We start from the raw sequence: 72,089 nt of genomic DNA on the forward strand, positions 1-72,089 counted from the left end.
CAAATGCAACTTTATGCAGATTTTATTACTGATTTGGCTAGAGACTAAACTTCTCATAACAAATACAAAATTCCAGCTCGATTGGCTCCATAGAGCCAGAAAAAATGAATATTTAAGTCCGAACCCAAGTCTTCAAATGGTGATCGTTATAATGAAGGTTTTTCTACAAATGCAACTTTTTACAGATTTTTTATAATGAAGAATTTTCTACAAATGCAACTTTATGCAGATTTTATTACTGATTTGGCTAGAGACTAAACTTCTCATAACAAATACAAAATTTCAGCTCGATTGGCTCCATAGAGCCAGAAAAAATGAATATTTAAGTCCGAACCCAAGTCTTCAAATGGTGATCGTTATAGTGAAGATTTTTCTACAAATGCAACTTTATACAGATTTTTTTACTGATTTCGCTTGAGACTATCATTCTTATCACTATTACAAAATTTCAGCCCGATTGGTTCCATAGAACCAGAAAAAATGGATATTTAAGTCCGAACCCAAGTCTTCAAAAAGTGATCGTTATGATGAAGAATTTTCTACAAATGCGACTTTATGCAGATTTTATTACTGATTTGGCTAGAGACTTAACTTCTGATAACAAATACAAAATTTCAGCTCGATTTGCTCCATAGAGCCAGAAAAAATGAATATTTAAGTCCGAACCCAAGTCTTCAAATGGTGATCGTTATAATGAAGATTTTTCTACAAATGCAACTTTTTACAGATTTTTTTACTGATTTCGCTTGAGACTATCATTCTTATCACTATTACAAAATTTCGGCCCGATCGGCTCCATAGAACCAGAAAAAATGAATATTTAAGTCCGAACCCAAGTCTTCAAATGGTGATCGTTATAATGAAGATTTTTCTACAAATGCAACTTTTTACAGATTTTTTTACTGATTTCGCTTGAGACTATCATTCTTATCACTATTACAAAATTTCAGCCCGATTGGCTCCATAGCACCAGAAAAAATGGATATTTAAGCCCGAACCCAAGTCTTCAAATAGTGATCGTTATAATGAAGAATTTTCTACAAATGCAACTTTATGCAGATTTTATTACTGATTTGGCTAGAGACTAAACTTCTCATAACAAATACAAAATTCCAGCTCGATTGGCTCCATAGAGCCAGAAAAAATGAATATTTAAGTCCGAACCCAAGTCTTCAAATGGTGATCGTTATAATGAAGGTTTTTCTACAAATGCAACTTTTTACAGATTTTTTTACTGATTTCGCTTGAGACTATCATTCTTATCATAACTACAAAATTTCAGCCCGATTGGCTCAATAGAACCAGAAAAAAATAATATTTAAGTCAGAACCCAAGTCTTCAAATGGTGATCGTTATAGTGAAGAATTTTCTACAAATGCAACTTTATGCAGATTTTATTACTGATTTCGCTTGAAACTATACTTTTAATCACAAATACAAAATTTCAGCCCGATCGGCTCCATAGAACCAGAAAAAATGAATATTTAAGTCCGAACCCAAGTCTTCAAATGGTGATCGTTATAATGAAGATTTTTCTACAAATGCAACTTTTTACAGATTTTTTTACTGATTTCGCTTGAGACTATCATTCTTATCACTATTACAAAATTTCAGCCCGATTGGCTCCATAGCACCAGAAAAAATGGATATTTAAGCCCGAACCCAAGTCTTCAAATAGTGATCGTTATAATGAAGAATTTTCTACAAATGCAACTTTATGCAGATTTTATTACTGATTTGGCTAGAGAATAAACTTCTCATAACAAATACAAAATTTCAGCTCGATTGGCTCCATAGAACCAGAAAAAATGGATATTTAAGTCCGAACCCAAGTCTTCAAAAAGTGATCGTTATGATGAAGAATTTTCTACAAATGCGACTTTATGCAGATTTTATTACTGATTTGGCTAGAGACTTAACTTCTGATAACAAATACAAAATTTCAGCTCGATTTGCTCCATAGAGCCAGAAAAAATGAATATTTAAGTCCGAACCCAAGTCTTCAAATGGTGATCGTTATAATGAAGATTTTTCTACAAATGCAACTTTTTACAGATTTTTTTACTGATTTCGCTTGAGACTATCATTCTTATCACTATTACAAAATTTCAGCTCGATTGGCTCCATAGAGCCAGAAAAAATGAATATTTAAGTCCGAACCCAAGTCTTCAAATGGTGATCGTTATAATGAAGATTTTTCTACAAATGCAACTTTTTACAGATTTTTTTACTGATTTCGCTTGAGACTATCATTCTTATCATAACTACAAAATTTCAGCCCGATTGGCTCAATAGAACCAGAAAAAAATAATATTTAAGTCCGAACCCAAGTCTTCAAATGGTGATCGTTATAGTGAAGATTTTTCTACAAATGCAATTTGATACAGATTTTTTTACTGATTTCGCTTGAGACTATCATTCTTATCACTATTACAAAATTTCAGCCCGATTGGTTCCATAGAACCAGAAAAAATGGATATTTAAGTCCGAACCCAAGTCTTCAAATAGTGATTATAACTATAGTGAAGAATTTTCTACAAATGCAACTTTATCCAGATTTTATTACTGATTTCGCTTGAGACTATCATTCTTATCATAACTACAAAATTTCAGCCCGATTGGCTCAATAGAACCAGAAAAAATTAATATTTAAGTCCGAACCCAAGTCTTCAAATGGTGATCGTTATAGTGAAGAATTTTCTACAAATGCAACTTTATGCAGATTTTATTACTGATTTCGCTTGAAACTATACTTTTAATCACAAATACAAAATTTCAGCCCGATCGGCTCCATAGAACCAGAAAAAATGAATATTTAAGTCCGAACCCAAGTCTTCAAATGGTGATCGTTATAGTGAGGATTTTTCTACAAATGCAATTTTATACAGATTTTTTTACTGATTTCGCTTGAGACTATCATTCTTATCACTATTACAAAATTTCAGCCCGATTGGCTCCATAGAACCAGAAAAAATGGATATTTAAGTCCGAACCCAAGTCTTCAAAAAGTGATCGTTATAGTGAAGATTTTCCTACAAATGCAACTTTATACAGATTTTTTTACTTATTTCGCTTGAGACTATCATTCTTATCACTATTACAAAATTTCAGCCCGATTGGCTCCATAGAACCAGAAAAAATGGATATTTAAGCCCGAACCCAAGTCTTCAAATAGTGATCATTATATTGAAGAATATTCTACAAATGCAACTTTATGCAGATTTTATTACTGATTTGGCTAGAGACTAAACTTCTCATAACAAATACAAAATTTCAGCTCGTTTGGCTCCATAGAGCCAGAAAAAATGGATATTTAAGTCCAAACCCAAGTCTTCAATTGGTGATCGTTATAGTGAAGATTTTCCTACAAATGCAACTTCATACAGATTTTTTTACTTATTTCGCTTGAGACTATCATTCTTATCACTAATACAAAATTTCAGCCCGATTGGTTCCATAGAACCAGAAAAAATGGATATTTAAGCCCGAACCCAAGTCTTCAAATAGTGATCATTATATTGAAGAATATTCTACAAATGCAACTTTATGCAGATTTTATTACTGATTTGGCTAGAGACTAAACTTCTCATAACAAATACAAAATTTCAGCTCGTTTGGCTCCATAGAGCCAGAAAAAATGGATATTTAAGTCCAAACCCAAGTCTTCAATTGGTGATCGTTATAGTGAAGATTTTCCTACAAATGCAACTTTATACAGATTTTTTTACTTATTTCGCTTGAGACTATCATTCTTATCACTAATACAAAATTTCAGCCCGATTGGCTCAATAGAACCAGAAAAAAATAATATTTAAGTCAGAACCCAAGTCTTCAAATGGTGATCGTTATAGTGAAGAATTTTCTACAAATGCAACTTTATGCAGATTTTATTACTGATTTCGCTTGAAACTATATTTTTAATCACAAATACAAAATTTCAGCCCGATCGGCTCCATAGAACCAGAAAAAATGAATATTTAAGTCCGAACCCAAGTCTTCAAATGGTGATCGTTATAGTGAGGATTTTTCTACAAATGCAATTTTATACAGATTTTTTTACTGATTTCGCTTGAGACTATCATTCTTATCACTATTACAAAATTTCAGCCCGATTGGCTCCACATCACCAGAAAAAATGGATATTTAAGCCCGAACCCAAGTCTTCAAATAGTGATCGTTATAATGAAGAATTTTCTACAAATGCAACTTTATGCAGATTTTATTACTGATTTGGCTAGAGACTAAACTTCTCATAACAAATACAAAATTTCAGCTCGATTGGCTCCATAGAGCCAGAAAAAATGAATATTTAAGTCCGAACCCAAGTCTTCAAATGGTGATCGTTATAATGAAGATTTTTCTACAAATGCAACTTTTTACAGATTTTTTTACTGATTTCGCTTGAGACTATCATTCTTATCATAACTACAAAATTTCAGCCCGATTGGCTCAATAGAACCAGAAAAAAATAATATTTAAGTCCGAACCCAAGTCTTCAAATGGTGATCGTTATAGTGAAGATTTTTCTACAAATGCAATTTGATACAGATTTTTTTACTGATTTCGCTTGAGACTATCATTCTTATCACTATTACAAAATTTCAGCCCGATTGGTTCCATAGAACCAGAAAAAATGGATATTTAAGTCCGAACCCAAGTCTTCAAATAGTGATTATAACTATAGTGAAGAATTTTCTACAAATGCAACTTTATCCAGATTTTATTACTGATTTCGCTTGAGACTATCATTCTTATCATAACTACAAAATTTCAGCCCGATTGGCTCAATAGAACCAGAAAAAATTAATATTTAAGTCCGAACCCAAGTCTTCAAATGGTGATCGTTATAGTGAAGAATTTTCTACAAATGCAACTTTATGCAGATTTTATTACTGATTTCGCTTGAAACTATACTTTTAATCACAAATACAAAATTTCAGCCCGATCGGCTCCATAGAACCAGAAAAAATGAATATTTAAGTCCGAACCCAAGTCTTCAAATGGTGATCGTTATAGTGAGGATTTTTCTACAAATGCAATTTTATACAGATTTTTTTACTGATTTCGCTTGAGACTATCATTCTTATCACTATTACAAAATTTCAGCCCGATTGGCTCCATAGAACCAGAAAAAATGGATATTTAAGTCCGAACCCAAGTCTTCAAAAAATGATCGTTATAGTGAAGATTTTCCTACAAATGCAACTTTATACAGATTTTTTTACTTATTTCGCTTGAGACTATCATTCTTATCACTATTACAAAATTTCAGCCCGATTGGCTCCATAGAACCAGAAAAAATGGATATTTAAGCCCGAACCCAAGTCTTCAAATAGTGATCATTATATTGAAGAATATTCTACAAATGCAACTTTATGCAGATTTTATTACTGATTTGGCTAGAGACTAAACTTCTCATAACAAATACAAAATTTCAGCTCGTTTGGCTCCATAGAGCCAGAAAAAATGGATATTTAAGTCCAAACCCAAGTCTTCAATTGGTGATCGTTATAGTGAAGATTTTCCTACAAATGCAACTTTATACAGATTTTTTTACTTATTTCGCTTGAGACTATCATTCTTATCACTAATACAAAATTTCAGCCCGATTGGTTCCATAGAACCAGAAAAAATGGATATTTAAGCCCGAACCCAAGTCTTCAAATAGTGATCATTATATTGAAGAATATTCTACAAATGCAACTTTATGCAGATTTTATTACTGATTTGGCTAGAGACTAAACTTCTCATAACAAATACAAAATTTCAGCTCGTTTGGCTCCATAGAGCCAGAAAAAATGGATATTTAAGTCCAAACCCAAGTCTTCAATTGGTGATCGTTATAGTGAAGATTTTCCTACAAATGCAACTTTATACAGATTTTTTTACTTATTTCGCTTGAGACTATCATTCTTATCACTAATACAAAATTTCAGCCCGATTGGTTCCATAGAACCAGAAAAAATGGATATTTAAGCCCGAACCCAAGTCTTCAAATAGTGATCGTTATAGTGAAGATTTTTCTACAAATGCAACTTTATACAGATTTTTTTACTGATTTCGCTTGAGACTATCATTCTTATCACTTTAACAAAATTTCAGCCCGATTTTTCCGAATTTTCTACAAATGCAACTTTATGCAGATTTTATTACTGATTTGGCTAGAGACTAAACTTCTCATAACAAATACGAAATTTCAGCCCGATTGGCTCAATAGAACCAGAAAAAAATAATATTTAAGTCCGAACCCAAGTCTTCAAATGGTGATCGTTATAGTGAAGATTTTTCTACAAATGCAATTTGATACAGATTTTTTTACTGATTTCGCTTGAGACTATCATTCTAATCACTATTACAAAATTTCAGCCCGATTGGTTCCATAGAACCAGAAAAAATGGATATTTAAGTCCGAACCCAAGTCTTCAAATAGTGATTATAACTATAGTGAAGAATTTTCTACAAATGCAACTTTATCCAGATTTTATTACTGATTTCGCTTGAGACTATCATTCTTATCATAACTACAAAATTTCAGCCCGATTGGCTCAATAGAACCAGAAAAAATTAATATTTAAGTCCGAACCCAAGTCTTCAAATGGTGATCGTTATAGTGAAGAATTTTCTACAAATGCAACTTTATGCAGATTTTATTACTGATTTCGCTTGAAACTATACTTTTAATCACAAATACAAAATTTCAGCCCGATCGGCTCCATAGAACCAGAAAAAATGAATATTTAAGTCCGAACCCAAGTCTTCAAATGGTGATCGTTATAGTGAGGATTTTTCTACAAATGCAACTTTATGCAGATTTTATTACTGATTTGGCTAGAGACTAAACTTCTCATAACAAATACAAAATTCCAGCTCGATTGGCTCCATAGAGCCAGAAAAAATGAATATTTAAGTCCGAACCCAAGTCTTCAAATGGTGATCGTTATAATGAAGATTTTTCTACAAATGCAACTTTTTACAGATTTTTTTACTGATTTCGCTTGAGACTATCATTCTTATCATAACTACAAAATTTCAGCCCGATTGGCTCAATAGAACCAGAAAAAAATAATATTTAAGTCAGAACCCAAGTCTTCAAATGGTGATCGTTATAGTGAAGAATTTTCTACAAATGCAACTTTATGCAGATTTTATTACTGATTTCGCTTGAAACTATACTTTTAATCACAAATACAAAATTTCAGCCCGATCGGCTCCATAGAACCAGAAAAAATGGATATTTAAGTCCGAACCCAAGTCTTCAAAAAGTGATCGTTATAGTGAAGATTTTCCTACAAATGCAACTTTATACAGATTTTTTTACTTATTTCGCTTGAGACTATCATTCTTATCACTATTACAAAATTTCAGCCCGATTGGCTCCATAGAACCAGAAAAAATGGATATTTAAGCCCGAACCCAAGTCTTCAAATAGTGATCATTATATTGAAGAATATTCTACAAATGCAACTTTATGCAGATTTTATTACTGATTTGGCTAGAGACTAAACTTCTCATAACAAATACAAAATTTCAGCTCGTTTGGCTCCATAGAGCCAGAAAAAATGGATATTTAAGTCCAAACCCAAGTCTTCAATTGGTGATCGTTATAGTGAAGATTTTCCTACAAATGCAACTTTATACAGATTTTTTTACTTATTTCGCTTGAGACTATCATTCTTATCACTAATACAAAATTTCAGCCCGATTGGTTCCATAGAACCAGAAAAAATGGATATTTAAGCCCGAACCCAAGTCTTCAAATAGTGATCATTATATTGAAGAATATTCTACAAATGCAACTTTATGCAGATTTTATTACTGATTTGGCTAGAGACTAAACTTCTCATAACAAATACAAAATTTCAGCTCGTTTGGCTCCATAGAGCCAGAAAAAATGGATATTTAAGTCCAAACCCAAGTCTTCAATTGGTGATCGTTATAGTGAAGATTTTCCTACAAATGCAACTTTATACAGATTTTTTTACTTATTTCGCTTGAGACTATCATTCTTATCACTAATACAAAATTTCAGCCCGATTGGTTCCATAGAACCAGAAAAAATGGATATTTAAGCCCGAACCCAAGTCTTCAAATAGTGATCGTTATAGTGAAGATTTTTCTACAAATGCAACTTTATACAGATTTTTTTACTGATTTCGCTTGAGACTATCATTCTTATCACTTTTACAAAATTTCAGCCCGATTTTTCCGAATTTTCTACAAATGCAACTTTATGCAGATTTTATTACTGATTTGGCTAGAGACTAAACTTCTCATAACAAATACGAAATTTCAGCTCGATTGGCTCCATAGAGCCAGAAAAAATGAATATTTAAGTCCGAACCCAAGTCTTCAAATGGTGATCGTTATAGTGAAGATTTTTCTACAAATGCAACTTTATACAGATTTTTTTACTGATTTCGCTTGAGACTATCATTCTTATCACTATTACAAAATTTCAGCCCGATTGGTTCCATAGAACCAGAAAAAATGGATATTTAAGTCCGAACCCAAGTCTTCAAATGGTGATCGTTATAGTGAAGATTTTTCTACAAATGCAACTTTATACAGATGTTTTTACTGATTTCGCTTGAGACTATCATTCTTATCACTTTTACAAAATTTCAGCCCGATTGGCTCCATAGAACCAGAAAAAATGGATATTTAAGTCCGAACCCAAGTCTTCAAAAAGTGATCGTTATGATGAAGAATTTTCTACAAATGCGACTTTATGCAGATTTTATTACTGATTTGGCTAGAGACTTAACTTCTGATAACAAATACAAAATTTCAGCTCGATTTGCTCCATAGAGCCAGAAAAAATGAATATTTAAGTCCGAACCCAAGTCTTCAAATGGTGATCGTTATAATGAAGATTTTTCTACAAATGCAACTTTTTACAGATTTTTTTACTGATTTCGCTTGAGACTATCATTTTTATCATAACTACAAAATTTCAGCCCGATTGGTTCAATAGAACCAGAAAAAAATAATATTTAAGTCAGAACCCAAGTCTTCAAATGGTGATCGTTATAGTGAAGAATTTTCTACAAATGCAACTTTATGCAGATTTTATTACTGATTTCGCTTGAAACTATACTTTTAATCACAAATACAAAATTTCAGCCCGATCGGCTCCATAGAACCAGAAAAAATGAATATTTAAGTCCGAACCCAAGTCTTCAAATGGTGATCGTTATAATGAAGATTTTTCTACAAATGCAACTTTATACAGATTTTTTTACTTATTTCGCTTGAGACTATCATTCTTATCACTATTACAAAATTTCAGCCCGATTGGCTCCATAGAACCAGAAAAAATGGATATTTAAGCCCGAACCCAAGTCTTCAAATAGTGATCGTTATAATGAAGAATTTTCTACAAATGCAACTTTATGCAGATTTTATTACTGATTTGGCTAGAGACTAAACTTCTCATAACAAATACAAAATTTCAGCCCGATTGGCTCCATAGAGCCAGAAAAAATGGATATTTAAGTCCAAACCCAAGTCTTCAAATGGTGATCGTTATAGTGAAGATTTTCCTACAAATGCAACTTTATACAGATTTTTTTACTTATTTCGCTTGAGACTATCATTCTTATCACTATTACAAAATTTCAGCCCGATTGGCTCCATAGAACCAGAAAAAATGGATATTTAAGCCCGAACCCAAGTCTTCAAATAGTGATCGTTATAATGAAGAATTTTCTACAAATGCAACTTTATGCAGATTTTATTACTGATTTGGCTAGAGACTAAACTTCTCATAACAAATACAAAATTTCAGCTCGATTGGCTCCATAGAGCCAGAAAAAATGAATATTTAAGTCCGAACCCAAGTCTTCAAATGGTGATCGTTATAGTGAAGATTTTTCTACAAATGCAACTTTATACAGATTTTTTTACTGATTTCGCTTGAGACTATCATTCTTATCACTATTACAAAATTTCAGCCCGATTGGTTCCATAGAACCAGAAAAAATGGATATTTAAGTCCGAACCCAAGTCTTCAAAAAGTGATCGTTATGATGAAGAATTTTCTACAAATGCGACTTTATGCAGATTTTATTACTGATTTGGCTAGAGACTTAACTTCTGATAACAAATACAAAATTTCAGCTCGATTTGCTCCATAGAGCCAGAAAAAATGAATATTTAAGTCCGAACCCAAGTCTTCAAATGGTGATCGTTATAGTGAAGATTTTTCTACAAATGCAACTTTTTACAGATTTTTTTACTGATTTAGCTTGAGACTATCATTCTTATCACTATTACAAAATTTCAGCCCGATTGGCTCCATAGCACCAGAAAAAATGGATATTTAAGCCCGAACCCAAGTCTTCAAATAGTGATCGTTATAATGAAGAATTTTCTACAAATGCAACTTTATGCAGATTTTATTACTGATTTGGCTAGAGACTAAACTTCTAATAACAAATACAAAATTTCAGCCCGATTGGCTCCATAGAGCCAGAAAAAATGGATATTTAAGTCCAAACCCAAGTCTTCAAATGGTGATCGTTATAGTGAAGATTTTCCTACAAATGCAACTTTATACAGATTTTTTTACTTATTTCGCATGAGACTATCATTCTTATCACTATTACAAAATTTCAGCCCGATTGGCTCCATAGAACCAGAAAAAATGGATATTTAAGCCCGAACCCAAGTCTTCAAATAATGATCGTTATAATGAAGAATTTTCTACAAATGCAACTTTATGCAGATTTTATTACTGATTTGGCTAGAGACTAAACTTCTCATAACAAATACAAAAATTCAGCTCGATTGGCTCCATAGAGCCAGAAAAAATGAATATTTAAGTCCGAACCCAAGTCTTCAAATGGTGATCGTTATAGTGAAGATTTTTCTACAAATGCAACTTTATACAGATTTTTTTACTGATTTCGCTTGAGACTATCATTCTTATCACTATCACAAAATTTCAGCCCGATTGGTTCCATAGAACCAGAAAAAATGGATATTTAAGTCCGAACCCAAGTCTTCAAAAAGTGATCGTTATGATGAAGAATTTTCTACAAATGCGACTTTATGCAGATTTTATTACTGATTTGGCTAGAGACTTAACTTCTGATAACAAATACAAAATTTCAGCTCGATTTGCTCCATAGAGCCAGAAAAAATGAATATTTAAGTCCGAACCCAAGTCTTCAAATGGTGATCGTTATAATGAAGATTTTTCTACAAATGCAACTTTTTACAGATTTTTTTACTGATTTCGCTTGAGACTATCATTCTTATCACTATTACAAAATTTCGGCCCGATCGGCTCCATAGAACCAGAAAAAATGAATATTTAAGTCCGAACCCAAGTCTTCAAATGGTGATCGTTATAATGAAGATTTTTCTACAAATGCAACTTTTTACAGATTTTTTTACTGATTTCGCTTGAGACTATCATTCTTATCACTATTACAAAATTTCAGCCCGATTGGCTCCATAGCACCAGAAAAAATGGATATTTAAGCCCGAACCCAAGTCTTCAAATAGTGATCGTTATAATGAAGAATTTTCTACAAATGCAACTTTATGCAGATTTTATTACTGATTTGGCTAGAGACTAAACTTCTCATAACAAATACAAAATTCCAGCTCGATTGGCTCCATAGAGCCAGAAAAAATGAATATTTAAGTCCGAACCCAAGTCTTCAAATGGTGATCGTTATAATGAAGGTTTTTCTACAAATGCAACTTTTTACAGATTTTTTTACTGATTTCGCTTGAGACTATCATTCTTATCATAACTACAAAATTTCAGCCCGATTGGCTCAATAGAACCAGAAAAAAATAATATTTAAGTCAGAACCCAAGTCTTCAAATAGTGATCGTTATAATGAAGAATTTTCTACAAATGCAACTTTATGCAGATTTTATTACTGATTTGGCTAGAGACTAAACTTCTCATAACAAATACAAAATTTCAGCTCGATTGGCTCCATAGAGCCAGAAAAAATGAATATTTAAGTCCGAACCCAAGTCTTCAAATGGTGATCGTTATAGTGAAGATTTTTCTACAAATGCAACTTTATACAGATTTTTTTACTGATTTCGCTTGAGACTATCATTCTTATCACTATTACAAAATTTCAGCCCGATTGGTTCCATAGAACCAGAAAAAATGGATATTTAAGTCCGAACCCAAGTCTTCAAAAAGTGATCGTTATGATGAAGAATTTTCTACAAATGCGACTTTATGCAGATTTTATTACTGATTTGGCTAGAGACTTAACTTCTGATAACAAATACAAAATTTCAGCTCGATTTGCTCCATAGAGCCAGAAAAAATGAATATTTAAGTCCGAACCCAAGTCTTCAAATGGTGATCGTTATAGTGAAGATTTTTCTACAAATGCAACTTTTTACAGATTTTATTACTGATTTCGCTTGAAACTATATTTTTAATCACAAATACAAAATTTCAGCCCGATCGGCTCCATAGAACCAGAAAAAATGAATATTTAAGTCCGAACCCAAGTCTTCAAATGGTGATCGTTATAGTGAAGATTTTTCTACAAATGCAATTTGATACAGATTTTTTTACTGATTTCGCTTGAGACTATCATTCTTATCACTATTACAAAATTTCAGCCCGATTGGTTCCATAGAACCAGAAAAAATGGATATTTAAGTCCGAACCCAAGTCTTCAAATAGTGATTATAACTATAGTGAAGAATTTTCTACAAATGCAACTTTATCCAGATTTTATTACTGATTTCGCTTGAGACTATCATTCTTATCATAACTACAAAATTTCAGCCCGATTGGCTCAATAGAACCAGAAAAAATTAATATTTAAGTCCGAACCCAAGTCTTCAAATGGTGATCGTTATAGTGAAGAATTTTCTACAAATGCAACTTTATGCAGATTTTATTACTGATTTCGCTTGAAACTATACTTTTAATCACAAATACAAAATTTCAGCCCGATCGGCTCCATAGAACCAGAAAAAATGAATATTTAAGTCCGAACCCAAGTCTTCAAATGGTGATCGTTATAGTGAGGATTTTTCTACAAATGCAATTCTATACAGATTTTTTTACTGATTTCGCTTGAGACTATCATTCTTATCACTATTACAAAATTTCAGCCCGATTGGCTCCATAGAACCAGAAAAAATGGATATTTAAGTCCGAACCCAAGTCTTCAAAAAGTGATCGTTATGATGAAGAATTTTCTACAAATGCGACTTTATGCAGATTTTATTACTGATTTGGCTAGAGACTTAACTTCTGATAACAAATACAAAATTTCAGCTCGATTTGCTCCATAGAGCCAGAAAAAATGAATATTTAAGTCCGAACCCAAGTCTTCAAATGGTGATCGTTATAATGAAGGTTTTTCTACAAATGCAACTTTTTACAGATTTTTTTACTGATTTCGCTTGAGACTATCATTCTTATCATAACTACAAAATTTCAGCCCGATTGGCTCAATAGAACCAGAAAAAAATAATATTTAAGTCAGAACCCAAGTCTTCAAATAGTGATCGTTATAATGAAGAATTTTCTACAAATGCAACTTTATGCAGATTTTATTACTGATTTGGCTAGAGACTAAACTTCTCATAACAAATACAAAAATTCAGCTCGATTGGCTCCATAGAGCCAGAAAAAATGAATATTTAAGTCCGAACCCAAGTCTTCAAATGGTGATCGTTATAGTGAAGATTTTTCTACAAATGCAACTTTATACAGATTTTTTTACTGATTTCGCTTGAGACTATCATTCTTATCACTATCACAAAATTTCAGCCCGATTGGTTCCATAGAACCAGAAAAAATGGATATTTAAGTCCGAACCCAAGTCTTCAAAAAGTGATCGTTATGATGAAGAATTTTCTACAAATGCGACTTTATGCAGATTTTATTACTGATTTGGCTAGAGACTTAACTTCTGATAACAAATACAAAATTTCAGCTCGATTTGCTCCATAGAGCCAGAAAAAATGAATATTTAAGTCCGAACCCAAGTCTTCAAATGGTGATCGTTATAATGAAGATTTTTCTACAAATGCAACTTTTTACAGATTTTTTTACTGATTTCGCTTGAGACTATCATTCTTATCACTATTACAAAATTTCGGCCCGATCGGCTCCATAGAACCAGAAAAAATGAATATTTAAGTCCGAACCCAAGTCTTCAAATGGTGATCGTTATAATGAAGATTTTTCTACAAATGCAACTTTTTACAGATTTTTTTACTGATTTCGCTTGAGACTATCATTCTTATCACTATTACAAAATTTCAGCCCGATTGGCTCCATAGCACCAGAAAAAATGGATATTTAAGCCCGAACCCAAGTCTTCAAATAGTGATCGTTATAATGAAGAATTTTCTACAAATGCAACTTTATGCAGATTTTATTACTGATTTGGCTAGAGACTAAACTTCTCATAACAAATACAAAATTCCAGCTCGATTGGCTCCATAGAGCCAGAAAAAATGAATATTTAAGTCCGAACCCAAGTCTTCAAATGGTGATCGTTATAATGAAGGTTTTTCTACAAATGCAACTTTTTACAGATTTTTTTACTGATTTCGCTTGAGACTATCATTCTTATCATAACTACAAAATTTCAGCCCGATTGGCTCAATAGAACCAGAAAAAAATAATATTTAAGTCAGAACCCAAGTCTTCAAATAGTGATCGTTATAATGAAGAATTTTCTACAAATGCAACTTTATGCAGATTTTATTACTGATTTGGCTAGAGACTAAACTTCTCATAACAAATACAAAATTTCAGCTCGATTGGCTCCATAGAGCCAGAAAAAATGAATATTTAAGTCCGAACCCAAGTCTTCAAATGGTGATCGTTATAGTGAAGATTTTTCTACAAATGCAACTTTATACAGATTTTTTTACTGATTTCGCTTGAGACTATCATTCTTATCACTATTACAAAATTTCAGCCCGATTGGTTCCATAGAACCAGAAAAAATGGATATTTAAGTCCGAACCCAAGTCTTCAAAAAGTGATCGTTATGATGAAGAATTTTCTACAAATGCGACTTTATGCAGATTTTATTACTGATTTGGCTAGAGACTTAACTTCTGATAACAAATACAAAATTTCAGCTCGATTTGCTCCATAGAGCCAGAAAAAATGAATATTTAAGTCCGAACCCAAGTCTTCAAATGGTGATCGTTATAGTGAAGATTTTTCTACAAATGCAACTTTTTACAGATTTTATTACTGATTTCGCTTGAAACTATATTTTTAATCACAAATACAAAATTTCAGCCCGATCGGCTCCATAGAACCAGAAAAAATGAATATTTAAGTCCGAACCCAAGTCTTCAAATGGTGATCGTTATAGTGAAGATTTTTCTACAAATGCAATTTGATACAGATTTTTTTACTGATTTCGCTTGAGACTATCATTCTTATCACTATTACAAAATTTCAGCCCGATTGGTTCCATAGAACCAGAAAAAATGGATATTTAAGTCCGAACCCAAGTCTTCAAATAGTGATTATAACTATAGTGAAGAATTTTCTACAAATGCAACTTTATCCAGATTTTATTACTGATTTCGCTTGAGACTATCATTCTTATCATAACTACAAAATTTCAGCCCGATTGGCTCAATAGAACCAGAAAAAATTAATATTTAAGTCCGAACCCAAGTCTTCAAATGGTGATCGTTATAGTGAAGAATTTTCTACAAATGCAACTTTATGCAGATTTTATTACTGATTTCGCTTGAAACTATATTTTTAATCACAAATACAAAATTTCAGCCCGATCGGCTCCATAGAACCAGAAAAAATGAATATTTAAGTCCGAACCCAAGTCTTCAAATGGTGATCGTTATAGTGAAGATTTTTCTACAAATGCAATTTGATACAGATTTTTTTACTGATTTCGCTTGAGACTATCATTCTTATCACTATCACAAAATTTCAGCCCGATTGGTTCCATAGAACCAGAAAAAATGGATATTTAAGTCCGAACCCAAGTCTTCAAAAAGTGATCGTTATGATGAAGAATTTTCTACAAATGCGACTTTATGCAGATTTTATTACTGATTTGGCTAGAGACTTAACTTCTGATAACAAATACAAAATTTCAGCTCGATTTGCTCCATAGAGCCAGAAAAAATGAATATTTAAGTCCGAACCCAAGTCTTCAAATGGTGATCGTTATAATGAAGATTTTTCTACAAATGCAACTTTTTACAGATTTTTTTACTGATTTCGCTTGAGACTATCATTCTTATCACTATTACAAAATTTCGGCCCGATCGGCTCCATAGAACCAGAAAAAATGAATATTTAAGTCCGAACCCAAGTCTTCAAATGGTGATCGTTATAATGAAGATTTTTCTACAAATGCAACTTTTTACAGATTTTTTTACTGATTTCGCTTGAGACTATCATTCTTATCACTATTACAAAATTTCAGCCCGATTGGCTCCATAGCACCAGAAAAAATGGATATTTAAGCCCGAACCCAAGTCTTCAAATAGTGATCGTTATAATGAAGAATTTTCTACAAATGCAACTTTATGCAGATTTTATTACTGATTTGGCTAGAGACTAAACTTCTCATAACAAATACAAAATTCCAGCTCGATTGGCTCCATAGAGCCAGAAAAAATGAATATTTAAGTCCGAACCCAAGTCTTCAAATGGTGATCGTTATAATGAAGGTTTTTCTACAAATGCAACTTTTTACAGATTTTTTTACTGATTTCGCTTGAGACTATCATTCTTATCATAACTACAAAATTTCAGCCCGATTGGCTCAATAGAACCAGAAAAAAATAATATTTAAGTCAGAACCCAAGTCTTCAAATAGTGATCGTTATAATGAAGAATTTTCTACAAATGCAACTTTATGCAGATTTTATTACTGATTTGGCTAGAGACTAAACTTCTCATAACAAATACAAAATTTCAGCTCGATTGGCTCCATAGAGCCAGAAAAAATGAATATTTAAGTCCGAACCCAAGTCTTCAAATGGTGATCGTTATAGTGAAGATTTTTCTACAAATGCAACTTTATACAGATTTTTTTACTGATTTCGCTTGAGACTATCATTCTTATCACTATTACAAAATTTCAGCCCGATTGGTTCCATAGAACCAGAAAAAATGGATATTTAAGTCCGAACCCAAGTCTTCAAAAAGTGATCGTTATGATGAAGAATTTTCTACAAATGCGACTTTATGCAGATTTTATTACTGATTAGGCTAGAGACTTAACTTCTGATAACAAATACAAAATTTCAGCTCGATTTGCTCCATAGAGCCAGAAAAAATGAATATTTAAGTCCGAACCCAAGTCTTCAAATGGTGATCGTTATAGTGAAGATTTTTCTACAAATGCAACTTTTTACAGATTTTATTACTGATTTCGCTTGAAACTATATTTTTAATCACAAATACAAAATTTCAGCCCGATCGGCTCCATAGAACCAGAAAAAATGAATATTTAAGTCCGAACCCAAGTCTTCAAATGGTGATCGTTATAGTGAAGATTTTTCTACAAATGCAATTTGATACAGATTTTTTTACTGATTTCGCTTGAGACTATCATTCTTATCACTATTACAAAATTTCAGCCCGATTGGTTCCATAGAACCAGAAAAAATGGATATTTAAGTCCGAACCCAAGTCTTCAAATAGTGATTATAACTATAGTGAAGAATTTTCTACAAATGCAACTTTATCCAGATTTTATTACTGATTTCGCTTGAGACTATCATTCTTATCATAACTACAAAATTTCAGCCCGATTGGCTCAATAGAACCAGAAAAAATTAATATTTAAGTCCGAACCCAAGTCTTCAAATGGTGATCGTTATAGTGAAGAATTTTCTACAAATGCAACTTTATGCAGATTTTATTACTGATTTCGCTTGAAACTATACTTTTAATCACAAATACAAAATTTCAGCCCGATCGGCTCCATAGAACCAGAAAAAATGAATATTTAAGTCCGAACCCAAGTCTTCAAATGGTGATCGTTATAGTGAGGATTTTTCTACAAATGCAATTTTATACAGATTTTTTTACTGATTTCGCTTGAGACTATCATTCTTATCACTATTACAAAATTTCAGCCCGATTGGCTCCATAGAACCAGAAAAAATGGATATTTAAGTCCGAACCCAAGTCTTCAAAAAGTGATCGTTATAGTGAAGATTTTCCTACAAATGCAACTTTATACAGATTTTTTTACTTATTTCGCTTGAGACTATCATTCTTATCACTATTACAAAATTTCAGCCCGATTGGCTCCATAGAACCAGAAAAAATGGATATTTAAGCCCGAACCCAAGTCTTCAAATAGTGATCATTATATTGAAGAATATTCTACAAATGCAACTTTATGCAGATTTTATTACTGATTTGGCTAGAGACTAAACTTCTCATAACAAATACAAAATTTCAGCTCGTTTGGCTCCATAGAGCCAGAAAAAATGGATATTTAAGTCCAAACCCAAGTCTTCAATTGGTGATCGTTATAGTGAAGATTTTCCTACAAATGCAACTTTATACAGATTTTTTTACTTATTTCGCTTGAGACTATCATTCTTATCACTAATACAAAATTTCAGCCCGATTGGTTCCATAGAACCAGAAAAAATGGATATTTAAGTCTGAACCCAAGTCTTCAAATAGTGATTATAACTATAGTGAAGAATTTTCTACAAATGCAACTTTATCCAGATTTTATTACTGATTTCGCTTGAGACTATCATTCTTATCATAACTACAAAATTTCAGCCCGATTGGCTCAATAGAACCAGAAAAAATTAATATTTAAGTCCGAACCCAAGTCTTCAAATGGTGATCGTTATAGTGAAGAATTTTCTACAAATGCAACTTTATGCAGATTTTATTACTGATTTCGCTTGAAACTATACTTTTAATCACAAATACAAAATTTCAGCCCGATCGGCTCCATAGAACCAGAAAAAATGAATATTTAATTCCGAACCCAAGTCTTCAAATGGTGATCGTTATAATGAAGATTTTTCTACAAATGCAACTTTTTACAGATTTTTTTACTTATTTCGCTTGAGACTATCATTCTTATCACTATTACAAAATTTCAGCCCGATTGGCTCCATAGAACCAGAAAAAATGGATATTTAAGCCCGAACCCAAGTCTTCAAATAGTGATCGTTATAATGAAGAGTTTTCTACAAATGCCACTTTATGCAGATTTTATTACTGATTTGGCTAAAGACTAAACTTCTCATAACAAATACAAAATTTCAGCTCGATTGGCTCCATAGAGCCAGAAAAAATGAATATTTAAGTCCGAACCCAAGTCTTCAAATGGTGATCGTTATAGTGAAGATTTTTCTACAAATGCAACTTTATACAGATTTTTTTACTGATTTCGCTTGAGACTATCATTCTTATCACTATTACAAAATTTCAGCCCGATTGGTTCCATAGAACCAGAAAAAATGGATATTTAAGTCCGAACCCAAGTCTTCAAATAGTCATCGTTATAGTGAAGATTTTTCTACAAATGCAACTTTATACAGATGTTTTTACTGATTTCGCTTGAGACTATCATTCTTATCACTTTTACAAAATTTCAGCCCGATTGGCTCCATAGAACCAGAAAAAATGGATATTTAAGTCCGAACCCAAGTCTTCAAAAAGTGATCGTTATGATGAAGAATTTTCTACAAATGCGACTTTATGCAGATTTTATTACTGATTTGGCTAGAGACTTAACTTCTGATAACAAATACAAAATTTCAGCTCGATTTGCTCCATAGAGCCAGAAAAAATGAATATTTAAGTCCGAACCCAAGTCTTCAAATGGTGATCGTTATAATGAAGATTTTTCTACAAATGCAACTTTTTACAGATTTTTTTACTGATTTCGCTTGAGACTATCATTCTTATCACTATTACAAAATTTCGGCCCGATCGGCTCCATAGAACCAGAAAAAATGAATATTTAAGTCCGAACCCAAGTCTTCAAATGGTGATCGTTATAATGAAGATTATTCTACAAATGCAACTTTTTACAGATTTTTTTACTGATTTCGCTTGAGACTATCATTCTTATCACTATTACAAAATTTCAGCCCGATTGGCTCCATAGCACCAGAAAAAATGGATATTTAAGCCCGAACCCAAGTCTTCAAATAGTGATCGTTATAATGAAGAATTTTCTACAAATGCAACTTTATGCAGATTTTATTACTGATTTGGCTAGAGACTAAACTTCTCATAACAAATACAAAATTCCAGCTCGATTGGCTCCATAGAGCCAGAAAAAATGAATATTTAAGTCCGAACCCAAGTCTTCAAATGGTGATCGTTATAATGAAGATTTTTCTACAAATGCAACTTTTTACAGATTTTTTTACTGATTTCGCTTGAGACTATCATTCTTATCATAACTACAAAATTTCAGCCCGATTGGCTCAATAGAACCAGAAAAAAATAATATTTAAGTCAGAACCCAAGTCTTCAAATGGTGATCGTTATAGTGAAGAATTTTCTACAAATGCAACTTTATGCAGATTTTATTACTGATTTCGCTTGAAACTATACTTTTAATCACAAATACAAAATTTCAGCCCGATCGGCTCCATAGAACCAGAAAAAATGAATATTTAAGTCCGAACCCAAGTCTTCAAATGGTGATCGTTATAATGAAGATTTTTCTACAAATGCAACTTTTTACAGATTTTTTTACTGATTTCGCTTGAGACTATCATTCTTATAACTATTACAAAATTTCAGCCCGATTGGCTCCATAGCACCAGAAAAAATGGATATTTAAGCCCGAACCCAAGTCTTCAAATAGTGATCGTTATAATGAAGAATTTTCTACAAATGCAACTTTATGCAGATTTTATTACTGGTTTGGCTAGAGACTAAACTTCTCATAACAAATACAAAATTTCAGCTCGATTGGCTCCATAGAACCAGAAAAAATGGATATTTAAGTCCGAACCCAAGTCTTCAAAAAGTGATCGTTATGATGAAGAATTTTCTACAAATGCGACTTTATGCAGATTTTATTACTGATTTGGCTAGAGACTTAACTTCTGATAACAAACACAAAATTTCAGCTCGATTTGCTCCATAGAGCCAGAAAAAATGAATATTTAAGTCCGAACCCAAGTCTTCAAATGGTGATCGTTATAATGAAGATTTTTCTACAAATGCAACTTTTTACAGATTTTTTTACTGATTTCGCTTGAGACTATCATTCTTATCACTATTACAAAATTTCAGCCCGATTGGCTCCATAGCACCAGAAAAAATGGATATTTAAGCCCGAACCCAAGTCTTCAAATAGTGATCGTTATAATGAAGAATTTTCTACAAATGCAACTTTATGCAGATTTTATTACTGATTTGGCTAGAGACTAAACTTCTCATAACAAATACAAAATTTCAGCCCGATTGGTTCCATAGAACCAGAAAAAATGGATATTTAAGTCCGAACCCAAGTCTTCAAATAGTGATTATAACTATAGTGAAGAATTTTCTACAAATGCAACTTTATCCAGATTTTATTACTGATTTCGCTTGAGACTATCATTCTTATCATAACTACAAAATTTCAGCCCGATTGGCTCAATAGAACCAGAAAAAATTAATATTTAAGTCCGAACCCAAGTCTTCAAATGGTGATCGTTATAGTGAAGAATTTTCTACAAATGCAACTTTATGCAGATTTTATTACTGAATTCGCTTGAAACTATACTTTTAATCACAAATACAAAATTTCAGCCCGATCGGCTCCATAGAGCCAGAAAAAATGAATATTTAAGTCCGAACCCAAGTCTTCAAATAGTGATCGTTATAATGAAGAATTTTCTACAAATGCAACTTTATGCAGATTTTATTACTGATTTGGCTAGAAACTAAACTTCTCATAACAAATACAAAATTTCAGCTCGATTGGCTCCATAGAGCCAGAAAAAATGAATATTTAAGTCAGAACCCAAGTCTTCAAATGGTGATCGTTATAGTGAAGAATTTTCTACAAATGCAACTTTATGCAGATTTTATTACTGATTTCGCTTGAAACTATACTTTTAATCACAAATACAAAATTTCAGCCCGATCGGCTCCATAGAACCAGAAAAAATGAATATTTAAGTCCGAACCCAAGTCTTCAAATGGTGATCGTTATAATGAAGATTTTTCTACAAATGCAACTTTTTACAGATTTTTTTACTGATTTCGCTTGAGACTATCATTCTTATCACTATTACAAAATTTCAGCCCGATTGGCTCCATAGCACCAGAAAAAATGGATATTTAAGCCCGAACCCAAGTCTTCAAATAGTGATCGTTATAATGAAGAATTTTCTACAAATGCAACTTTATGCAGATTTTATTACTGATTTGGCTAGAGACTAAACTTCTCATAACAAATACAAAATTTCAGCTCGATTGGCTCCATAGAACCAGAAAAAATGGATATTTAAGTCCGAACCCAAGTCTTCAAAAAGTGATCGTTATGATGAAGAATTTTCTACAAATGCGACTTTATGCAGATTTTATTACTGATTTGGCTAGAGACTTAACTTCTGATAACAAATACAAAATTTCAGCTCGATTTGCTCCATAGAGCCAGAAAAAATGAATATTTAAGTCCGAACCCAAGTCTTCAAATGGTGATCGTTATAATGAAGATTTTTCTACAAATGCAACTTTTTACAGATTTTTTTACTGATTTCGCTTGAGACTATCATTCTTATCACTATTACAAAATTTCAGCCCGATTGGCTCCATAGCACCAGAAAAAATGGATATTTAAGCCCGAACCCAAGTCTTCAAATAGTGATCGTTATAATGAAGAATTTTCTACAAATGCAACTTTATGCAGATTTTATTACTGATTTCGCTTGAAACTATACTTTTAATCACAAATACAAAATTTCAGCCCGATCGGCTCCATAGAGCCAGAAAAAATGAATATTTAAGTCCGAACCCAAGTCTTCAAATAGTGATCGTTATAATGAAGAATTTTCTACAAATGCAACTTTATGCAGATTTTATTACTGATTTGGCTAGAAACTAAACTTCTCATAACAAATACAAAATTTCAGCTCGATTGGCTCCATAGAGCCAGAAAAAATGAATATTTAAGTCAGAACCCAAGTCTTCAAATGGTGATCGTTATAGTGAAGAATTTTCTACAAATGCAACTTTATGCAGATTTTATTACTGATTTCGCTTGAAACTATACTTTTAATCACAAATACAAAATTTCAGCCCGATCGGCTCCATAGAACCAGAAAAAATGAATATTTAAGTCCGAACCCAAGTCTTCAAATGGTGATCGTTATAATGAAGATTTTTCTACAAATGCAACTTTTTACAGATTTTTTTACTGATTTCGCTTGAGACTATCATTCTTATCACTATTACAAAATTTCAGCCCGATTGGCTCCATAGCACCAGAAAAAATGGATATTTAAGCCCGAACCCAAGTCTTCAAATAGTGATCGTTATAATGAAGAATTTTCTACAAATGCAACTTTATGCAGATTTTATTACTGATTTGGCTAGAGACTAAACTTCTCATAACAAATACAAAATTTCAGCTCGATTGGCTCCATAGAACCAGAAAAAATGGATATTTAAGTCCGAACCCAAGTCTTCAAAAAGTGATCGTTATGATGAAGAATTTTCTACAAATGCGACTTTATGCAGATTTTATTACTGATTTGGCTAGAGACTTAACTTCTGATAACAAATACAAAATTTCAGCTCGATTTGCTCCATAGAGCCAGAAAAAATGAATATTTAAGTCCGAACCCAAGTCTTCAAATGGTGATCGTTATAATGAAGATTTTTCTACAAATGCAACTTTTTACAGATTTTTTTACTGATTTCGCTTGAGACTATCATTCTTATCACTATTACAAAATTTCAGCCCGATTGGCTCCATAGCACCAGAAAAAATGGATATTTAAGCCCGAACCCAAGTCTTCAAATAGTGATCGTTATAATGAAGAATTTTCTACAAATGCAACTTTATGCAGATTTTATTACTGATTTGGCTAGAGACTAAACTTCTCATAACAAATACAAAATTTCAGCCCGATTGGTTCCATAGAACCAGAAAAAATGGATATTTAAGTCCGAACCCAAGTCTTCAAATAGTGATTATAACTATAGTGAAGAATTTTCTACAAATGCAACTTTATCCAGATTTTATTACTGATTTCGCTTGAGACTATCATTCTTATCATAACTACAAAATTTCAGCCCGATTGGCTCAATAGAACCAGAAAAAATTAATATTTAAGTCCGAACCCAAGTCTTCAAATGGTGATCGTTATAGTGAAGAATTTTCTACAAATGCAACTTTATGCAGATTTTATTACAAATAGTGATCGTTATAATGAAGATTTTTCTACAAATGCAACTTTTTACAGATTTTTTTAGTGATTTCGCTTAAGACTATCATTCTTATCATAGCTACAAAATTTCAGCCCGATTGGCTCAATAGAACCAGAAAAAAATAATATTTAAGTCAGAACCCAAGTCTTCAAATGGTGATCGTTATAGTGAAGAATTTTCTACAAATGCAACTTTATGCAGATTTTATTACTGATTTCGCTTGAAACTATACTTTTAATCACAAATACAAAATTTCAGCCCGATCGGCTCCATAGAACCAGAAAAAATGAATATTTAAGTCCGAACCCAAGTCTTCAAATGGTGATCGTTATAATGAAGATTTTTCTACAAATGCAACTTTTTACAGATTTTTTTACTGATTTCGCTTGAGACTATCATCCTTATCACTATTACAAAATTTCAGCCCGATTGGCTCCATAGCACCAGAAAAAATGGATATTTAAGCCCGAACCCAAGTCTTCAAATAGTGATCGTTATAATGAAGAATTTTCTACAAATGCAACTTTATGCAGATTTTATTACTGATTTGGCTAGAGACTAAACTTCTCATAACAAATACAAAATTTCAGCTCGATTGGCTCCATAGAACCAGAAAAAATGGATATTTAAGTCCGAACCCAAGTCTTCAAAAAGTGATCGTTATGATGAAGAATTTTCTACAAATGCGACTTTATGCAGATTTTATTACTGATTTGGCTAGAGACTTAACTTCTGATAACAAATACAAAATTTCAGCTCGATTTGCTCCATAGAGCCAGAAAAAATGAATATTTAAGTCCGAACCCAAGTCTTCAAATGGTGATCGTTATAATGAAGATTTTTCTACAAATGCAACTTTTTACAGATTTTTTTACTGATTTCGCTTGAGACTATCATTCTTATCACTATTACAAAATTTCAGCCCGATTGGCTCCATAGCACCAGAAAAAATGGATATTTAAGCCCGAACCCAAGTCTTCAAATAGTGATCGTTATAATGAAGAATTTTCTACAAATGCAACTTTATGCAGATTTTATTACTGATTTGGCTAGAGACTAAACTTCTCATAACAAATACAAAATTTCAGCTCGATTGGCTCCATAGAGCCAGAAAAAATGAATATTTAAGTCCGAACCCAAGTCTTCAAATGGTGATCGTTATAATGAAGATTTTTCTACAAATGCAACTTTTTACAGATTTTTTTACTGATTTCGCTTGAAACTATATTTTTAATCACAAATACAAAATTTCAGCCCGATCGGCTCCATAGAACCAGAAAAAATGAATATTTAAGTCCGAACCCAAGTCTTCAAATGGTGATCGTTATAGTGAAGATTTTTCTACAAATGCAATTTGATACAGATTTTTTTACTGATTTCGCTTGAGACTATCATTCTTATCACTATTACAAAATTTCAGCCCGATTGGTTCCATAGAACCAGAAAAAATGGATATTTAAGTCCGAACCCAAGTCTTCAAATAGTGATTATAACTATAGTGAAGAATTTTCTACAAATGCAACTTTATCCAGATTTTATTACTGATTTCGCTTGAGACTATCATTCTTATCACAACTACAAAATTTCAGCCCGATTGGCTCAATAGAACCAGAAAAAATTAATATTTAAGTCCGAACCCAAGTCTTCAAATGGTGATCGTTATAGTGAAGAATTTTCTACAAATGCAACTTTATGCAGATTTTATTACTGATTTCGCTTGAAACTATACTTTTAATCACAAATACAAAATTTCAGCCCGATCGGCTCCATAGAGCCAGAAAAAATGAATATTTAAGTCCGAACCCAAGTCTTCAAATAGTGATCGTTATAATGAAGAATTTTCTACAAATGCAACTTTATGCAGATTTTATTAATGATTTGGCTAGAGACTAAACTTCTCATAACAAATACAAAATTTCAGCTCGATTGGCTCCATAGAGCCAGAAAAAATGAATATTTAAGTCAGAACCCAAGTCTTCAAATGGTGATCGTTATAGTGAAGAATTTTCTACAAATGCAACTTTATGCAGATTTTATTACTGATTTCGCTTGAAACTATACTTTTAATCACAAATACAAAATTTCAGCCCGATCGGCTCCATAGAACCAGAAAAAATGAATATTTAAGTCCGAACCCAAGTCTTCAAATGGTGATCGTTATAATGAAGATTTTTCTACAAATGCAACTTTTTACAGATTTTTTTACTGATTTCGCTTGAGACTATCATTCTTATCACTATTACAAAATTTCAGCCCGATTGGCTCCATAGCACCAGAAAAAATGGATATTTAAGCCCGAACCCAAGTCTTCAAATAGTGATCGTTATAATGAAGAATTTTTTACAAATGCAACTTTATGCAGATTTTATTACTGATTTGGCTAGAGACTAAACTTCTCATAACAAATACAAAATTTCAGCTCGATTGGCTCCATAGAGCCAGAAAAAATGAATATTTAAGTCCGAACCCAAGTCTTCAAATGGTGATCGTTATAATGAAGATTTTTCTACAAATGCAACTTTTTACAGATTTTTTTACTGATTTCGCTTGAGACTATCATTCTTATCATAACTACAAAATTTCAGCCCGATTGGCTCAATAGAACCAGAAAAAAATAATATTTAAGTCAGAACCCAAGTCTTCAAATGGTGATCGTTATAGTGAAGAATTTTCTACAAATTCAACTTTATGCAGATTTTATTACTGATTTCGCTTGAAACTATATTTTTAATCACAAATACAAAATTTCAGCCCGATCGGCTCCATAGAGCCAGAAAAGATGAATATTTAAGTCCGAACCCAAGTCTTCAAATGGTGATCGTTATAATGAAGATTTTTCTACAAATGCAACTTTTTACAGATTTTTTTACTGATTTCGCTTGAGACTATCATTCTTATCATAACTACAAAATTTCAGCCCGATTGGCTCAATTGAACCAGAAAAAAATAATATTTAAGTCAGAACCCAAGTCTTCAAATGGTGATCGTTATAGTGAAGAATTTTCTACAAATGCAACTTTATGCAGATTTTATTACTGATTTCGCTTGAAACTATATTTTTAATCACAAATACAAAATTTCAGCCCGATCGGCTCCATAGAACCAGAAAAAATGAATATTTAAGTCCGAACCCAAGTTTTCAAATGGTGATCGTTAAAGTGAAGATTTTTCTACAAATGCAATTTGATACAGATTTTTTTACTGATTTCGCTTGAGACTATCATTCTTATCACTATTACAAAATTTCAGCCCGATTGGTTCCATAGAACCAGAAAAAATGGATATTTAAGTCCGAACCCAAGTCTTCAAATAGTGATTATAACTATAGTGAAGAATTTTCTACAAATGCAACTTTATCCAGATTTTATTACTGATTTCGCTTGAGACTATCATTCTTATCATAACTACAAAATTTCAGCCCGATTGGCTCAATAGAACCAGAAAAAATTAATATTTAAGTCCGAACCCAAGTCTTCAAATGGTGATCGTTATAGTGAAGAATTTTCTACAAATGCAACTTTATGCAGATTTTATTACTGATTTCGCTTGAAACTATACTTTTAATCACAAATACAAAATTTCAGCCCGATCGGCTCCATAGAGCCAGAAAAAATGAATATTTAAGTCCGAACCCAAGTCTTCAAATAGTGATCGTTATAATGAAGAATTTTCTACAAATGCAACTTTATGCAGATTTTATTACTGATTTGGCTAGAAACTAAACTTCTCATAACAAATACAAAATTTCAGCTCGATTGGCTCCATAGAGCCAGAAAAAATGAATATTTAAGTCAGAACCCAAGTCTTCAAATGGTGATCGTTATAGTGAAGAATTTTCTACAAATGCAACTTTATGCAGATTTTATTAGTGATTTCGCTTGAAACTATACTTTTAATCACAAATACAAAATTTCAGCCCGATCGGCTCCATAGAACCAGAAAAAATGAATATTTAAGTCCGAACCCAAGTCTTCAAATGGTGATCGTTATAATGAAGATTTTTCTACAAATGCAACTTTTTACAGATTTTTTTACTGATTTCGCTTGAGACTATCATTCTTATCACTATTACAAAATTTCAGCCCGATTGGCTCCATAGCACCAGAAAAAATGGATATTTAAGCCCGAACCCAAGTCTTCAAATAGTGATCGTTATAATGAAGAATTTTCTACAAATGCAACTTTATGCAGATTTTATTACTGATTTGGCTAGAGACTAAACTTCTCATAACAAATACAAAATTTCAGCTTGATTGGCTCCATAGAACCAGAAAAAATGGATATTTAAGTCCGAACCCAAGTCTTCAAAAAGTGATCGTTATGATGAAGAATTTTCTACAAATGCGACTTTATGCAGATTTTATTACTGATTTGGCTAGAGACTTAACTTCTGATAACAAATACAAAATTTCAGCTCGATTTGCTCCATAGAGCCAGAAAAAATGAATATTTAAGTCCGAACCCAAGTCTTCAAATGGTGATCGTTATAATGAAGATTTTTCTACAAATGCAACTTTTTACAGATTTTTTTACTGATTTCGCTTGAGACTATCATTCTTATCACTATTACAAAATTTCAGCCCGATTGGCTCCATAGCACCAGAAAAAATGGATATTTAAGCCCGAACCCAAGTCTTCAAATAGTGATCGTTATAATGAAGAATTTTCTACAAATGCAACTTTATGCAGATTTTATTACTGATTTGGCTAGAGACTAAACTTCTCATAACAAATACAAAATTTCAGCTCGATTGGCTCCATAGAGCCAGAAAAAATGAATATTTAAGTCCGAACCCAAGTCTTCAAATGGTGATCGTTATAATGAAGATTTTTCTACAAATGCAACTTTTTACAGATTTTTTTACTGATTTCGCTTGAGACTATCATTCTTATCATAACTACAAAATTTCAGCCCGATTGGCTCAATAGAACCAGAAAAAAATAATATTTAAGTCAGAACCCAAGTCTTCAAATGGTGATCGTTATAGTGAAGAATTTTCTACAAATGCAACTTTATGCAGATTTTATTACTGATTTCGCTTAAAACTATATTTTTAATCACAAATACAAAATTTCAGCCCGATCGGCTCCATAGAACCAGAAAAAATGAATATTTAAGTCCGAACCCAAATCTTCAAATGGTGATCGTTATAGTGAAGATTTTTCTACAAATGCAACTTTTTACAGATTTTTTTACTGATTTCGCTTGAGACTATCATTCTTATCACTATTACAAAATTTCAGCCCGATTGGCTCCATAGCACCAGAAAAAATGGATATTTAAGCCCGAACCCAAGTCTTCAAATAGTGATCGTTATAATGAAGAATTTTCTACAAATGCAACTTTATGCAGATTTTATTACTGATTTGGCTAGAGACTAAACTTCTCATAACAAATACAAAATTTCAGCTCGATTGGCTCCATAGAACCAGAAAAAATGGATATTTAAGTCCGAACCCAAGTCTTCAAAAAGTGATCGTTATGATGAAGAATTTTCTACAAATGCGACTTTATGCAGATTTTATTACTGATTTGGCTAGAGACTTAACTTCTGATAACAAATACAAAATTTCAGCTCGATTTGCTCCATAGAGCCAGAAAAAATGAATATTTAAGTCCGAACCCAAGTCTTCAAATGGTGATCGTTATAATGAAGATTTTTCTACAAATGCAACTTTTTACAGATTTTTTTACTGATTTCGCTTGAGACTATCATTCTTATCACTATTACAAAATTTCAGCCCGATTGGCTCCATAGCACCAGAAAAAATGGATATTTAAGCCCGAACCCAAGTCTTCAAATAGTGATCGTTATAATGAAGAATTTTCTACAAATGCAACTTTATGCAGATTTTATTACTGATTTGGCTAGAGACTAAACTTCTCATAACAAATACAAAATTTCAGCTCGATTGGCTCCATAGAGCCAGAAAAAATGAATATTTAAGTCCGAACCCAAGTCTTCAAATGGTGATCGTTATAATGAAGATTTTTCTACAAATGCAACTTTTTACAGATTTTTTTACTGATTTCGCTTGAGACTATCATTCTTATCATAACTACAAAATTTCAGCCCGATTGGCTCAATAGAACCAGAAAAAAATAATATTTAAGTCAGAACCCAAGTCTTCAAATGGTGATCGTTATAGTGAAGAATTTTCTACAAATGCAACTTTATGCAGATTTTATTACTGATTTCGCTTGAAACTATATTTTTAATCACAAATACAAAATTTCAGCCCGATCGGCTCCATAGAACCAGAAAAAATGAATATTTAAGTCCGAACCCAAGTCTTCAAATGGTGATCGTTATAGTGAAGATTTTTCTACAAATGCAATTTGATACAGATTTTTTTACTGATTTCGCTTGAGACTATCATTCTTATCACTATTACAAAATTTCAGCCCGATTGGTTCCATAGAACCAGAAAAAATGGATATTTAAGTCCGAACCCAAGTCTTCAAATAGTGATTATAACTATAGTGAAGAATTTTCTACAAATGCAACTTTATCCAGATTTTATTACTGATTTCGCTTGAGACTATCATTCTTATCATAACTACAAAATTTCAGCCCGATTGGCTCAATAGAACCAGAAAAAATTAATATTTAAGTCCGAACCCAAGTCTTCAAATGGTGATCGTTATAGTGAAGAATTTTCTACAAATGCAACTTTATGCAGATTTTATTACTGATTTCGCTTGAAACTATACTTTTAATCACAAATACAAAATTTCAGCCCGATCGGCTCCATAGAGCCAGAAAAAATGAATATTTAAGTCCGAACCCAAGTCTTCAAATAGTGATCGTTATAATGAAGAATTTTCTACAAATGCAACTTTATGCAGATTTTATTAATGATTTGGCTAGAGACTAAACTTCTCATAACAAATACAAAATTTCAGCTCGATTGGCTCCATAGAGCCAGAAAAAATGAATATTTAAGTCAGAACCCAAGTCTTCAAATGGTGATCGTTATAGTGAAGAATTTTCTACAAATGCAACTTTATGCAGATTTTATTACTGATTTCGCTTGAAACTATACTTTTAATCACAAATACAACATTTCAGCCCGATCGGCTCCATAGAACCAGAAAAAATGAATATTTAAGTCCGAACCCAAGTCTTCAAATGGTGATCGTTATAATGAAGATTTTTCTACAAATGCAACTTTTTACAGATTTTTTTACTGATTTCGCTTGAGACTATCATTCTTATCACTATTACAAAATTTCAGCCCGATTGGCTCCATACCACCAGAAAAAATGGATATTTAAGCCCGAACCCAAGTCTTCAAATAGTGATCGTTATAATGAAGAATTTTCTACAAATGCAACTTTATGCAGATTTTATTACTGATTTGGCTAGAGACTAAACTTCTCATAACAAATACAAAATTTCAGCTCGATTGGCTCCATAGAACCAGAAAAAATGGATATTTAAGTCCGAACCCAAGTCTTCAAAAAGTGATCGTTATGATGAAGAATTTTCTACAAATGCGACTTTATGCAGATTTTATTACTGATTTGGCTAGAGACTTAACTTCTGATAACAAATACAAAATTTCAGCTCGATTTGCTCCATAGAGCCAGAAAAAATGAATATTTAAGTCCGAACCCAAGTCTTCAAATGGTGATCGTTATAATGAAGATTTTTCTACAAATGCAACTTTTTACAGATTTTTTTACTGATTTCGCTTGAGACTATCATTCTTATCACTATTACAAAATTTCAGCCCGATTGGCTCCATAGCACCAAAAAAAATGGATATTTAAGCCCGAACCCAAGTCTTCAAATAGTGATCGTTATAATGAAGAATTTTCTACAAATGCAACTTTATGCAGATTTTATTACTGATTTGGCTAGAGACTAAACTTCTCATAACAAATACAAAATTTCAGCTCGATTGGCTCCATAGAGCCAGAAAAAATGAATATTTAAGTCCGAACCCAAGTCTTCAAATGGTGATCGTTATAATGAAGATTTTTCTACAAATGCAACTTTTTACAGATTTTTTTACTGATTTCGCTTGAGACTATCATTCTTATCATAACTACAAAATTTCAGCCCGATTGGCTCAATAGAACCAGAAAAAAATAATATTTAAATCAGAACCCAAGTCTTCAAATGGTGATCGTTATAGTGAAGAATTTTCTACAAATTCAACTTTATGCAGATTTTATTACTGATTTCGCTTGAAACTATATTTTTAATCACAAATACAAAATTTCAGCCCGATCGGCTCCATAGAACCAGAAAAAATGAATATTTAAGTCCGAACCCAAGTCTTCAAATGGTGATCGTTATAGTGAAGATTTTTCTACAAATGCAATTTGATACAGATTTTTTTACTGATTTCGCTTGAGACTATCATTCTTATCACTATTACAAAATTTCAGCCCGATTGGTTCCATAGAACCAGAAAAAATGGATATTTAAGTCCGAACCCAAATCTTCAAATAGTGATTATAACTATAGTGAAGAATTTTCTACAAATGCAACTTTATCCAGATTTTATTACTGATTTCGCTTGAGACTATCATTCTTATCATAACTACAAAATTTCAGCCCGATTGGTTCCATAGAACCAGAAAAAATGGATATTTAAGTCCGAACCCAAGTCTTCAAAAAGTGATCGTTATGATGAAGAATTTTCTACAAATGCGACTTTATGCAGATTTTATTACTGATTTGGCTAGAGACTTAACTTCTGATAACAAATACAAAATTTCAGCTCGATTTGCTCCATAGAGCCAGAAAAAATGAATATTTAAGTCCGAACCCAAGTCTTCAAATGGTGATCGTTATAATGAAGATTTTTCTACAAATGCAACTTTTTACAGATTTTTTTACTGATTTCGCTTGAGACTATCATTCTTATCACTATTACAAAATTTCGGCCCGATCGGCTCCATAGAACCAGAAAAAATGAATATTTAAGTCCGAACCCAAGTCTTCAAATGGTGATCGTTATAATGAAGATTTTTCTACAAATGCAACTTTTTACAGATTTTTTTACTGATTTCGCTTGAGACTATCATTCTTATCACTATTACAAAATTTCAGCCCGATTGGCTCCATAGCACCAGAAAAAATGGATATTTAAGCCCGAACCCAAGTCTTCAAATAGTGATCATTATATTGAAGAATATTCTACAAATGCAACTTCATGCAGATTTTATTACTGATTTGGCTAGAGACTAAACTTCTCATAACAAATACAAAATTTCAGCTCGTTTGGCTCCATAGAGCCAGAAAAAATGGATATTTAAGTCCAAACCCAAGTCTTCAAATAGTGATTATAACTATAGTGAAGAATTTTCTACAAATGCAACTTTATCCAGATTTTATTACTGATTTCGCTTGAGACTATCATTCTTATCACTATTACAAAATTTCAGCCCGATTGGCTCCATAGCACCTGAAAAAATGGATATTTAAGCCCGAACCCAAGTCTTCAAATAGTGATCGTTATAATGAAGAATTTTCTACAAATGCAACTTTATGCAGATTTTATTACTGATTTGGCTAGAGACTAAACTTCTCATAACAAATACAAAATTTCAGCTCGATTGGCTCCATAGAGCCAGAAAAAATGAATATTTAAGTCCGAACCCAAGTCTTCAAATGGTGATCGTTATAATGAAGATTTTTCTACAAATGCAACTTTTTACAGATTTTTTTACTGATTTCGCTTGAGACTATCATTCTTATCACTATTACAAAATTTCAGCCCCATTGGCTCCATAGCTCCAGAAAAAATGGATATTTAAGCCCGAACCCAAGTCTTCAAATAGTGATCGTTATAATGAAGAATTTTCTACAAATGCAACTTTATGCAGATTTTATTACTGATTTGGCTAGAGACTAAACTTCTCATATCAAATAAAAAATTTCAGCTCGATTGGCTCCATAGAACCAGAAAAAATGGATATTTAAGTCCGAACCCAAGTCTTCAAAAAGTGATCGTTATGATGAAGAATTTTCTACAAATGCGACTTTATGCAGATTTTATTACTGATTTGGCTAGAGACTTAACTTCTGATAACAAATACAAAATTTCAGCTCGATTTGCTCCATAGAGCCAGAAAAAATGAATATTTAAGTCCGAACCCAAGTCTTCAAATGGTGATCGTTATAATGAAGATTTTTCTACAAATGCAACTTTTTTCAGATTTTTTTACTGATTTCGCTTGAGACTATCATTCTTATCACTATTACAAAATTTCAGCCCGATTGGCTCCATAGCACCAGAAAAAATGGATATTTAAGCCCGAACCCAAGTCTTCAAATAGTGATCGTTATAATGAAGAATTTTCTACAAATGCAACTTTATGCAGATTTTATTACTGATTTGGCTAGAGACTAAACTTCTCATAACAAATACAAAATTTCAGCTCGATTGGCTCCATAGAGCCAGAAAAGATGAATATTTAAGTCCGAACCCAAGTCTTCAAATGGTGATCGTTATAATGAAGATTTTTCTACAAATGCAACTTTTTACAGATTTTTTTACTGATTTCGCTTGAGACTATCATTCTTATCATAACTACAAAATTTCAGCCCGATTGGCTCAATTGAACCAGAAAAAAATAATATTTAAGTCAGAACCCAAGTCTTCAAATGGTGATCGTTATAGTGAAGAATTTTCTACAAATGCAACTTTATGCAGATTTTATTACTGATTTCGCTTGAAACTATATTTTTAATCACAAATACAAAATTTCAGCCCGATCGGCTCCATAGAACCAGAAAAAATGAATATTTAAGTCCGAACCCAAGTCTTCAAATGGTTATCGTTATAGTGAAGATTTTTCTACAAATGCAATTTGATACAGATTTTTTTACTGATTTCGCTTGAGACTATCATTCTTATCACTATTACAAAATTTCAGCCCGATTGGTTCCATAGAACCAGAAAAAATGGATATTTAAGTCCGAACCCAAGTCTTCAAATAGTGATTATAACTATAGTGAAGAATTTTCTACAAATGCAACTTTATCCAGATTTTATTACTGATTTCGCTTGAGACTATCATTCTTATCATAACTACAAAATTTCAGCCCGATTGGCTCAATAGAACCAGAAAAAATTGATATTTAAGTCCGAACCCAAGTCTTCAAATGGTGATCGTTATAGTGAAGAATTTTCTACAAATGCAACTTTATGCAGATTTTATTACTGATTTCGCTTGAAACTATACTTTTAATCACAAATACAAAATTTCAGCCCGATCGGCTCCATAGAGCCAGAAAAAATTAATATTTAAGTCCGAACCCAAGTCTTCAAATAGTGATCGTTATAATGAAGAATTTTCTACAAATGCAACTTTATGCAGATTTTATTACTGATTTGGCTAGAGACTAAACTTCTCATAACAAATACAAAATTTCAGCTCGATTGGCTCCATAGAGCCAGAAAAAATGAATATTTAAGTCAGAACCCAAGTCTTCAAATGGTGATCGTTATAGTGAAGAATTTTCTACAAATGCAACTTTATGCAGATTTTATTACTGATTTCGCTTGAAACTATACTTTTAATCACAAATACAAAATTTCAGCCCGATCGGCTCCATAGAACCAGAAAAAATGAATATTTAAGTCCGAACCCAAGTCTTCAAATGGTGATCGTTATAATGAAGATTTTTCTACAAATGCAACTTTTTACAGATTTTTTTACTGATTTCGCTTGAGACTATCATTCTTATCACTATTACAAAATTTCAGCCCGATTGGTTCCATAGAACCAGAAAAAATGGATATTTAAGTCCGAACCCAAGTCTTCAAATAGTGATTATAACTATAGTGAAGAATTTTCTACAAATGCAACTTTATCCAGATTTTATTACTGATTTCGCTTGAGACTATCATTCTTATCATAACTACAAAATTTCAGCCCGATTGGCTCAATAGAACCAGAAAAAATTAATATTTAAGTCCGAACCCAAGTCTTCAAATGGTGATCGTTATAGTGAAGAATTTTCTACAAATGCAACTTTATGCAGATTTTATTACTGATTTCGCTTGAAACTATACTTTTAATCACAAATACAAAATTTCAGCCCGATCGGCTCCATAGAGCCAGAAAAAATGAATATTTAAGTCCGAACCCAAGTCTTCAAATAGTGATCGTTATAATGAAGAATTTTCTACAAATGCAACTTTATGCAGATTTTATTAATGATTTGGCTAGAGACTAAACTTCTCATAACAAATACATAATTTCAGCTCGATTGGCTCCATAGAGCCAGAAAAAATGAATATTTAAGTCAGAACCCAAGTCTTCAAATGGTGATCGTTATAGTGAAGAATTTTCTACAAATGCAACTTTATGCAGATTTTATTACTGATTTCGCTTGAAACTATACTTTTAATCACAAATACAAAATTTCAGCCCGATCGGCTCCATAGAACCAGAAAAAATGAATATTTAAGTCCGAACCCAAGTCTTCAAATGGTGATCGTTATAATGAAGATTTTTCTACAAATGCAACTTTTTACAGATTTTTTTACTGATTTCGCTTGAGACTATCATTCTTATCACTATTACAAAATTTCAGCCCGATTGGCTCCATAGCACCAGAAAAAATGGATATTTAAGCCCGAACCCAAGTCTTCAAATAGTGATCGTTATAATGAAGAATTTTCTACAAATGCAACTTTATGCAGATTTTATTACTGATTTGGCTAGAGACTAAACTTCTCATAACAAATACAAAATTTCAGCTCGATTGGCTCCATAGAACCAGAAAAAATGGATATTTAAGTCCGAACCCAAGTCTTCAAAAAGTGATCGTTATGATGAAGAATTTTCTACAAATGCGACTTTATGCAGATTTTATTACTGATTTGGCTAGAGACTTAACTTCTGATAACAAATACAAAATTTCAGCTCGATTTGCTCCATAGAGCCAGAAAAAATGAATATTTAAGTCCGAACCCAAGTCTTCAAATGGTGATCGTTATAATGAAGATTTTTCTACAAATGCAACTTTTGACAGATTTTTTTACTGATTTCGCTTGAGACTATCATTCTTATCACTATTACAAAATTTCAGCCCGATTGGCTCCATAGCACCAGAAAAAATGGATATTTAAGCCCGAACCCAAGTCTTCAAATAGTGATCGTTATAATGAAGAATTTTCTACAAATACAACTTTATGCAGATTTTATTACTGATTTGGCTAGAGACTAAACTTCTCATAACAAATACAAAATTTCAGCTCGATTGGCTCCATAGAGCCAGAAAAAATGAATATTTAAGTCCGAACCCAAGTCTTCAAATGGTGATCGTTATAATGAAGATTTTTCTACAAATGCAACTTTTTACAGATTTTTTTACTGATTTCGCTTGAGACTATCATTCTTATCACTATTACAAAATTTCAGCCCGATTGGCTACATAGAGCCAGAAATAATGGATAATTAGGTCCGAACCCAAGTCTTCAAATAGTGATCGTTATAATGAAGAATTTTCTACAAATGCAACTTTATGCAGATTTTATTACTGATTTCGCTTGAGACTATCATTCTTATCATAACTACAAAATTTCAGCCCGATTGGCTCAATAGAACCAGAAAAAATGAATATTTAAGTCCGAACCCAAGTCTTCAAATGGTGATCGTTATAGTGAAGATTTTTCTACAAATGCAACTTTATACAGATTTTTTTACTGATTTCGCTTGAGACTATCATTCTTATCACTATTACAAAATTTCAGCCCGATTGGCTCCATAGAACCAGAAAAAATGAATATTTAAGTCCGAACCCAAGTCTTCAAATGGTGATCCTTATAATGAAGATTTTTTTACAAATGCAACTTTACGCAGATTTTTACTGATTTCGCTTGAAACTATACTTCTTATCACAAATACAAAATATCAGCCCGATTGGCTCCATAGAACCAGAAAAAATGGATATTTAAGTCCGAACCCAAGTCTTTAAATACTGATCGTTATTATGAAAAATTTTCGACAAATGCGACTTTATGCAGAATTTATTACTGATTTCGATTAGAACTATAATTCTTATCACTACTACAAAATTTCAGCCCGATTGGCTCCATAGAACCAGAAAAAATGGATATTTAAGTCCGAACCCAAGTCTTCAAATGGTGATCGTTATAGTGAAGATTTTTCTACAAATGCAACTTTATACAGATGTTTTTTCTGATTTCGCTTGAGACTATCATTCTTATCACTTTTACAAAATTTCAGCCCGATTGGCTCCATAGAACCAGAAAAAATGGATATTTAAGTCCGAACCCAAGTCTTCAAAAAGTGATCGTTATGATGAAGAATTTTCTACAAATGCGACTTTATGCAGATTTTATTACTGATTTGGCTAGAGACTTAACTTCTGATAACAAATACAAAATTTCAGCTCGATTTGCTCCATAGAGCCAGAAAAAATGAATATTTAAGTCCGAACCCAAGTCTTCAAATATATTAATTGAAAACTATACTTTAAACTATACTTTACGCTTGAAACTATACTTTAAATCACAAATACAAAATTTCAGCCCGATTGGCTCAATAGAACCAGAAAAAATGAATATTTAAGTCCGAACCCAAGTCTTCAAATAGTGATTATAACTAAAGTGAAGAATTTTCTAAAAATGCAACTTAATGCAGATTTTATTACTGATTTCGCTTGAGACTATCTTTCTTATCATATTACAAAATTTCAGCCTTATTGGCTCAAAAGAACCAGAAAAAATGAATATTTAAGTCCGAACCCAAGTCTTCAAATGGTGATCGTTATAGTGAAGATTTTTCTACAAATGCAACTTTATACAGACCTTTTCACAGATTTCGCTTGAGACTATCATTCTTATCACTATTACAAAATTTCAGCCCGATTGGCTCCATAGAACCAGAAAAAATGGATATTTAAGTCCGAACCCAAGTCTTCAAAAAGTGATCGTTATGATGAAGAATTTTCTACAAATGCGACTTTATGCAGATTTTATTACTGATTTGGCTAGAGACTAAACTTCTCATAACAAATACAAAATTTCAGCTCGATTGGCTCCATAGAGCCAGAAAAAATGAATATTTAAGTCCGAACCCAAGTCTTGTAATGTTTTCGCCTTTTCGCCATTTTCTTTTATTTGTTTAAAACAATATATAAAATTTTCTTCTCTCTTGGCTATGACCGATATTTAAATTTTTTTTTTTTTTCCTAAGGCTTTGCATATGTGTTCGCAGGGATGGAAAATTCCTCCCCTACAACACATAAGCCTCCATGAAAATTGGACCCTCTTCTTTGATATCTACAGAAAGCTACTTAAAGCTCTCTTGTACTATATATCTTTATAGACATATGTACTTGACTAATTAATACGTTATTTACGATCTTGAACGCAAATATACCCGTATTTATATTGTAATTAAATTCCATCAAACGTTGTGTAATTTTTTTGATTTATGATATAGGATTTTAATTACTTTCATTTTTGTGGTAACCCCCTTGGTTCTGATCGAGGTGTTGAGTTTCACAATTTAATTGGTCTTTCCATTGCAAACCTAGACTTAAATGAATTCTCTGGATGAGCTAACTTTCCTATTGTAATTATTCTGATTCCCTGCACCCTAACAAAATCGTAGTTAAACGCTGATAAAAGATATTATACATGTTTATTTGGACAGGTAATTTAATTTAACTCAAATGGTTAATTGTTAGTAAATTTGATTTTGGTGAACTTTTGTGTCTGTGTGGCACCACTCCTTTATGATTCTGCTGCTATAAGGTACATGTAAAGATTGATTTAGTAGGTTAATGTAATTAGTTAATTGCATATTTGACGAACTCGGAATAGCCCATTTGCTGGCATAATTTGGCTCCAATCCTCCAACAAGTAAACGAGATGATCGGGAGTGGACTAGAAATTTGCACAATCCTTTGACACGGCTCCTTGATTGATACCTAAGTTATCGTGTCCCAAAAAGCCTTCCACGTCATCATGTACTGCATTCAAGTTTCCCCCCGGGTCCCGATACCCCCAAATTCCGACACCTCCTTGGACTACAATTTACTTAGGGCGAACCGGTTTCGTCCTATATACAATCATATACTCACGGTTGGTGTGGACTTACGGGTCGTGAATCCTCATTCCACGTTTAAGAGAAGATGCGATAGTGGTCTATTAGACCTAAAATGCAAGCTGTATGCAGGTCCGCATCCTCCAGTAAACAGTACATACGAATAAATATATGTATACATACAGTTTGGGAAAGGCTTATAACTCGCATCCCGAGCTCGGATCTCGCGCCAAGAACTCTGCGAAGCTCTAGGTCTGGTAACCGAATATATACGTACTAATAAGGTAATACTAATAAATACTAGTAGAATAAGGTCATATTTGATAGTTTGTTTTGGAGAGCTATCGAACTCCAGGCTTTTGTTTGTTTGTTTTTGACGTTTTTATTTAAGAGAATCGCCATCTCTATTGGATTTGGTTAATGGTCTTGTTATAGGAGCGACCACTGCCTCCTATTGATGAACTGTATTTGTTTTAAATTTTACCTCCAGGGTTCAACATTAATTTTTGTTCATCCTATCCCGTGATTTTCCAATTGTTTCAAGTAGTTGATTGCCACATTAGAGAGTACTCGACCCTCAAATATCTCAGGCAACTGATGGGGTTTTGTATGAGCACCCAATCAATAAGATTCAAATGTTTCGTATAATTATTCGATATAAATCTTCCTAACCCGTGATTTTTCAATTGTCGTTTGTGATTGATAGGTATTTGAGCGCACGCAGCTTCCAGCTGGTTCAGATAACTAATAAATCTATGCGACTATCTAATCAATGATATTTAAATGTTTCATGTAATATTTCGATATAAATCTGGCTAACCCGTGATTTTTCAATTGTCGTTTGTGATTGATAAGTATTTGAGAACACGCATCTTCCAGCTGTTTCGGGTAATTAATAAAATCCTTTGTGACTAACTAATTATGGCCAAGGTCGTTTTCAAACTATGCGGTTGACCCAATTCTCCAGTGATCCTTTGTTTTGTAAACAAATAATATAAACATCTCCTGACACACTAACCTAAATGTGAGATTTGTTTATTTTAAAATTCCTTAGAAGTCATTTGTGCCTCTTTACTTTTATTGCGCACTATTTATTAAAATATTTTTAAATCCTTTATTGAAGTTAAACTATTTATTTCATTTCCCGAATTTAGTAAATTTACTAGGTTTAATTGAAGAATAAATATACATATATAAGTACACATATCTCGATTATCAAAATATGTTAACTAAGAGTACATATATTAATAAATAAATATAAAATATATGATTCTACATAGTCTGGAATATTAATAAATACATATTTTCCTTTTCAATAATATAGATATGTCCTCGGGTAGGTATTAAAAATCGCTACCATTTCGATGTTTCGATTAATAAATAAAATACATATATATATATAATTACATTACTCATATATATATTCTTTATATACAATTTTTTATTTTATATTTATAAATATATATACAAATATACAATATACATATATTAATGTATAATTCTTTGTTTTGTTGTTTTAATTTAATATTCAATTGATATACTTCCACTTCACAGCCCTTCTGTGTCTCCTGGGACCTGAAAATTATTTATAAAAGGAAAACTCACCCACGTCAAGGTATTTCCGGTCGGGTAGTACACAACAACCTTGATGAAGAAATCCTACCTAATTAATTGTATTTTTCAACTAATTTCAAAATAAATCTTTTCGACTATTTATTCCTATTTTAATTTTCTTAATTATTTATATATATGTTGCCTTTCTTATTCTATATTTTTTTTCAAATTTTCTCGTTTTTCTTATTTTTTTTTTGTTTTCTAGATTTTTCTTGTATTTCATCACCTGACTGTTCCTGTAAAATTTCAAGTTCGTTTATGATTTTCACATCACTCTCTTGTATACCCTCGTCTTGTTTGATATCCGAATATGTTCTAGCCTCCCCCTCTGACTGACCCATATTTTCAGGTGCCTTCAAATTCTCGACTTGTAACGAACTTTTTCGCGATCGTTTGAATATTTCTCTTAGTTCATCAACTATAGGAACTGTCTCGGTGCTTACCTTCGCGTCATCGATTTTTCTTTTCTCCGCCATATTGATTTATTGTTGAGTTCAAATCTATATTCAATTTGCAAAATTTGCAAATTCTATTATGATTTTTTTTGAAATACCTAACATGATTTTTTTCAATACCTAACATGAATTTCTTTTCAATAGGTATATATATACACATATATATATATCCCATCATAAACATTCGTCAACGACATTAAAGTCTCGAGCCGACTCTGAATTGTTTTTTTTTTCTTTGAAATTGAAACTCGAATTCTCAACTAACACTTTGTCTTTTCAAAACAACGTTTATTTGTTTGGCCTATACTTGAATTCTTTATCGAATCCATTGACTGGGTTCTCTGTGTCTTAAAATATGTTTTAATAGTCAACTACCTGACCCGAATGTCAACAAAATTATCATGAGTAAATCTTACGTTATTTCAACTTACCCGTTTATATGGTAAATTATATTATGTAAGATTAATCTTACCTCACAAAACAAAACATCAAATGTTTCACCCTCATTAATGTCTCTGCCGATTATCGAGATTTGTGATCCTGACAACAAGTATCTACATTGGCGGCACGTAGCGCGACCATTTGAATCTAACACGTGGTCCTAAAGATTAACTATGATGTAATACAATTACACTTTTCTATTTTGATTATTGTTATTATAGATCTATCTATCACATGATATGGGTGTAATATTTCCGCTATTTATTATGTTACAACATGATCATAATAGATTACACCCCAACATCTCAAAATAATTGTTTTTCTTTTGTTTTATAATGATATTGATGTTAATCAAAAAAACATTTTTTTTTTTTTTTGTTAATCAATTGATATTAATCAATTTTATATTTTTCGTAATTATTATTTTTGCAAAACCAATGATATCTAGTAAGGTACATTGGGTGTTGTAAAACATTAATCAATTTAATTTCTCTAAACCTTTCTATCCTTCTAATAATTCTGTCGAATGTCTAGCGATAAAAATAATAATTTCTTTTCCTGACTTTGTGAATAATTTGTTAAATTTCCACAGACCGCCGCTGGTCTGTATTTTCGGATATAAGATAAACAATAATTGTTTACGTTAATACTCCACGATATTCAAATGCAATGTTTATTTTTATCTCGTTTTTGGGTCATTGTTTATTTAATCTCGACGTTTGTTATTTAATTTTTGTTCTTCAGAGTGATACGTATTATTTAACGATGTTTCCGACCTTTTTTTAAAAACATCGATGTGTTTACGCCCGATGTTTATCTTATCAATTTTTCGATGTTCTTTGCTGTCACAATACGTTCGATGTTTTTCGTGTTAGTCTGTTTATTAAACTTGCTTCATATCAACATTCCGATTTGTTCGGTGAATCCAAAACATAAACAATGTTTTTGTTTACGGAACGCATTCCTCTCGAGTGAATGACATCATTAACCCACATATCCTTTCTTATTGTTTATATTATCGTATGAAAAGAATTTTTATTGACTCTAAAGTTCACGGTCATTTGAATTAACACATTTTTATTTATAAGGACACTTTTTGTATTATAAGATTTATTCGTTAACACTTTCTTTTTGGATTTATTGTTTGTTTACGTTAATCTATAATTATTTTTAAATTTCACTGTATATTTACGTAATGTCGCACTTTTCTGATAAAATTTTTATTATTTTTTTTTTATTAACTCTTTAATTAATTTCGTCCTATTTATTATTATTATTTTCTCCGTTTTTGCAATAGGTTGACCAATAACTTTGTTTTTTTTTTCTCTCAAAGACTTATAAAACCTGAACCTCCTGGACAGGGCTATTCAGTTGTAATGATCTGCCCTTTCTACTTCAAACTTTTCCTTCTCTTCTTTCTACGATACATTTTCCTTAAGTCCCGTAGGTAACTTTTCCATAAGGCTTTGGTTATATATATATCCGGGGTAGGAAGGTCCTCCCTGCCGTCTTTTCTTTATTACACACCCCTTCAAGTGTGTACATCCTAGTTTGTCTACGTGACGTACGACCTTGAACGTACTCATTTCACGTGACGGTTCAGTATAAAAAGGCTTCACCGAACGTTGTGTTGGGTTTTTGTTTCTCGGTTTAGAAACCTAGTTATTTATGTTTTGTGTGGTATCCCTTGGTTCTTTTGAGATAGAGTGAGTTGAATCCATTACCGCTGTTTTTCAAAACCATTTTATAAACCTTATCTTCTAAGTCGCCTGCTCACCCCCCCCTAGCTACTCGATTCTACCTATCGTAGGGTAATGTGAATATAATAAAGTGTTAGATTTTATATATGTGATATACATACGATAAATTTATGGTGTTAGTTGTCGGCGCCATCCATGTATATATTTTGGGAGGGGAAGGAGAGGAAAGGAAATGAATTTTTTTCAAGTTAAGATTGGCTCCTCCGCTTACCAAACAAAACTGATGGATGATAATTTGAGCAAGGCGATCGATATCTGCGTGTCTGGATATCACAACCGGCCGGGTCTCCCCTTGTTCCAAATCGGCAACCTTCACGCCAGAATAAAGAAAACCAGGTCTCATCACCAATTTCAGAATTGCCCCAATCTCAAACACCTCCAGGAAAATCTACTTTACTGAGTGTAGAAGGGGAAAACCATGACATCCCTTGTCACGAATCTAGTCGCGAAAATGTGACACGCAAGGTCCTAAGTTACGTGCCACCTCCAGAAAACGTTGTAACTCCCACGCCGTCGGGGATTTACATCCCTTTCTAGGTCAATACACATATAACACACGACGATCTTGTCGATATTCTGCCTGCTTATTAACGATAGGTTGTGTGCCTACCCATTCAGCCAATTATCATGTGAGATATATGTAAGGTCTACTCGATATGCCAAATTTGGGATGAGGACTGTCTGTATTTTAATATTTGGTTCCAGTATTTATTTTATGAGGTTACTAGCATCCTCGTGTATTAGGTATGGGTAACTTCTACTGAATACCTATCCTCTCAGGTAAGGTATAAACGGATAATTGGTTTGATTTTTTGCATTTAATTTAAAGAGGCTGCCTACCTCTCGAAAGATACCTGTTGAGAAAAGTTGTTCGGTTGGTAGTTTTATTTCGGAGATTACCATCTCCCTCTTTTGACTTTAGATTTGTTTTTGTGCATTCCAACTCGTAACTTAGAAAGTCAAACAATAGATGAAAAGTATTAAATTAGAAGGTCAAATAACGGAAGAAAAGTTTTCATTTTGTTCCGTCTGGTTGCATCCGATCGCTTTCAATTTGGGACGGCATACGCTAGCAAAACTTCCCCCTTTGACTGACTGAACCTGCGTCTTGTCCTATATATGAAAAGGTCGTTGACTCGTCTCTCGCTCACAGCTGATTGACAATGCGTCTAGCGTATCCCTTCTTATGGGAAGATTATTTGGGTTGCAGGCGTTGCAAACTCGGTTCCTGTACCTCGGTTGTATCCTATTATTAAAAGGGTCCTCTGAAATTTAATAAATAATATAAAAAAACTCACCCTGTTAGTCACCTCCAAATCCTCGTGTGAAACTTACCTGGTTACACTATATAGCTAAATCACTTTAATTTTCGACCTCCTCCCTACGCTTATAAAAGGGTAATTAAATGTTCCTGTAAATAAAATTGTACCTCCCAAATCTGTTAGGATTCGAACCCACAGTTAATAATCTATTTGATTCTCTGGTTTTCGGTCTCCGTGGATAGAATGCCATCTCGCCAAATCAATAACTTAGCCCGATTAAACACTTCCTGCCTTTAAGTACATTCACTCTATTTTAAAACGCAATCAATATTTTTATTTTAAATTTTCATGTTTTTAAGACAAGCAATCTAGTTCGAACTGTATACGAAATCACGTTTAAATCAACACAACTTTATAACACAATCGCGATTGCACAACACCTGGCGCCCCTGAGGTGGGTTTTTACAAAACGGCGCTCTACAAATTATCCAATTATTATTATTGTCATTATTATTAATTGTTTTCTCACTGAGTCCAACCACTTTCACTTCGCACAAAACCGGTTCAATAATATTTCACTTTAGTTCAAAATTCCACAATACTATTAACACCAACTGAATCCACTAATTCACTGCAATTTCACACAACACTTCTCATTTGTATTGATTTCATGGAGCTGTCAACGCACTCAAGTTCCAAACCTGACTGTCCTCCGGTCTCTCCTTTCCCGTGGGAATCTGTTTACTCAAGGCCTGTCTGTCAATAAATCTTCCGTCGTTGTTTAAACAAAAAATTTTTAGAGCACGTTATTTTATTATTTATCGTTTATTTTTGTGGATGTCCAAAACATCACAGTCTTCAAATGGTGATCGTTATAGTGAAGATTTTTCTACAAATGCAACTTTATACAGATTTTTTTACTTATTTCGCTTGAGACTATCATTCTTATCACTATTACAAAATTTCAGCCCAATTGGCTCCATAGAACCAGAAAAAATGGATATTTAAGCCCGAACCCAAGTCTTCAAATAGTGATCGTTATAATGAAGAATTTTCTACAAATGCAACTTTATGCAGATTTTATTACTGATTTGGCTAGAGACTAAACTTCTCATAACAAATACAAAATTTCAGCCCGATTGGTTCTATAGAACCAGAAAAAATGGATATTTAAGTCCGAACCCAAGTCTTCAAATGGTGATCGTTATAGTGAAGATTTTTCTACAAATGCAACTTTATACAGATTTTTTTACTTATTTCGCTTGAGACTATCATTCTTATCACTATTACAAAATTTCAGCCCGATTGGCTACATAGAGCCAGAAAAAATGGATAATTAGGTCCGAACCCAAGTCTTCAAATAGTGATCGTTATAATGAAGATTTTTCTACAAATGCAACTTTATACAGATTTTTTTACTAATTTCGCTTGAGACTATCATTCTTATCACTATTACAAAATTTCAGCCCGATTGGCTCCATAGAACCAGAAAAAATGGATATTTAAACCCGAACCCAAGTCTTCAAATAGTGATCGTTATAATGAAGAATTTTCTACAAATGCAACTTTATGCGGATTTTATTACTGATTTGGCTAGAGACTAAACTTCTCATAACAAATACAAAATTTCAGCTCAATTGGCTCCATAGAGCCAGAAAAAATGAATATTTAAGTCCGAACCCAAGTCTTCAAATGGTGATCGTTATAGTGAAGATTTTTCTACAAATGCAACTTTATACAGATTTTTTTACTTATTTCGCTTGAGACTATCATTCTTATCACTATTACAAAATTTCAGCCCGATTGGCTCCATAGAACCAGAAAAAATGGATATTTAAGCCCAAACCCAAGTCTTCAAATAGTTTTTTTTTTTTTTTTTTTTTTTACAGTATTACCGCACAAGAGTCCCAACTGCTCCCGTCTGGAGCCAGTGAGACTATGGCATCCCCTATTGGGGTATGTTGTGAGGCTGAGGGTATTGGGGAGGGGAGGGAGATGGGGAAGAGGAAGGTGGGGAAGTACCTGGCTATTCAGATCTGGTCACCAAACACGGCTAAAGCCATTTCAAGCAACGTTTCAATTCTGAATGGTGGTCTTACACCAGGGCGATACTGAGAGTATCTTCCACTCTGGAACGTGCCGCAAATATACTATATATTATTTTAAATGAATTAATTGTGAAATAACACAAATTAATCAAATAAAATTTATTTGCGCACGCCGGGTTCGAACCCGCGACCTTCGGATCTGTAGTCGAAAGCGTATACCACTAGACCACGCCGGCCGTCAAATAGTGATCGTTATAATGAAGAATTTTCTACAAATGCAACTTTATGCAGATTTTATTACTGATTTGGCTAGAGACTAAACTTCTCATAACAAATACAAAATTTCAGCTCGATTGGCTCCATAGAGCCAGAAAAAATGAATATTTAAGTCCGAACCCAAGTCTTCAAATGGTGATCGTTATAATGAAGATTTTTCTACCAATGCAACTTTTTACAGATTTTTTTACTGATTTCGCTTGAGACTATCATTCTTATCACTATTACAAAATTTCAGCCCGATTGGTTCTATAGAACCAGAAAAAATGGATATTTAAGTCCGAACCCAAGTCTTCAAATGGTGATCGTTATAGTGAAGATTTTTCTACAAATGCAACTTTATACAGATTTTTTTACTTATTTCGCTTGAGACTATCATTCTTATAACTATTACAAAATTTCAGCCCGATTGGCTACATAGAGCCAGAAAAAATGGATAATTAGGTCCGAACCCAAGTCTTCAAATAGTGATCGTTATAATGAAGATTTTTCTACAAATGCAACTTTATACAGATTTTTTTACTAATTTCGCTTGAGACTATCATTCTTATCACTATTACAAAATTTCAGCCCGATTGGCTCCATAGAACCAGAAAAAATGGATATTTAAGCCCGAACCCAAGTCTTCAAATAGTGATCGTTATAATGAAGAATTTTCTACAAATGCAACTTTATGCGGATTTTATTACTGATTTGGCTAGAGACTAAACTTCTCATAACAAATACAAAATTTCAGCTCGATTGGCTCCATAGAGATAGAAAAAATGAATATTTAAGTCCGAACCCAAGTCTTCAAATGGTGATCGTTATAGTGAAGATTTTTCTACAAATGCAACTTTATACAGATTTTTTTACTTATTTCGCTTGAGACTATAATTCTTATCACTATTACAAAATTTCAGCCCGATTGGCTACATAGAGCCAGAAATAATGGATAATTAGGTCCGAACCCAAGTCTTCAAATAGTGATCGTTATAATGAAGATTTTTCTACAAATGCAACTTTATGCAGATTTTATTACTGATTTCGCTTAAGATTATCATTCTTATTACGAATACAAAATTTCAGCCCGATTGGTTCTATAGAACCAGAAAAAATGGATATTTAAGTCCGAACCCAAGTCTTCAAATAGTGATTATAACTATAGTGAAGAATTTTCTACAAATGCCACTTTATCCAGATTTTATTACTGATTTCGCTTGAGACTATCATTCTTATCATAACTACAAAATTTCAGCCCGATTGGCTCCATAGAACCAGAAAAAATGGATATTTAAGCCCGAACCCAAGTCTTCAAATAGTGATCGTTATAATGAAGAATTTTCTACAAATGCAACTTTATGCAGATTTTATTACTGATTTGGCTAGAGACTAAACTTCTCATAACAAATACAAAATTTCAGCTCGATTGGCTCCATAGAGCCAGAAAAAATGAATATTTAAGTCCGAACCCAAGCCTTCAAATGGTGATCGTTATAATGAAGATTTTTCTACAAATGCAACTTTTTACAGATTTTTTTACTGATTGCGCTTGAGACTATCATTCTTATCACTATTACAAAATTTCAGCCCGATTGGTTCTATAGAACCAGAAAAAATGGATATTTAAGTCCGAACCCAAGTCTTCAAATGGTGATCGTTATAGTGAAGATTTTTCTACAAATGCAACTTTATACAGATTTTTTTACTTATTTCGCTTGAGACTATCATTCTTATCACTATTACAAAATTTCAGCCCGATTGGCTACATAGAGCCAGAAAAAATGGATAATTAGGTCCGAACCCAAGTCTTCAAATAGTGATCGTTATAATGAAGATTTTTCTACAAATGCAACTTTATACAGATTTTTTTACTAATTTGGCTTGAGACTATCATTCTTATCACTATTACAAAATTTCAGCCCGATTGGCTCCATAGAACCAGAAAAAATGGATATTTAAGCCCGAACCCAAGTCTTCAAATAGTGATCGTTATAATGAAGAATTTTCTACAAATGCAACTTTATGCGGATTTTATTACTGATTTGGCTAGAGACTAAACTTCTCATAACAAATACAAAATTTCAGCTCGATTGGCTCCATAGAGCCAGAAAAAATGAATATTTAAGTCCGAACCCAAGTCTTAAAATGGTGATCGTTATAGTGAAGATTTTTCTACAAATGCAACTTTATACAGATTTTTTTACTTATTTCGCTTGAGACTATCATTCTTATCACTATTACAAAATTTCAGCCCGATTGGTTCAATAGAACCAGAAAAAATGGATATTTAAGTCCGAACCCAAGTCTTCAAATAGTGATTATAACTATAGTGAAGAATTTTCTACAAATGCCACTTTATCCAGATTTTATTACTGATTTCGCTTGAGACTATCATTCTTATCACTATTACAAAATTTCAGCCCGATTGGTTCTATAGAACCAGAAAAAATGGATATTTAAGTCCGAACCCAAGTCTTCAAATAGTGATTATAACTATAGTGAAGAATTTTCTACAAATGCCACTTTATACAGTTTTTTTTACTAATTTGGCTTGAGACTATCATTCTTATCACGTTTACAAAATTTCAGCCCGATTGGCTCCATAGAACCAGAAAAAATGGATATTTAAGCCCGAACCCAAGTCTTCAAATAGTGATCGTTATAATGAAGAATTTTACTACAAATGCAACTTTATACAGATTTTTTTACTGATTTCGCTTGAGACTATCATTCTTATCACTATTACAAAATTTCAGCCCGATTGGTTCAATAGAACCAGAAAAAATGGATATTTAAGTCCGAACCCAAGTCTTCAAATAGTGATTATAATTATAGTGAAGAATTTTCTACAAATGCAATTTTATCCAGATTTTATTACTGATTTCGCTTGAGACTGTAATTCTTATCATAACTACAAAATTTCAGCCCGATTGGCTAAATAGAACCAGCAAAAATGGATATTTAAGTCCGAACCTAAGTCTTCAAACGGTGATTCTTATAATGAAGATTTTTCTTCAAATGCAACTTTATGTAGATTTTATTACTGATTTCGCTTGAAACTATACTTTTAATCACAAATACAAAATTTCAGCCCGATTGGCTCCATAGAACCAGAAAAAATGAATATTTAAGTACGAACCCAAGTCTTCAAATGGTGATCGTTATAGTGAAGATTTTTCTACAAATGCAACTTTATACAGATTTTTTTACTGATTTCGCTTGAGACTATCATTCTTATCACTATTACAAAATTTCAGCCAGATTGGCTCCATAGAACCAGAAAAAATGTATATTTAAGTCCGAACCCAAGTCTTCAAATAGTGATTATAACTATAGTGAAGAATTTTCTACAAATGCAACTTTATCCAGATTTTATTACTGATTTCGCTTAAGACTATCATTTTTATCATAACTACAAAATTTCAGCCCAATTGGCTCAATAGAACCAGAAAAAATGAATATTTAAGTCCGAACCCAAGTCTTCAAATGGTGATCGTAATAGTGAAGATTTTTCTACAAATGCAACTTTATACAGATTTTTTTACTGATTTCGCTTGAGACTATCATTCTTATCACTATTACAAAATTTCAGCCCGATTGGTTCAATAGAACCAGAAAAAATGGATATTTAAGTCCGAACCCAAGTCTTCAAATAGTGATTATAATTATAGTGAAGAATTTTCTACAAATGCAACTTTATCCAGATTTTATTACTGATTTCGCTTGAGACTGTAATTCTTATCATAACTACAAAATTTCAGCCCGATTGGCTAAATAGAACCAGCAAAAATGGATATTTAAGTCCGAACCTAAGTCTTCAAATGATGATTCTTATAATGAAGATTTTTCTTCAAATGCAACTTTATGTAGATTTTATTACTGATTTCGCTTGAAACTATACTTTTAATCACAAATACAAAATTTCAGCCCGATCGGCTCCATAAAACCAGAAAAAATGAATATTTAAGTCCGAACCCAAGTCTTCAAATGGTGATCGTTATAGTGAAGATTTTTCTACAAATGCAACTTTATACAGATTTTTTTACTGATTTCGCTTGAGACTATCATTCTTATCACTATTACAAAATTTCAGCCCGATTGGATCCATAGAACCAGAAAAAAAGGATATTTAAGTCCGAACCCAAGTCTTCAAATAGTGATTATAACTATATTAAAAAAATTTCAAAAAATGCAATTTCATGCAGATTACATTACTGATTTGGCTAGAGACTATCATTCTTATCACTACTACAAAATTTCAGCCCGATTGGCTCCATAGAGCCAGAAATAATGGATAATTTGGTCCGAACCCAAGTCTTCAAATAAGGATCGTTATATTGAAAATTTTTCTAAAAATGAAATTTCATGCAGATTTTATTACTGATTTGGCTAGAGACCATAATTCTTATCACTATTACAAAATTTCAGCCCGATTGGCTCCATAAAGCCAGAAAAAATTAATATTTAAGTCCGAACCCAAGTCTTCAAATGGTGATCCTTATAATGAAGATTTTTTTACAAATGCAACTTTACGCAGATTTTTACTGATTTCGCTTGAAACTATACTTCTTATCACAAATACAAAATATCAGCCCGATTGGCTCAATAGAACCAGAAAAAATTGATATTTAAGTCCGAACCTAAGTGTTCAAATGGTGATTCATATAATGAAGATTTTTCTTCAAATGCAACTTAATGTAGATTTTATTACTGATTTCGCTTGAAACTATACTTTTAATCACAAATACAAAATTTCAGCCAGATCGGCTCCATAGAACCAGAAAAAATGAATATTTAAGTCCGAACCCAAGTCTTCAAATGGTTTTTTTTTTTTTTTTTTTTACAGTATTACCGCACAAGAGTCCCAACTGCTCCCGTCTGGAGCCAGTGAGACTATGGCATCCCCAATTGGGGTATGATGTGAGGCTGAGGGTATTGGGGAGGGGAGGGAGATGGGGAAGAGGAAGGTGGGGAAGTACCTGGCTATTCAGATCTGGTCACCAAACACGGCTAAAGCCATTTCAAGCAACGTTTCAATTCTGAATGGTGGTCTTACACCAGGGCGATACTGAGAGTATCTTCCACTCTGGAACGTGCCGCAAATATACTATATATTATTTTAAATTAATTAATTGTGAAATTAATTAATTGTGAAATAACACAAATTAATCAAATAAAATTTATTTGCGCACGCCGGGTTCGAACCCGCGACCTTCGGATCTGTAGTCAAAAGCGTATACCACTAGACCACGCCGGCCGTCATGGTGAACGTTATAGTGAAGAATTTTCTACAAATGCAACTTTATGCAGATTTTATAAGTGATTTTGCTTAAGACTGTCATTCTTATAATAACTACAAAATTTCAGCCCGATTGGCTCAATAGAACCAGAAAAAATGGATATTTAAGTCCGAACCTAAGTCTTCAAATGGTGATTCTTATAATGAAGATTTTTCTTCAAATGCAACTTTATGTAGATTTTATTACTGATTTCGCTTGAAACTAGACTTTTAATCACAAATACAAAATTTCAGCCCGATCGGCTCCATAGAACCAGAAAAAAAAGAATATTTAAGTCCGAACCCAAGTCTTCAAATGGTGATCGTTATAGTGAAGATTTTTCTACAAATGCAACTTTATACAGATTTTTTTACTGATTTCGCTTGAGACTATCATTCTTATCACAATTACAAAATTTCAGCCCGATTGGCTCCATAAAGCCAGAAAAAATTAATATTTAAGTCCGAACCCAAGTCTTCAAATGGTGATCCTTATAATGAAGATTTTTTTACAAATGCAACTTTATGCAGATTTTTACTGATTTCGCTTGAAACTATACTTCTTATCACAAATACAAAATATCAGCCCAATTGGCTCCATAGAACCAGAAAAAATGGATATTTAAGTCCGAACCCAAGTGGTGATCGTTATAGTGAAGAATTTTCTACAAATAAAACTTTATGCAGATTTTATAAGTGATTTCGCTTGAGACTATCATTCTTATCACAATTACAAAATTTCAGCCAGATCGGCTCCACCAAGAACCAACCAGAAAAAATGAATATTTAAGTCCGAACCCAAGTCTTCAAATGGTGATCGTTATAGTGAAGAATTTTCTACAAATGCAACTTTATGCAGATTTTATTAGTGATTTCGCTTGAGACTGTCATTCTTATCATAACTACAAAATTTCAGCCCGATTGGCTCAATAGAACCAGAAAAAATGAATATTTAAGTCCGAACCCAAGTCTTCAAATGGTGATCGTTATAGTGAAGATTTTTCTACAAATGCAACTTTATACAGATTTTTTTACTGATTTCGCTTGAGACTATCATTCTTATCACTATTACAAAATTTCAGCCCGATTGGCTCCATAGAACCAGAAAAAATGGATATTTTAGTCCGAACCCAAGACTTCAAATGGTGATCGTTAAAGTGAAGAGTTTTCTACAAATGCAACTTTATGCAGATTTTATTAGTGATTTTGCTTTAGACTGTCATTCTTATCATAACTACAAAATTTCAGCCCGATTGGCTCAATAGAACCAGAAAAAATTAATATTTAAGTCCGAACCCATGTGGTGATCGTTATAGTGAAGAATTTTCTACAAATGCAACTTTATGCAGATTTTATAAGTGATTTCGCTTGAGACTGTCATTCTTATCATAACTACAAAATTTCAGCCCGATTGGCTCAATAGAACCAGAAAAAATGAATATTTAAGTCCGAACCCAAGTCTTCAAATGGTGATCGTTATAGTGAAGATTTTTCTACAAATGCAACTTTATACAGATTTTTTTACTGATTTCGCTTGAGACTATCATTCTTATCACTATTACAAAATTTCAGCCCGATTGGTTTCATAGAACCAGAAAAAATGGATATTTAAGTCCGAACCCAAGTCTTCAAATAGTGATTATAACTATAGTGAAGAATTTTCTACAAATTCAACTTTATCCAGATTTTATTACTGATTTCGCTTGAGACTATCATTCTTATCATAACTACAAAATTTCAGCCCGATTGGCTCAATAGAACCAGAAAAAATGAATATTCAGTCCGAACCCAAGTCTTCAAATGGTGATCGTTATAGTGAAGATTTTTCTACAAATGCAACTTTATACAGATGTTTTCACAGATTTCGCTTGAGACTATCATTCTTATCACTATTACAAAATTTCAGCCCGATTGGCTCCATAGCACCAGAAAAAATGGATATTTAAGCCCGAACCCAAGTCTTCAAATAGTGATCGTTATAATGAAGAATTTTCTACAAATGCAACTTTATGCAGATTTTATAACTGATTTGGCTAGAGACTAAACTTCTCATAACAAGTACAAAATTTCAGCTCGATTGGCTCCATAGAGCCAGAAAAAATGAATATTTAAGTCCGAACCCAAGTCTTCAAATGGTGATCGTTATAATGAAGATTTTTCTACAAATTCAAGTTTTTACAGATTTTTTTACTGATTTCGCTTGAGACTATCATTCTTATCACTATTACAAAATTTCAGCCCGATTGGCTACATAGAGCCAGAAATAATGGTTAATTAGGTCCGAACCCAAGTCTTCAAATAGTGATCGTTATAATGAAGAATTTTCTACAAATGCAACTTTATGCAGATTTTATTACTGATTTCGCTTGAGACTATCATTCTTATCATAACTACAAAATTTCAGCCCGATTGGCTCCATAGAACCAGAAAAAATGAATATTTAAGTCCGAACCCAAGTCTTCAAATGGTGATCGTTATAGTGAAAATTTTTCTACAAATGCAACTTTATGCAGATTTTATTACTGATTTCGCTTGAGACTATCATTCTTATCACTTTTACAAAATTTCAGCCCGATTGGCTCCATAGAACCAGAAAAAATGGATATTTTAGTCCGAACCCAAGTCTTCAAAAAGTGATCGTTATGATGAAGAACTTTCTACAAATGCGACTAAATGTAGATTTTATTACTGATTTGGCTAGAGACTTAACTTCTGATAACAAATACAAAATTTCAGCTCGATTGGCTCCATAGAGCCAGAAAAAATGAATATTTAAGTCCGAACCCAAGTCTTCAAATGGTGATCGTTATAATGAAGATTTTTCTACAAATGCAACTTTATGCAGATTTTATTACTGATTTCGCTTCAGATTATCATTCTTATTACGAATACAAAATTTCAGCCCGATTGGCTCCATAGAGCCAGAAAAAATGGATATTTAAGTCCAAACCCAAGTCTTCAAATGGTGATCGTTATAGTGAAGATTTTCCGACAAATGCAACTTTATACAGATTTTTTTACTTATTTCGCTTGAGACTAGCATTCTTATCACTATTACAAAATTTCAGCCCGATTGGCTCCATCGAACCAGAAAAAATGGATATTTAAGCCCGAACCCAAGTCTTCAAAAAGTGATCGTTATAATGAAGAATTTTCTACAAATGCAACTTTATGCAGATTTTATTACTGATTTGGCTAGAGACTAAACTTCTCATAACAAATACAAAATTTCAGCTCGATTTGCTCCATAGAGCCAGAAAAAATGAATATTTAAGTCCGAACCCAAGTCTTCAAATGGTGATCTTTATAATGAAGATTTTTCTACAAATGCAACTTTATCCAGATTTTATTACTGATTTCGCTTGAGACTATCATTCTTATCATAACTACAAAATTTCAGCCAAATTGGCTCCATAGAACCAGAAAAAATGGATATTTTATTGCGAACCCAAGTCTTCAAATGGTGATCGTTATAGTGAAGATTTTCCTACAAATGCAACTTTATACAGATTTTTTTACTTATTTCGCTTGAGACTATCATTCTTATCACTATTACAAAATTTCAGCCCGATCGGCTCCATAGAACCAGAAAAAATGGATATTTAAGCCCGAACCCAAGTCTTCAAATAGTGATCGTTATAATGAAGAATTTTCTACAAATGCAACTTTATGCAGATTTTATTACTGATTTGGCTAGAGACTAAACTTCTCATAACAAATACTAAATTTCAGCTCGATTGGCTCCATAGAGCCAGAAAAAATGAATATTTAAGTCCGAACCCAAGTCTTCAAATGGTGATCGTTATAGTGAAGATTTTTCTACAAATGCAACTTTATACAGATTTTTTTACTGATTTGAGACTATCATTCTTATCACTTTTACAAAATTTCAACCCGATTGGTTCCATAGAACCAGAAAAAATGGATATTTAAGTCCGAACCCAAGTCTTCAAATAGTGATTATAACTAAAGTGAAGATTTTCCTACAAATGCAACTTTATACAGATTTTTTTACTTATTTCGCTTGAGACTATCATTCTTATCACTATTACAAAATTTCAGCCAAATTGGCTCCATAGAACCAGAAAAAATGGATATTTTATTGCGAACCCAAGTCTTCAAATGGTGATCGTTATAGTGAAGATTTTCCTACAAATGCAACGTTATACAGATTTTTTTACTTATTTCGCTTGAGACTATCATTCTTATCACTATTACAAAATTTCAGCCCGATCGGCTCCATAGAACCAGAAAAAATGGATATTTAAGCCCGAACTCAAGTCTTCAAATAGTGATCGTTATAATGACGAATTTTCTACAAATGCAACTTTATGCAGATTTTATTACTGATTTGAGACTATCATTCTTATCACTATTACAAAATTTCAGCCCGATTGGTTCCATAGAACCAGAAAAAATGGATATTTAAGTCCGAACCCAAGTCTTCAAATAGTGATTATAACTATAGTGAAGAATTTTCTACAAATGCAACTTTATCCAGATTTTATTACTGATTTCGCTTGAGACTATCATTCTTATCATAACTACAAAATTTCAGCCCGATTGGCTCAATAGAACCAGAAAAAATTAATATTTAAGTCCGAACCCAAGTGGTGATCGTTATAGTGAAGAATTTTCTACAAATGCAACTTTATGCAGATTTTATAAGTGATTTCGCTTGAGACTGTCATTCTTATCATAACTACAAAATTTCAGCCCGATTGGCTCAATAGAACCAGAAAAAATGAATATTTAAGTCCGAACCCAAGTCTTCAAATGGTGATCGTTATAGTGAAGATTTTTCTACAAATGCAACTTTATACAGATTTTTTTACTGATTTGAGACTATCATTCTTATCACTTTTACAAAATTTCAGCCCGATTGGTTCCATAGAACCAGAAAAAATGGATATTTAAGTCCGAACCCAAGTCTTCAAATAGTGATTATAACTAAAGTGAAGAATTTTGTACAAATGCAACTTTATCCAGATTTTATTACTGATTTCGCTTGAGACTATCATTCTTATCACAAATACAAAATTTCAGCCCGATCGGCTCCATAGAACCAGAAAAAATGAATATTTAAGTCCGAACCCAAGTCTTCAAATGGTGATCGTTATAGTGAAGATTCTTCTACAAATGCAACTTTATACAGATTTTTTCACAGATTTCGCTTGAGACTATCATTCTTATCACTATTACAAAATTTCAGCCCGATTGGATCCATTGAACCAGAAAAAATGAATATTTAAGTCCGAACCCAAGTTTTCAAATAGTGATTATAACTATAGTGAAGAATTTTCTAAAAACGCAACTTTATGCAGATTTTATTACTGATTTCGCTTAAGACTATCATTCTTATCATAACTACAAAATTTCAGCCCGATTGGCTCAATAGAACCAGAAAAAATGAATATTTAAGTCCGAACCCAAGTCTTCAAATGGTGATCGTTATAGTGAAGATTTTTCTACAAATGCAACTTTATACAGATTTTTTTACTGATTTGAGACTATCATTCTTATCACTTTTACAAAATTTCAGCCCGATTGGTTCCATAGAACCAGAAAAAATGGATATTTAAGTCCGAACCCAAGTCTTCAAATAGTGATTATAACTAAAGTGAAGAATTTTGTACAAATGCAACTTTATCCAGATTTTATTACTGATTTCGCTTGAGACTATCATTCTTATCATAACTACAAAATTTCAGCCCGATCGGCTCAATAGAACCAGAAAAAATTAATATTTAAGTCCGAACCCAAGTGGTGATCGTTATAGTGAAGAATTTTCTACAAATGCAACTTTATGCAGATTTTATAAGTGATTTCGCTTGAGACTGTCATTCTTATCATAACTACAAAATTTCAGCCCGATTGGCTCAATAGAACCAGAAAAATGGATATTTAAGTCCGAACCTAAGTCTTCAAATGGTGATTCTTATAATGAAGATTTTTCTTCAAATGCAACTTTATGTAGATTTTATTACTGATTTCGATTGAAACTATACTTTTAATCACAAATACAAAATTTCAGCCCGATCGGCTCCATAGAACCAGAAAAAATGAATATTTAAGTCCGAACCCAAGTCTTCAAATGGTGATCGTTATAGTGAAGATTCTTCTACAAATGCAACTTTATACAGATTTTTTCACAGATTTCGCTTGAGACTATCATTCTTATCACTATTACAAAATTTCAGCCCGATTGGCTCCATAGAACCAGAAAAAATGGATATTTTAGTCCGAACCCAAGTCTTCAAATGGTGATCGTTATAGTGAAGATTTTTCTACAAATGCAACTTTATACAGATTTTTTAACTGATTTGAGACTATCATTCTTATCACTTTTACAAAATTTCAGCCCGATTGGTTCCATAGAACCAGAAAAAATGGATATTTAAGTCCGAACCCAAGTCTTCAAATAGTGATTATAACTAAAGTGAAGAATTTTGTACAAATGCAACTTTATCCAGATTTTATTACTGATTTGGCTAGAGACTAAACTTCTCATAACAAATACAAAATTTCAGCTCGATTGGCTCCATAGAGCCAGAAAAAATGAATATTTAAGTCGGAACCCAAGTCTTCAAATGGTGATCGTTATAGTGAAGATTTTTCTACAAATGCAACTTTATACAGATTTTTTAACTGATTTGAGACTATCATTCTTATCACTTTTACAAAATTTCAGCCCGATTGGTTCCATAGAACCAGAAAAAATGGATATTTAAGTCCGAACCCAAGTCTTCAAATAGTGATTATAACTAAAGTGAAGAATTTTGTACAAATGCAACTTTATCCAGATTTTATTACTGATTTTGCTTGAGACTATCATTCTTATCATAACTACAAAATTTCAGCCCGATTGGCTCAAGAGAACCAGAAAAAATTAATATTTAAGTCCGAACCCAAGTGGTGATCGTTATGATGAAGAATTTTCTACAAATGCAACTTTATGCAGATTTTATAAGTGATTTCGCTTGAGACTGTCATTCTTATCATAACTACAAAATTTCAGCCCGATTGGCTCAATAGAACCAGAAAAAATGAATATTTAAGTCCGAACCCAAGTCTTCAAATGGTGATCGTTATAGTGAAGATTTTTCTACAAATGCAACTTTATACAGATTTTTTAACTGATTTCGCTTGAGACTATCATTCTTATCACTTTTACAAAATTTCAGCCCGATTGGCTCCATAGAACCAGAAAAAATGGATATTTTAGTCCGAACCCAAGTCTTCAAAAAGTGATCGTTATGATGAAGAATTTTCTACAAATGCGACTTTATGCAGATTTTATTACTGATTTGGCTAGAGACTTAACTTCTGATAACAAGTACAAAATTTCAGCTCGATTGGCTCCATAGAGCCAGAAAAAATGAATATTTAAGTCCGAACCCAAGTTTTCAAATGGTGATCGTTATAATGAAGATTTTTCTTCAAATGCAACTTTATGCAGATTTTATTACTGATTTCGCTGAAGATTATCATTCTTATTACGAATACAAAATTTCAGCCCGATTGGCTCCATAGAGCCAGAAAAAATGAATATTTAAGTCCGAACCCAAGTCTTCAAATGGTGATCGTTATAGTGAAGATTTTTCTACAAATGCAACTTTATACAGATTTTTTTACTGATTTGAGACTATCATTCTTATCACTTTTACAAAATTTCAGCCCGATTGGTTCCATAGAACCAGAAAAAATGGATATTTAAGTCCGAACCCAAGTCTTCAAATAGTGATTATAACTAAAGTGAAGAATTTTGAACAAATGCAACTTTATCCAGATTTTATTACTGATTTCGCTTGAGACTATCATTCTTATCATAACTACAAAATTTCAGCCCGATTGGCTCAATAGAACCAGAAAAAATTAATATTTAAGTCCGAACCCAAGTGGTGATCGTTATAATGAAGAATTTTCTACAAATGCAACTTTATGCAGATTTTATATGTGATTTCGCTTGAGACTGTCATTCTTATCATAACTACAAAATTTCAGCCCGATTGGCTCAATAGAACCAGAAAAAATGGATATTTAAGTCCGAACCTAAGTCTTCAAATGGTGATTCTTATAATGAAGATTTTTCTTCAAATGCAACTTTATGTAGATTTTATTACTAATTTCGCTTGAAACTATACTTTTAATCACGAATACAAAATTTCAGCCCGATCGGCTCCATAGAACCAGAAAAAATGAATATTTAAGTCCGAACCCAAGTCTTCAAATGGTGATTATAACTATAGTGAAGAATTTTCTAAAAACGCAACTTTATGCAGATTTTATTACTGATTTCGTTTGAGACTATCATTCTTATCATAACTACAAAATTTCAGCCCGATTGGCTCAATAGAACCAGAAAAAATGAATATTTTAGTCCGAACCCAAGTCTTCAAATGGTGATCGTTATAGTGAAGATTTTCCTACAAATGCAACTTTATACAGATTTTTTTACTTATTTCGCTTGAGACTATCATTCATATCACTATTACAAAATTTCAGCCCGATCGGCTCCATAGAACCAGAAAAAATGGATATTTAAGCCCGAACCCAAGTCTTCAAATAGTGAACGTTATAATGAAGAATTTTCTACAAATGCAACTTTATGCAGATTTTATTACTGATTTGGCTAGAGACTAAACTTCTCATAACAAATACAAAATTTCAGCTCGATTGGCTCCATAGAGCCAGAAAAAATGAATATTTAAGTCCGAACCCAAGTCTTCAAATGGTGATCGTTATAGTGAAGATTTTTCTACAAATTTAACTTTATACAGATTTTTTTACTGATTTGAGACTATCATTCTTATCACTTTTACAAAATTTCAGCCCGATTGGTTCCATAGAACCAGAAAAAATGGATATTTAAGTCCGAACCCAAGTCTTCAAATGGTGATCGTTATAGTGAAGATTTTTCTACAAATGCAACTTTATACAGATTTTTTTACTGATTTGAGACTATCATTCTTATCACTTTTACAAAATTTCAGCCCGATTGGTTCCATAGAACCAAAAAAAATGGATATTGAAGTCCGAACCCAAGTCTTCAAATAGTGATTATAACTAAAGTGAAGAATTTTGTACAAATGCAACTTTATCCAGATTTTATTACTGATTTCGCTTGAGACTATCATTCTTATCATAACTACAAAATTTCAGCCCGATTGGCTCAATAGAACCAGAAAAAATTAATATTTAAGTCCGAACCCAAGTGGTGATCGTTATAGTGAAGAATTTTCTACAAATGCAACTTTATGCAGATTTTATAAGTGATTTCGCTTGAGACTGTCATTCTTATCATAACTACAAAATTTCAGCCCGATTGGCTCAATAGAACCAGAAAAAATGGATATTTAAGTCCGAACCTAAGTCTTCAAATGGTGATTCTTATAATGAAGATTTTTCTTCAAATGCAACTTTATGTAGATTTTATTACTGATTTCGCTTGAAACTATACTTTTTATCACAAATACAAAATTTCAGCCCGATCGGCTCCATAGAACCAGAAAAAATGAATATTTAAGTCCGAACCCAAGTCTTCAAATGGTGATCGTTATAGTGAAGATTCTTCTACAAATGCAACTTTATACAGATTTTTTCACAGATTTCGCTTGAGACTATCATTCTTATCACTATTACAAAATTTCAGCCCGATTGGATCCATTGAACCAGAAAAAATGAATATTTAAGTCCGAACCCAAGTCTTCAAATAGTGATTATAACTATAGTGAAGAATTTTCTAAAAACGCAACTTTATGCAGATTTTATTACTGATTTCGCTTGAGACGATCATTCTTATCATAACTACAAAATTTCAGCCCGATTGGCTCAATAGAACCAGAAAAAATGAATATTTAAGTCCGAACCTAAGTCTTCAAATGGTGATCGTTATAGTGAAGATTTTTCTACAAATGCAACTTTATACAGATGTTTTCACAGATTTCGCTTGAGACTATCATTCTTATCACTATTACAAAATTTCAGCCCGATTGGCTCCATAGAACCAGAAAAAATGGATATTTTAGTCCGAACCCAAGTCTTTAAAAAGTGATCGTTATGATGAAGAATTTTCTACAAATGCGACTTTATGCAGATTTTATTACTGATTTGGCTAGAGACTTAACTTCGGATAACAAGTACAAAATTTCAGCTCGATTGGCTCCATAGAGCCAGAAAAAATGAATATTTAAGTCTGAACCCAAGTCTTCAAATGGTGATCGTTATAATGAAGATTTTTCTTCAAATGCAACTTTATGCAGATTTTATTACTGATTTCGCTTAAGATTACCATTCTTATTACGAATACAAAATTTCAGCCCGATTGTCTCCATAGAGCCAGAAAAAATGAATATTTAAGTCCGAACCCAAGTCTTCAAATGGTGATCGTTATAGTGAAGATTTTTCTACAAATGCAACTTTATACAGATTTTTTTACTGATTTGAGACTATCATTCTTATCACTTTTACAAAATTTCAGCCCGATTGGTTCCATAGAACCAGAAAAAATGGATATTTAAGTCCGAACCCAAGTCTTCAAATAGTGATTATAACTAAAGTGAAGAATTTTGTACAAATGCAACTTTATCCAGATTTTATTACTGATTTCGCTTGAGACTATCATTCTTATCATAACTACAAAATTTCAGCCCGATTGGCTCAATAGAACCAGAAAAAATTAATATTTAAGTCCGAACCCAAGTGGTGATCGTTATAATGAAGAATTTTCTACAAATGCAACTTTATGCAGATTTTATAAGTGATTACGCTTGAGACTGTCATTCTTATCATAACTACAAAATTTCAGCCCGATTGGCTCAATAGAACCAGAAAAAATGAATATTTAAGTCCGAACCCAAGTCTTCAAATGGTGATCGTTATAGTGAAGATTTTTCTACAAATGCAACTTTATACAGATTTTTTAACTGATTTCGCTTGAGACTATCATTCTTATCACTTTTACAAAATTTCAGCCCGATTGGCTCCATAGAACCAGAAAAAATGGATATTTTAGTCCGAACCCAAGTCTTCAAAAAGTGATCGTTATGATGAAGAATTTTCTACAAATGCGACTTTATGCAGATTTTATTACTGATTTGGCTAGAGACTTAACTTCTGATAACAAGTACAAAATTTCAGCTCGATTGGCTCCATAGAGCCAGAAAAAATGAATATTTAAGTCCGAACCCAAGTTTTCAAATGGTGATCGTTATAATGAAGATTTTTCTTCAAATGCAACTTTATGCAGATTTTATTACTGATTTCGCTTAAGATTATCATTCTTATTACGAATACAAAATTTCAGCCCGATTGGCTCCATAGAGCCAGAAAAAATGAATATTTAAGTCCGAACCCAAGTCTTCAAATGGTGATCGTTATAGTGAAGATTTTTCTACAAATGCAACTTTATACAGATTTTTTTACTGATTTGAGACTATCATTCTTATCACTTTTACAAAATTTCAGCCCGATTGGTTCCATAGAACCAGAAAAAATGGATATTTAAGTCCGAACCCAAGTCTTCAAATAGTGATTATAACTAAAGTGAAGAATTTTGTACAAATGCAACTTTATCCAGATTTTATTACTGATTTCGCTTGAGACTATCATTCTTATCATAACTACAAAATTTCAGCCCGATTGGCTCAATAGAACCAGAAAAAATTAATATTTAAGTCCGAACCCAAGTCTTCAAATGGTGATCGTTATAGTGAAGATTTTTCTACAAATGCAACTTTATACAGATTTTTTTACTGATTTCGCTTGAGACTATCATTCTTATCACTATTACAAAATTTCAGCCCGATTGGCTCCATAGAACCAGAAAAAATGGATATTTTAGTCCGAACCCAAGTCTTCAAATGGTGATCGTTATAGTGAAGATTTTCCTACAAATGCAACTTTATACAGATTTTTTTACTTATTTCGCTTGAGACTATCATTCTTATCACTATTACAAAATTTCAGCCCGATCGGCTCCATAGAACCAGAAAAAATGGATATTTAAGCCCGAACCCAAGTCTTCAAATAGTGATCGTTATAATGAAGAATTTTCTACAAATGCAACTTTATGCAGATTTTATTACTGATTTGGCTAGAGACTAAACTTCTCATAACAAATACAAAATTTCAGCTCGATTGGCTCCATAGAGCCAGAAAAAATGAATATTTAAGTCCGAACCCAAGTCTTCAAATGGTGATCGTTATAGTGAAGATTTTTCTACAAATGCAACTTTATACAGATTTTTTTACTGATTTGAGACTATCATTCTTATCACTTTTACAAAATTTCAGCCCGATTGGTTCCATAGAACCAGAAAAAATGGATATTTAAGTCCGAACCCAAGTCTTCAAATAGTGATTATAACTATAGTGAAGAATTTTGTACAAATGCAACTTTATCCAGATTTTATTACTGATTTCGCTTGAGACTATCATTCTTATCATAACTACAAAATTTCAGCCAAATTGGCTCCATAGAACCAGAAAAAATGGATATTTTATTGCGAACCCAAGTCTTCAAATGGTGATCGTTATAGTGAAGATTTTCCTACAAATGCAACTTTATACAGATTTTTTTACTTATTTCGCTTGAGACTATCATTCTTATCTTTATTACAAAATTTCAGCCCGATCGGCTCCATAGAACCAGAAAAAATGGATATTTAAGCCCGAACTCAAGTCTTCAAATAGTGATCGTTATAATGAAGAATTTTGTACAAATGCAACTTTATCCAGATTTTATTACTGATTTCGCTTAAGACTATCATTCTTATCATAACTACAAAATTTCAGCCCGATTGGCTCAATAGAACCAGAAAAAATTAATATTTAAGTCCGAACCCAAGTGGTGATCGTTATAGTGAAGAATTTTCTACAAATGCAACTTTATGCAGATTTTATAAGTGATTTCGCTTGAGACTGTCATTCTAATCATAACTACAAAATTTCAGCCCGATTGGCTCAATAGAACCAGAAAAAATGAATATTTAAGTCCGAACCCAAGTCTTCAAATGGTGATCGTTATAGTGAAGATTTTTCTACAAATGCAACTTTATACAGATTTTTTTACTGATTTGAGACTATCATTCTTATCACTTTTACAAAATTTCAGCCCGATTGGTTCCATAGAACCAGAAAAAATGGATATTTAAGTCCGAACCCAAGTCTTCAAATAGTGATTATAACTAAAGTGAAGAATTTTGTACAAATGCAACTTTATCCAGATTTTATTACTGATTTCGCTTGAGACTATCATTCTTATCATAACTACAAAATTTCAGCCCGATCGGCTCAATAGAACCAGAAAAAAATAATATTTAAGTCCGAACCCAAGTGGTGATCGTTATAGTGAAGAATTTTCTACAAATGCAACTTTATGCAGATTTTATAAGTGATTTCGCTTGAGACTGTCATTCTTATCATAACTACAAAATTTCAGCCCGATTGGCTCAATAGAACCAGAAAAAATGGATATTTAAGTCCGAACCTAAGTCTTCAAATAGTGATTATAACTAAAGTGAAGAATTTTGTACAAATGCAACTTTATCCAGATTTTATTACTGATTTTGCTTGAGACTATCATTCTTATCATAACTACAAAATTTCAGCCCGATTGGCTCAAGAGAACCAGAAAAAATTAATATTTAAGTCCGAACCCAAGTGGTGATCGTTATAATGAAGAATTTTCTACAAATGCAACTTTATGCAGATTTTATAAGTGATTTCGCTTGAGACTGTCATTCTTATCATAACTACAAAATTTCAGCCCGATTGGCTCAATAGAACCAGAAAAAATGAATATTTAAGTCCGAACCCAAGTCTTCAAATGGTGATCGTTATAGTGAAGATTTTTCTACAAATGCAACTTTATACAGATTTTTTAACTGATTTGAGACTATCATTCTTATCACTTTTACAAAATTTCAGCCCGATTGGTTCCATAGAACCAGAAAAAATGGATATTTAAGTCCGAACCCAAGTCTTCAAATAGTGATTATAACTAAAGTGAAGAATTTTGTACAAATGCAACTTTATCCAGATTTTATTACTGATTTTGCTTGAGACTATCATTCTTATCATAACTACAAAATTTCAGCCCGATTGGCTCAAGAGAACCAGAAAAAATTAATATTTAAGTCCGAACCCAAGTGGTGATCGTTATAATGAAGAATTTTCTACAAATGCAACTTTATGCAGATTTTATAAGTGATTTCGCTTGAGACTGTCATTCTTATCATAACTACAAAATTTCAGCCCGATTGGCTCAATAGAACCAGAAAAAATGAATATTTAAGTCCGAACCCAAGTCTTCAAATGGTGATCGTTATAGTGAAGATTTTTCTACAAATGCAACTTTATACAGATTTTTTAACTGATTTCGCTTGAGACTATCATTCTTATCACTTTTACAAAATTTCAGCCCGATTGGCTCCATAGAACCAGAAAAAATGGATATTTTAGTCCGAACCCAAGTCTTCAAAAAGTGATCGTTATGATGAAGAATTTTCTACAAATGCGACTTTATGCAGATTTTATTACTGATTTGGCTAGAGACTTAACTTCTGATAACAAGTACAAAATTTCAGCTCGATTGGCTCCATAGAGCCAGAAAAAATGAATATTTAAGTCCGAACCCAAGTTTTCAAATGGTGATCGTTATAATGAAGATTTTTCTTCAAATGCAACTTTATGCAGATTTTATTACTGATTTCGCTGAAGATTATCATTCTTATTACGAATACAAAATTTCAGCCCGATTGGCTCCATAGAGCCAGAAAAAATGAATATTTAATTCCGAACCCAAGTCTTCAAATGGTGATCGTTATAGTGAAGATTTTTCTACAAATGCAACTTTATACAGATTTTTTTACTGATTTGAGACTATCATTCTTATCACTTTTACAAAATTTCAGCCCGATTGGTTCCATAGAACCAGAAAAAATGGATATTTAAGTCCGAACCCAAGTCTTCAAATAGTGATTATAACTAAAGTGAAGAATTTTGAACAAATGCAACTTTATCCAGATTTTATTACTGATTTCGCTTGAGACTATCATTCTTATCATAACTACAAAATTTCAGCCCGATTGGCTCAATAGAACCAGAAAAAATTAATATTTAAGTCCGAACCCAAGTGGTGATCGTTATAATGAAGAATTTTCTACAAATGCAACTTTATGCAGATTTTATATGTGATTTCGCTTGAGACTGTCATTCTTATCATAACTACAAAATTTCAGCCCGATTGGCTCAATAGAACCAGAAAAAATGGATATTTAAGTCCGAACCTAAGTCTTCAAATGGTGATTCTTATAATGAAGATTTTTCTTCAAATGCAACTTTATGTAGATTTTATTACTAATTTCGCTTGAAACTATACTTTTAATCACGAATACAAAATTTCAGCCCGATCGGCTCCATAGAACCAGAAAAAATGAATATTTAAGTCCGAACCCAAGTCTTCAAATGGTGATTATAACTATAGTGAAGAATTTTCTAAAAACGCAACTTTATGCAGATTTTATTACTGATTTCGTTTGAGACTATCATTCTTATCATAACTACAAAATTTCAGCCCGATTGGCTCAATAGAACCAGAAAAAATGAATATTTTAGTCCGAACCCAAGTCTTCAAATGGTGATCGTTATAGTGAAGATTTTCCTACAAATGCAACTTTATACAGATTTTTTTACTTATTTCGCTTGAGACTATCATTCATATCACTATTACAAAATTTCAGCCCGATCGGCTCCATAGAACCAGAAAAAATGGATATTTAAGCCCGAACCCAAGTCTTCAAATAGTGAACGTTATAATGAAGAATTTTCTACAAATGCAACTTTATGCAGATTTTATTACTGATTTGGCTAGAGACTAAACTTCTCATAACAAATACAAAATTTCAGCTCGATTGGCTCCATAGAGCCAGAAAAAATGAATATTTAAGTCCGAACCCAAGTCTTCAAATGGTGATCGTTATAGTGAAGATTTTTCTACAAATTTAACTTTATACAGATTTTTTTACTGATTTGAGACTATCATTCTTATCACTTTTACAAAATTTCAGCCCGATTGGTTCCATAGAACCAGAAAAAATGGATATTTAAGTCCGAACCCAAGTCTTCAAATGGTGATCGTTATAGTGAAGATTTTTCTACAAATGCAACTTTATACAGATTTTTTTACTGATTTGAGACTATCATTCTTATCACTTTTACAAAATTTCAGCCCGATTGGTTCCATAGAACCAAAAAAAATGGATATTGAAGTCCGAACCCAAGTCTTCAAATAGTGATTATAACTAAAGTGAAGAATTTTGTACAAATGCAACTTTATCCAGATTTTATTACTGATTTCGCTTGAGACTATCATTCTTATCATAACTACAAAATTTCAGCCCGATTGGCTCAATAGAACCAGAAAAAATTAATATTTAAGTCCGAACCCAAGTGGTGATCGTTATAGTGAAGAATTTTCTACAAATGCAACTTTATGCAGATTTTATAAGTGATTTCGCTTGAGACTGTCATTCTTATCATAACTACAAAATTTCAGCCCGATTGGCTCAATAGAACCAGAAAAAATGGATATTTAAGTCCGAACCTAAGTCTTCAAATGGTGATTCTTATAATGAAGATTTTTCTTCAAATGCAACTTTATGTAGATTTTATTACTGATTTCGCTTGAAACTATACTTTTTATCACAAATACAAAATTTCAGCCCGATCGGCTCCATAGAACCAGAAAAAATGAATATTTAAGTCCGAACCCAAGTCTTCAAATGGTGATCGTTATAGTGAAGATTCTTCTACAAATGCAACTTTATACAGATTTTTTCACAGATTTCGCTTGAGACTATCATTCTTATCACTATTACAAAATTTCAGCCCGATTGGATCCATTGAACCAGAAAAAATGAATATTTAAGTCCGAACCCAAGTCTTCAAATAGTGATTATAACTATAGTGAAGAATTTTCTAAAAACGCAACTTTATGCAGATTTTATTACTGATTTCGCTTGAGACGATCATTCTTATCATAACTACAAAATTTCAGCCCGATTGGCTCAATAGAACCAGAAAAAATGAATATTTAAGTCCGAACCTAAGTCTTCAAATGGTGATCGTTATAGTGAAGATTTTTCTACAAATGCAACTTTATACAGATGTTTTCACAGATTTCGCTTGAGACTATCATTCTTATCACTATTACAAAATTTCAGCCCGATTGGCTCCATAGAACCAGAAAAAATGGATATTTTAGTCCGAACCCAAGTCTTCAAAAAGTGATCGTTATGATGAAGAATTTTCTACAAATGCGACTTTATGCAGATTTTATTACTGATTTGGCTAGAGACTTAACTTCGGATAACAAGTACAAAATTTCAGCTCGATTGGCTCCATAGAGCCAGAAAAAATGAATATTTAAGTCTGAACCCAAGTCTTCAAATGGTGATCGTTATAATGAAGATTTTTCTTCAAATGCAACTTTATGCAGATTTTATTACTGATTTCGCTTAAGATTACCATTCTTATTACGAATACAAAATTTCAGCCCGATTGTCTCCATAGAGCCAGAAAAAATGAATATTTAAGTCCGAACCCAAGTCTTCAAATGGTGATCGTTATAGTGAAGATTTTTCTACAAATGCAACTTTATACAGATTTTTTTACTGATTTGAGACTATCATTCTTATCACTTTTACAAAATTTCAGCCCGATTGGTTCCATAGAACCAGAAAAAATGGATATTTAAGTCCGAACCCAAGTCTTCAAATAGTGATTATAACTAAAGTGAAGAATTTTGTACAAATGCAACTTTATCCAGATTTTATTACTGATTTCGCTTGAGACTATCATTCTTATCATAACTACAAAATTTCAGCCCGATTGGCTCAATAGAACCAGAAAAAATTAATATTTAAGTCCGAACCCAAGTGGTGATCGTTATAATGAAGAATTTTCTACAAATGCAACTTTATGCAGATTTTATAAGTGATTACGCTTGAGACTGTCATTCTTATCATAACTACAAAATTTCAGCCCGATTGGCTCAATAGAACCAGAAAAAATGAATATTTAAGTCCGAACCCAAGTCTTCAAATGGTGATCGTTATAGTGAAGATTTTTCTACAAATGCAACTTTATACAGATTTTTTAACTGATTTCGCTTGAGACTATCATTCTTATCACTTTTACAAAATTTCAGCCCGATTGGCTCCATAGAACCAGAAAAAATGGATATTTTAGTCCGAACCCAAGTCTTCAAAAAGTGATCGTTATGATGAAGAATTTTCTACAAATGCGACTTTATGCAGATTTTATTACTGATTTGGCTAGAGACTTAACTTCTGATAACAAGTACAAAATTTCAGCTCGATTGGCTCCATAGAGCCAGAAAAAATGAATATTTAAGTCCGAACCCAAGTTTTCAAATGGTGATCGTTATAATGAAGATTTTTCTTCAAATGCAACTTTATGCAGATTTTATTACTGATTTCGCTTAAGATTATCATTCTTATTACGAATACAAAATTTCAG

The sequence above is a fragment of the Hesperophylax consimilis genome, chromosome 20 (assembly GCF_061612785.1).
Source record: "Hesperophylax consimilis isolate HC1 chromosome 20, BYU_Hcon_1.0, whole genome shotgun sequence".
NCBI lineage: Eukaryota > Metazoa > Arthropoda > Insecta > Trichoptera > Limnephilidae > Hesperophylax > Hesperophylax consimilis.